At 47.8% G+C, this 69,827-nt stretch overlaps 4 protein-coding genes, 3 long non-coding RNA genes and 2 pseudogenes across 11 annotated transcripts; 7 read left to right on the forward strand and 2 right to left on the reverse strand.

Moving 5' to 3' along the window:
• The first annotated feature begins 23,637 nt into the window (after nt 1-23,637).
• Nucleotides 23,638-24,984, forward strand: LOC109943025 (uncharacterized). 3 transcript variants are annotated; one of them, XR_002265625.3, is made up of 4 exons: nt 23,638-24,080; nt 24,169-24,286; nt 24,383-24,490; nt 24,631-24,677. XR_002265625.3 is itself a non-coding variant. In XM_020545774.3 (3 exons), exons 1-3 carry the CDS (start codon nt 23,811-23,813, stop codon nt 24,400-24,402), a joined length of 408 nt encoding a protein of 135 aa, XP_020401363.1. In that variant the 5' UTR covers nt 23,638-23,810; the 3' UTR covers nt 24,403-24,649. The 3 variants fall into 3 exon arrangements, 1 of the variants encoding a protein (XP_020401363.1); XR_002265624.3 differs by having other exon boundaries at nt 23,903-24,080; nt 24,656-24,984; XM_020545774.3 differs by having other exon boundaries at nt 24,383-24,649.
• Nucleotides 24,985-25,662: 678 nt separating this feature from the next.
• On the forward strand, nt 25,663-27,178 carry LOC103649592 (Carbamoyl-phosphate synthase pseudogene; annotated as a pseudogene). The gene is made up of 5 exons (NR_161232.1): nt 25,663-25,712; nt 26,084-26,377; nt 26,493-26,712; nt 26,800-26,921; nt 27,093-27,178. The product of NR_161232.1 is annotated as a Carbamoyl-phosphate synthase pseudogene (transcript).
• A 194-nt stretch (nt 27,179-27,372) lies between these two features.
• Nucleotides 27,373-32,245, forward strand: LOC109943089 (ATPase - Leucine-rich repeats, ribonuclease inhibitor superfamily pseudogene; annotated as a pseudogene). Its single transcript, NR_161231.1, has 7 exons — nt 27,373-27,387; nt 30,629-30,721; nt 30,980-31,048; nt 31,366-31,509; nt 31,723-31,893; nt 31,972-32,115; nt 32,183-32,245. The product of NR_161231.1 is annotated as an ATPase - Leucine-rich repeats, ribonuclease inhibitor superfamily pseudogene (transcript).
• LOC103649590 (uncharacterized) lies at nt 28,914-30,327 on the reverse strand. The gene is made up of 5 exons (XR_563584.3): nt 30,135-30,327; nt 29,462-29,539; nt 29,247-29,324; nt 29,082-29,150; nt 28,914-28,994 (listed from the first exon to the last, which is right to left on the reverse strand). It is a non-coding gene; the product is annotated as an uncharacterized lncRNA (long non-coding RNA).
• Nucleotides 32,246-36,546: 4,301 nt separating the features above from the next.
• Nucleotides 36,547-37,134, forward strand: LOC109942980 (uncharacterized). The gene is made up of 3 exons (XR_002265556.1): nt 36,547-36,772; nt 36,858-36,932; nt 37,027-37,134. It is a non-coding gene; the product is annotated as an uncharacterized lncRNA (long non-coding RNA).
• A 100-nt stretch (nt 37,135-37,234) lies between these two features.
• Nucleotides 37,235-37,857, forward strand: LOC103641933 (uncharacterized). The gene is made up of 3 exons (XR_002265912.1): nt 37,235-37,405; nt 37,472-37,597; nt 37,712-37,857. It is a non-coding gene; the product is annotated as an uncharacterized lncRNA (long non-coding RNA).
• A 1,116-nt stretch (nt 37,858-38,973) lies between these two features.
• LOC103642869 (protein FAR1-RELATED SEQUENCE 5-like) lies at nt 38,974-40,756 on the reverse strand. The gene is made up of 7 exons (XM_020546004.2): nt 40,631-40,756; nt 40,287-40,554; nt 39,871-40,211; nt 39,727-39,789; nt 39,577-39,657; nt 39,400-39,468; nt 38,974-39,324 (listed from the first exon to the last, which is right to left on the reverse strand). Exons 1-7 carry the CDS (start codon nt 40,754-40,756, stop codon nt 38,974-38,976), a joined length of 1,299 nt encoding a protein of 432 aa, XP_020401593.2.
• Nucleotides 40,757-44,939: 4,183 nt separating this feature from the next.
• On the forward strand, nt 44,940-47,622 carry LOC103641935 (probable purine permease 11). Its single transcript, XM_008665236.2, has 2 exons — nt 44,940-45,192; nt 46,327-47,622. Exons 1-2 carry the CDS (start codon nt 45,111-45,113, stop codon nt 47,361-47,363), a joined length of 1,119 nt encoding a protein of 372 aa, XP_008663458.1. The 5' UTR covers nt 44,940-45,110; the 3' UTR covers nt 47,364-47,622.
• Nucleotides 47,623-49,478: 1,856 nt separating this feature from the next.
• Nucleotides 49,479-51,306, forward strand: LOC103641936 (probable purine permease 11). The gene is made up of 2 exons (XM_008665237.4): nt 49,479-49,859; nt 49,950-51,306. The coding sequence occupies exons 1-2, from the start codon at nt 49,823-49,825 to the stop codon at nt 51,104-51,106; spliced, it is 1,194 nt and encodes a 397-aa protein (XP_008663459.1). The 5' UTR covers nt 49,479-49,822; the 3' UTR covers nt 51,107-51,306.
• The last annotated feature ends 18,521 nt before the right edge of the window (nt 51,307-69,827 follow it).

Below are 69,827 nucleotides of genomic sequence, written 5' to 3' on the forward strand. Positions count from 1 at the left end.
GAGGAGCGACGTAGTCACATCGGGGACTGGTTGCGCCGTCATCTCTGGTTCGAGGGCGACGTCCTGCAGGCTTTCCGCGAGCGCGCCGGCGTCGTCTTCTTGCTCGGGGTCAGCGTGTCGCGGGGGGACGGCGCTCGCCTCCGTCTCGAACGCGAGGTCGACGTCCGGCGTGCCTTCCGTCGGGGCGTCGGGGGCGTCGATTCGCTCGACGGCCGACGAAGCGCGGCCTCCCGTCTGGCCTTGACGGCTCCGCCTCCTCCTCCGTTGGCGGGGGAGAGAACGGAGCGAGCCCGAATATTGCTCTTCCACCACGCGGGGAAGACGTCGTCGATTCCGCCGCCGGCGGGCGGGTTGTCGGCCGCCATTGTCGTAGTCGCGCGGCGGTGGAAGAAGTGTCATGTCGTAGCTGCCGTCAAAGGACATGAACTCGAGAGTCCCGAAACGAAGCACCGTCCCGGGCCGGAGAGGTTGCTGGAGACTGCCCATCTGGAGCTTGACGGGGAGCTGTTTGTCAGCACGCAGCAGGCCCCTACCTGGCGCGCCAACTGTCGGCGTTTCGAGACAGGGGGGTCCCTAAGCCGACGAGTGAGTGTGCTGCGTGCCCCAGCCCAGATGGGTCGAGCGCGTGGGCGAGCGCGAAGGGGGGAGAGGCGAGGCGGCCGGAGCCGAGCGTGAGAGAGGTGGAAGTCCCGCGGCCTTCGTGTTCGTCCCGCGCCCAGGTCAGGTGCACTTGCAGTAGGGGGGTTACAAGCGTCCACGCGGGTGAGGGAAGCGAGCGGCCCCAAGAGAGCGCCTATCCCGTCCTCGGTCCCGCGCGGCCAACCTTCTCTGAGAAGGCCCTGGTCCTTCCTTTTATAGTCGCAAGGAGAGGATCCAGGTGTACAATGGGGATGTAGCAGAGTGCTACGTGTCTAGCGGAGGGAGAGCTAGCGCCCTAGGTACATGCCAATGTGGCAGCCGGAGAGATTTGGGCACCCTGCTGGCGTGATGTCGTGGCTGTCGGAGGTGCGGCGGAGCCTGATGGAGGGACAGCTGTTGGAGCGGTCGAGTCCCTGCTGACGTTGTCCTGCTTCCGTAAGAGAGCTGGGGGCCGCCGTCGTCATGGAGCTTGTGGAGCGCCATCATTGCCCCTCTGGCGGAGCTGGCCGGATGAGACGCCGGTCTTGTTCTCCGTGACCCGAGTCGATTCGGGGTGGGATGATGATGGCGTCTCCTGTTGACGTGGCGGTCTGTGCTCTAAGCAGGGCGACGTGGGGTTTCCTCCGAAGCCGAGGTTGAGTCTGCCTTCTGTTGCCGTGGCCGAGCCCGAGCCAAGGGGTCGGGCGAGGCGGAAGTCATTCAGCCGAGGCCAGGGCGGAGTCCGAGCCCTGGGGTCAGGCGAGGCGGAGTTCGAGCCCTGGGGTCGGGCGAGGCGGAGTTTCGTCGTCTTCCGGGTCTTGGCCCGAGTCCGAGCCCTGGGGTCGGGCGGAGCGGAGTTCGCCGTCTTCCGGGTCTTAGCCCGAGTCCGAGCCCTGGGGTCGGGCGGAGCGGAGTTCGCCGTCTTCCGGGTCTTAGCCCGAGTCCGAGCCCTGGGGTCGGGCGGAGCGGAGTTCGCCGTCTTCCGGGTCTTAGCCCGAGTCCGAGCCCTGGGGTCGGGCGGAGCGGAGTTCGCCGTCTTCCGGGTCTTAGCCCGAGTCCGAGCCCTGGGGTCGGGCGGAGCGGAGTTCGCCGTCTTCCGGGTCTTAGCCCGAGTCCGAGCCCTGGGGTCGGGCGGAGCGGAGTTCGCCGTGGCGCCTTTGGCAAGGCCTGATTGCCTGTCAGACTCACTCTGTCGAGTGGCACTGCAGTCGGAGTGGCGCAGGCGGCGCTGTCCTTCTGTCAGACTGGCCAGTGGAGCGGTGGAGTGACGGCGGTCACCTCGGCTCTGCCGGGGGCGCGTGTCAGGACAGAGGTGTCAGGCCTCCTTTGCGTTAAATGCCCCTGCAATTTGGTCAGTCGGTGTGGTGATTTAGTCAAGGTTGCTTCTGAGCGAAGCCAAGGCCTTGGGCGAGCCGGTGATGTGTCCGCCATAAAAAGGGGGCCTCGGGCGAGACGGAAGTCTCTCGAGGTCGGCTGCCTTTGGCCGAGGCTAGGCTCGGGTGAAGCGTGATCGAGTCACTCGTGTGGACTGATCCCTGACTTAATCGTGCCCATCAGGCCTTTGCAGCTTTATGCTGATGGGGGTTACCAGCTGAGAATTAGGCGCCTTGAGGGTACCCCTAATTATGGTCCCCGACAGGTAGAAATTCTAAATTTGCTCCCAAAGCTGTAGAAGGGTTTTTGTTAGGTTATGACTCAAATACAAAGGCGTATAGAGTCTTCAACAAATCATTGGGTTTGGTTGAAGTCTCTAGCGACATTGTATTTGATGAGACTAATGGCTCTCCAAGAGAGAAAGTTGTTGATTGTAATGATGTAGATGAAGAAGATGTTTCGACGGCCGCTATACGAACCATGGCGATTGGAGAAGTGCGGCCACAGGAACAAGATGAACGAGATCAACCTTCTTCCTCAACAACGGTGCATCTCCCAACTCAAGACGATGAACAGGTTCATCAAAAGGAGGCGTGTGATCAAGGGGGAACACAAGATGATCACGTGATGGAGGAAGAAGCGCAACCGGCACCTCCAACCCAAGTTCGAGCGATGATTCAAAGGGATCATCCCATCGACCAAATTCTGGGTGATATTAGCAAGGGAGTAACTACTCGATCTCGATTAGTTAATTTTTGTGAGCATTACTCCTTTGTCTCTTCTATTGAGCCTTTCAGGGTAGAAGAGGCCTTGCTAGATCCAGACTGGGTGTTGGCCATGCAGGAGGAACTCAACAACTTCAAGCGCAATGAAGTTTGGACACTGGTGCCTCGTCCCAAGCAAAATGTTGTGGGAACCAAGTGGGTGTTCCGCAACAAACAGGACGAGCACGGGGTGGTGACGAGGAACAAGGCTCGACTTGTGGCAAAAGGTTATGCCCAAGTCACAGGTTTGGACTTTGAGGAGACGTTTGCTCCTGTGGCTAGGCTAGAATCAATTCGTATCTTGCTAGCATATGCCGCTCACCATTCTTTCAGGTTGTACCAAATGGATGTGAAGAGCGCTTTCCTCAATGGGCCAATCAAAGAGGAGGTGTACGTGGAGCAACCCCCTGGCTTCGAGGATGAACGGTACCCCGACCACGTGTGTAAGCTCTCTAAGGCGCTCTATGGACTTAAGCAAGCCCCAAGAGCATGGTATGAATGCCTTAGAGACTTCTTAATTGCTAATGCTTTCAAGGTTGGGAAAGCCGATCTGTCGGGGACCATAATTAGGGGTACCCTCAAGACGCCTAATTCTCAGCTGGTAACCCCCATCAGCATAAAGCTGCAAAGGCCTGATGGGTACGATTAAGTCAGGGATCAGTCCACACGAGTGACTCGATCACGCTTCACCCGAGCCTAGCCTCGGCCAAGGGCAGCCGACCTCGAGAGACTTCCGTCTCGCCCGAGGCCCCCCTTTTTACGGCGGACACATCACCGGCTCGCCCGAGGCCTTTGCTTCGCTCAGAAGCAACCCTGACTAAATCGCCACACCGACTGACCAAATTGCAGGAGCCTTTAACGCAAAGGTGGCCTGACACCTTTATCCTGACATGCGCCCCCCGGCAGAGCCGAAGTGACCGCTGTCACTCCACCGCTCCACTGACCAGTCTGACAGAAGGACAGCGCCGCCTGCGCCACTCCGACTGCGGTACCACTCGACAGAGTGAATCTGACAGGCAGTCAGGCCTTGCCAAAGGCGCCACGGCGAACTCCGCTCCGCCCGACCCCAGGGCTCGGACTCGGGCTAAGACCCGGAAGACGGCGAACTCCGCTCCGCCCGACCCCAGGGCTCGGACTCGGGCTAAGACCCGGAAGACGGCGAACTCCGCTCCGCCCGACCCCAGGGCTCGGACTCGGGCTAAGACCCGGAAGACGGCGAACTCCGCTCCGCCCGAACCCAGGGCTCGGACTCGGGATAAGACTCGGAAGACGGCGAATTCCGCTCCGCCCGACCCCAGGGCTCGGACTCGGGCTAAGACCCGGAAGATGGCGAACTCCGCTCCGCCCGACCCCAGGGCTCGGATTCGGGCTAAGACCCGGAAGACGACGAAACTCCGCCTCGCCCGACCCCAGGGCTCGGACTCCGCCCTGGCCTCGGCCGGACGACCTCCGCCTCGCCCGACCCCATGGCTCGGACTCGGCCTCGGCAACAGAGGACAGACTCGACCTCGGCTTCGGAGGAGCCCCCACGTCACCCTGCCTAGGGCACAGACCCGCCACGTCAACAGAGAGCGCCATCATCGTCCTACCCCGAATCGACTCGGGTCACGGAGAACAAGACCGGCGTCCCATCCGGCCAGCTCCGCCGGATGTGCAATGATGGCGCTCCACAAGCTCTGTGACGACGGCGGCCCCCAGCTCTCTTACGGAAGCAGGGCGACGTCAGCAAGGACTCGACCGCTCCAACAGCTGTCCCTCCGCCAGGCTCCGTCGCACCTCCGACAGCCACGACATCACGCCAGCAAGGTGCCAAGACCTCTCCGGCTGCCACATTGGCATGTACCTAGGGCGCTAGCTCTCGCTCCGCTAGACACGTAGCACTCTGCTACACCCCCCATTGTACACCTGGATCCTCTCCTTACGACTATAAAAGGGAGGATCAGGGCCTTCTGAGAGAAGGTTGGCCGCGCGGGACCGAGGACGGGACAGGCGCTCTCTTGGGGCCGCTCGCTTCCCTCACCCGCGTGGACGCTTGTAACCCCCCTACTGCAAGCGCACCCGACCTGGGCGCGGGACGAACACGAAGGCCGCGGGACTTCCACCTCTCTCACGCTCGGCTCTGGCCACCTCGCCTCTCCCCCCTTCGCGCTCGCCCACGCGCTCGACCCATCTGGGCTGGGGCACGCAGCACACTCACTCGTCGGCTTAGGGACCCCCCTGTCTCGAAACGCCGACAGTTGGCGCGCCAGGTAGGGGCCTGCTGCGTGCTGACGAACAGCTCCCCGTCAAGCTCCAGATGGGCAGTCTCCAGCAACCTCTCCAGCCCGGGGCGGTGCTTCGTTTCGGGACTCTTGAGTTCATGTCCTTCGACGGCAGCTACGACATGATACTTCTTCCACCGCCGCGCGACAACGACAATGGCGGCCGACAACCCGCCCGCCGGCGGCGGAATCGACGACATCTTCCCCGCGTGGTGGAAGAGCAACATTCGAGCTCGCTCCGTTCTCTCCCCCGCCAACGGAGGAGGAGGCGGGGCCATCAAGGCCAAGCGGGAGGCCGCGCTTCGTTGGCCGTCGAGCGAATCGACGCCCCCGGCGCCCCGACGGAAGGCACGCCGGACGTCGACCTCGCGTTCAAGACGAAGGCAAGCGACGTCCCCCCGCGACACGCTGACCCCGAGCAAGAAGACGACGTCGGCGCGCTCGCGGAAAGCCTGCAGGACGTCGCCCTCGTACCTGAGATGACGGTGCAACCAGTCCCCGATGTGACTACGTCGCTCCTCGTCGACCAAAAGGTACCGACTAACTCCCATCTTACGTCATTTCGACTCGGCCTCAACCCGCCAAACGACCTCGCTTTGGCGGGCGCTCTCATTGAGGCGAGTGCAACCCCACTAGGGTTTCGTATGCGGTCGCCTTGGGACCGACTGACGGACGTCTCGACCTACGGGCCCTCTGGGTCCGAGGAAGATGACGATCCCAGCATCTGTTGGGATTTCTCCGGACTTGGCAACCCCAGTGCCATGCGGGACTTCATGACCGCATGTGACTACTGCCTATCCGACTGTTCCGACGGAAGCCGCAGCCTTGGCGACGAGAGCTGCGGCCCAAGCCGCGAATGTTTCCACATCGAGCTAGGGGATCCCTCCGAAGGCAACCATCTCGGCATGCCGGAGGACGGTGATCTTCCTAGGCCGGTGCCTCGCGCCGACATCCCACGGGAGCTAGCTGTGGTCCCCGCTCCGGCGGGGGGTTACGACCCACAACTCGAGCAAATCCGCGAGGCGCAGGCCAGGCTCAACGAGGGAACAGGAGCGCTTGAGCCGATCCGTCGGGACGTCGGGCAGGCATGGGCGGGCCAACCCCTGGCCGGAGAAATACGTCACCTGCCCCAAGGTCTCCAGCACCGCGTCGCCAACGATGTCAGGGTCAGGCCGCCGCCCGCATCCAGCGGGGTTGGTCAGAACCTGGCAGCCGCAGCGATGCTCCTCCGCGCGATGCCGGAGCCATCAACCACCGAGGGTCGGCGAATCCAGGGAGAGCTCAAGAATCTCCTGGAAGGCGCTGCGGCCCGACGGGCCGAGAGCACTGCCTCCCGAAGGCAGGGATATCCCTCGGAACTTCATGTCGCGACTTCCCGATTCATGCGGGAAGCCTCGGTCTACACCGGGCGCACGCGCAACATCGCGCCTGCGGCCTCGGGCCACCTCGGCAACGAGCACCATCGACGCGACCGACGGGCCCACCTCGACGAAAGGGTGCGCCGAGGCTACCACCCCAGGCGTGGGGGGCGCTACGACAGCGGGGAGGATCGGAGTCCCTCGCCCGAACCACCCGGTCCGCAGGCCTTCAGTCGGGCCATCCGACGGGCGCCATTCCCGACCAGGTTCCGACCCCCGACTACTATCACGAAGTACTCGGGGGAAACGAGACCGGAACTGTGGCTCGCGGACTACCGCCTTGCCTGCCAACTGGGTGGGACGGACGACGACAACCTCATCATCCGTAACCTCCCCCTGTTCCTCTCCGACACTGCTTGCGCCTGGTTGGAGCACCTGCCTCCGGGGCAGATCTCCAACTAGGACGACTTGGTCCAAGCCTTCGCTGGCAATTTCCAGGGCACATACGTGCGCCCCGGGAATTCCTGGGACCTTCGAAGCTGCCGGCAACAGCCAGGGGAGTCGCTCCGGGACTACATCCGGCGATTCTCGAAGCAGCGCACTGAGCTGCCCAACATCACCGACTCGGATGTCATCGGCGCGTTCCTCGCCGGCACCACTTGCCGCGACCTGGTGAGCAAGCTGGGTCGCAAGACCCCCACCAGGGCGAGCGAGCTGATGGACATCGCCACCAAGTTCGCCTCTGGCCAGGAGGCGGTCGAGGCTATCTTCCGAAAGGACAAGCAGCCCCAGGGCCGCCCATCGGAAGAGGCTCCCGAGGCGTCTGCTCCGCGCGGCGCCAAGAAGAAAGGCAAGAAGAAGTCGCAATCGAAACGCGACGCCGCTGACGCGGACCTTGTCGCTGCCGCCGAGTACAAGAACCCTCGGAAGCCCCCCGGAGGTGCAAACCTCTTCGACAAGATGCTCAATGAGCCGTGCCCCTACCATCAGGGGCCCGTCAAGCACACCCTCGAGGAGTGCGTTATGCTTCGGCGTCACTTCCACAGGGCCGGGCCACCCGCCGAGGGTGGCAGGGCCCGCGACGACGACAAGAACGAAGATCACCAAGCAGGAGAGTTCCCCGAGGTCCGCGACTGCTTCATGATCTATGGAGGGCATGCGGCGAATGCCTCGGCTCGGCATCGCAAGCAAGAGTGCCGGGAGGTCTGCTCGGTGAAGGTGGCGGCGCCAGTCTACCTAGACTGGTCCAACAAGCCCATCACCTTCGACCAGGCCGACCACCCCGACCATGTGCCGAGCCCGGGGAAATACCCGCTCATCATCGACCCAGTCGTCAGCAATGTCAGGCTCACCAAGGTCCTGATGGATGGGGGCAGCTGCCTCAACATTATCTACGCCGAGACCCTCAAGCTCCTGCGCGTCGATCTGTCCTCCGTCCGGGCAGGCGCTGCGCCCTTCCACGGGATCATCCCTGGGAAGCGCGTCCAGCCCCTCGGGCGACTCGACCTCCCCGTCTGCTTCGGGACGCCCTCCAACTTCCGAAGGGAGACCCTGACGTTCGAGGTGGTCGGGTTCCGAGGAACCTACCACGCCGTACCAGGGAGGCCGTGCTACGCGAAGTTCATGGCCGTCCCCAACTACACCTACCTGAAGCTCAAGATGCCGGGCCCCAACGGGGTCATCACCGTCGGCCCCATGTACAAACACGCGTTCGAATGCGACGTGGAGTGCGTGGAGTACGCCGAGGCCCTCGCCGAGTCCGAGGCCCTCATCGCCGACCTGGAGAACCTCTCCAAGGAGGTGCCAGACGTGAAGCGCCATGTCGGCAACTTTGAGCCAGCAGAGACGGTTAAGGCCGTCCCTCTGGACCCCAGTGGCGACACCACCAAGCAGATCCGGATCGGTTCCGGGCTCGACCCCAAATAGGAAGCAGTGCTCGTCGACTTTCTCCGCGCAAACGCCGACGTCTTTGCGTGGAGTCCCTCGGACATGCCCGGCATACCGAGGGATGTCGCCGAGCACTTGCTGGATATTCGGGCCGGAGCCCGACCCGTCAGGCAGCCTCTGCGCCGATTCGACGAGGAGAAGCGCAGAGTGATTGGCGAAGAGATCCACAAGCTAATGGCAGCAGGGTTCATCAAAGAGGTATTCCATCCCGAATGGCTTGCCAACCCTGTGCTTGTGAGGAAGAAAGGGGGGAAATGGCGGATGTGTGTGGACTACACTGATCTCAACAAAGCATGTCCGAAGGTTCCCTACCCTCTGCCTCGCATCGATCAAATCGTGGATTCCACCGCTGGGTGCGAAACCCTGTCCTTCCTCGATGCCTACTCAGGGTATCACCAGATCCGGATGAAAGAGTCCGACCAGCTCGCGACTTCTTTCATCACGCCGTTCGGCATGTACTGCTACGTCACCATGCCGTTCGGTTTGAGGAATGCGGGCGCGACGTATCAGCGGTGCATGAACCATGTGTTCGGCGAACACATCGGTCGCACAGTCGAGGCCTACGTCGATGACATCGTAGTCAAGACAAGGAAGGCTTCTGACCTCCTCTCCGACCTTGAAGTGACATTCCGATGTCTCAAGGCGAAAGGAGTCAAGCTCAATCCCGAGAAGTGTGTCTTCGGGGTGCCCCGAGGCATGCTCCTGGGGTTCATCGTCTCTGAGCGAGGCATTGAAGCCAACCCGGAGAAGATCGCGGCCATCACCAGCATGGGACCCATCAAGGACTTAAAAGGTGTACAGAGGGTCGTGGGATGCCTCGCGGCCCTGAGCCGCTTCATCTCACGCCTCGGCGAAAGAGGTCTGCCTCTGTACCGCCTCTTAAGGAAGGCCGAGTGTTTCGCTTGGACCCCTGAGGCCGAGGAAGCCCTCGGGAACCTGAAGGCGCTCCTTACAAAGGCGCCTGTCTTGGTGCCCCCGGCGGATGGAGAAGCCCTCTTGGTCTACGTCGCCGCGACCACTCAGGTGGTTAGCGCCGCGATTGTGGTCGAGAGGCAAGAGGAAGGGCATGCATTGCCCGTTTAGAGGCCGGTCTACTTCGTCAGCGAAGTGTTGTCCGAGACCAAGATCCGCTACCCACAAGTTCAAAAGCTGTTGTATGCTGTGATCCTGACAAGGCGGAAGCTGCGACACTACTTCGAGTCTCATCCGGTAACTGTGGTGTCATCCTTCCCCCTGGGGGAGATCATCCAGTGCCGAGAGGCCTCGGGCAGGATCGCAAAGTGGGCGGTGGAAATCATGGGAGAAACGATCTCGTTCGCCCCTCGGAAGGCCATCAAGTCCCAGGTGTTGGCGGACTTCGTGGCCGAATGGGTTGACACCCAGTTGCCGACGGTTCTGATCCAACCGGAGCTCCGGACCATGTTTTTCGACGGGTCGCTGATGAAGACAGGAGCCGGCGTGGGCCTGCTCTTCATCTCGCCCCTCGGAAAGCACTTGCGCTACGTGCTGCGCCTCCATTTCCCGGCGTCCAACAATGTGGCCGAGTACGAAGCTCTGGTCAACGGGTTGCGGATCGCCATCGAGCTAGGGGTCAGACGCCTCGACGCCCGCGGTGATTCGCAGCTCGTCATCGACCAAGTTATGAAGAACTCCCACTGCCGCGACCCGAAGATGGAGGCCTACTGCGACGAGGTTCGGCGCCTGGAAGACAAGTCTTCGGGCTCGAGCTCAACCACATCGCTCGGCGCTACAACGAAACCGCAGACGAGCTGGCTAAAATAGCCTCGGGGCGAACGACGGTCCCCCCGGACGTCTTCTCCCGGGATCTGCATCAACCCTCTGTCAAGATCGACGACGCGCCCGAGCCCGAGGTACCCTCGGCTCAGCCCGAGGCACCCTCGGCACAGCCCGAGGTACCCTCGGCCCCCGAGGGCGAGGCACTAAACATCGAGGAAGAGCAGAGCGGGGCCACGCCTGATCGAGATTGGCAGGCCCCGTACCTGCAATATCTCCGTCGAGGCGAGCTACCCCCCGACCAAGTCGAGGCTCGGCGGGTAGCGCGACGCGCCAAGTCGTTCGTCTTGCTGGGCGATGAAGAAGAGCTCTACCATCGCAGCCCCTCGGGCATCCTCCAGCGATGCATCTCCATCGCCGAAGGTCGGGAACTGCTGCAAGAAATACACTCGGGGGCTTGCGGCCATCACGCAGCGCCCCGAGCCCTTGTCGGGAATGCTTTCCGGCAAGGCTTCTACTGGCCAACGGCGGTGGGTGACACCACTAGAATTGTCCGCACCTGCGAAGGGTGCCAATTCTATGCAAAGCAGACCCACCTGCCCGCTCAGGCTCTGCAGACAATACCCATCACCTGGCCCTTCACTGTATGGGGTCTGGACCTCGTCGGTCCCTTGCAGAAGGCGCCCGGGGGCTACACGCACCTGCTGGTCGCCATCGACAAATTCTCCAAGTGGATCGAGGTCCGACCTCTGAACAGCATCAGGTCCGAGCAGGCGGTGGCGTTCTTCACCAACGTCATCCATCGCTTCGGAGTCCCGAACTCCATCATCACCGACAACGGCACCCAGTTCACCGGCAAAAAATTCTTGGATTTTTGCGAGGATCACCATATCTGGGTGGACTGGGCCGCCGTGGCTCATCCCATGTCGAATGGGCAAGTGGAGCGTGCCAACGGCATGATTCTACAAGGGCTCAAGCCTCGGATCTACAACGACCTCAACAAGTTCGGCAAGCGGTGGATGAAGGAACTCCCCTCGGTGGTCTGGAGCCTAAGGACGACGCCGAGTCGTGCCACGGGTTTCACGCCGTTTTTCCTGGTCTACGGGGCTGAAGCTATCTTGCCCACTGACCTGGAATACGGCTCCCCGAGGACGAGGGCCTACGCCGATCAAAGCAACCAAGCTAGCCGAGAAGAATCGCTGGACCAGCTGGAGGAGGCTCGGGACAGGGCCTTACTACACTCGGCGCGGTACCAGCAGTCCCCGCGACGCTACCACGCCCGAGGGGTCCGGTCCCGAGACCTCCAGGTGGGCGATCTGGTGCTTCGGCTGCGGCAAGACGCCCGAGGGAGGCACAAGCTCACGCCCCCCTGGGAAGGGCCATTCGTCATCGCCAAAGTTCTGAAGCCCGGAACATACAAGCTGGCCAACAATCAAGGTGAGATCTACGGCAACGCTTGGAACATCAAACAGCTACGTCGCTTCTACCCTTAAGATGTTTCCAAGTTGTTCATATACCTCGCACCTATGCAAAGTTTAGTCGTCAAGGAAGGGTCGGCCTAGCCTCGGCAAAGCCCGACCCTCCCTTGGGGGCTAAAAGGGGGGAGACCCCCTCTGCGTCGAATTTTTCCTCGAAAAAGGATCTCTTTTCAGCAGGATTACTTTCGTGCTTCTTGACTACTTCGGAAAGCGGATCCTGGAAACGACGGAGTACACGTAAGCAGCCAAGGCCGACCGAGCCGAGGGACTCCTACGCCTCCGGGATACGGATACCTCACTCATCACCTTCTGCGAGAAGTAACTCGCGCTCGGATAAAGCGACTCCGTGGACCGAACAAGTCTTCACGTTCGGAAGCTCTCCTGCCGAAGCAGTCCTTCAAGCTTTCTCGACTAAGTCGGGGACATGGCCTCATGGACGGGTGAAAGTACGCGTAAGCGGCAAGGCCGACCGAGCCGAGGGATTCCCACGCCTCTGGGATACGGATACCTCACTCGTCCCTTCCGCGAGAAGCAACTCTCGCTCACACAAACATCCCTGTTACCGACAGAGTCCAGATGCTCGAAACAAGAGGAAAAAAGACGCAGCTTCGCAAGCACGGCGAGGGTGTGTTTTCTGGCCTCGGCGGCCGCAGAAGGCACACGCTACAAGACGATCTGATCCTGCAGGCTCGGGTCTTCACGATGAAGGGAGCCGTAGCACCCTCGGCATCGACGACGTCTTCAGCAAAGTCCGACCCAGCCTCGGACGGTGACGCGGTCCAGGGACTCCTCCGGGAATCCGGCCCGAGCAGGCGGCTCGGCCGGTTACCCCTGGGGCCTCGGCCAACCGGCTTCCAAGGGCGCCAGCCCGACCCGAGGCCTCGGCTGATCGACTTTGGCGTCGGCTCTGCTGACGGACAACACGGCTAGGCTCCGGCCAACCAGGTTCCCATTCTCGAGCCAACTCCGCCTCTGTTCATACTGATATCGCTACCCCTGGCCTCGGCTCATCGAAGGGCGGCCGAGGGGTCTCTTTAACTGAGCTAGAGGAGCCCCAGACAACAAGGCCGATCGGGCCGAGGGATTCCTACGCCTCCGGGATACGGATACCTCACTCGTCACCTTGACACGGGGCGACTCGTGCTTGGTAAAGCGGTTCAGATAATCAATAGGCGAGACTTAGCGCTCGAAAATGAGAAAAAAACACGGCTCCGTGCCAAAATTACATACATGTTCAGGCCCCGACAGCCGCAATGAACAAACTCACCGGCACTCGAGGTGCCATCACAAACGGAACTCCGGTTCCGTCCCCGAGGGTACGAGCGACCTCGGGCCTGCGGGGTGACGAACGCCGGGAGGCTCGCCAGCGACTTCTGCAGCGGCAGCCATGGCCCCAGGTGAACGCGGCCACCGGAAGGCTCTTGTTCGCGGTCCCGCTCAAGGGATGCGAACAAGCCATCAAAGCCAAAGAGCGGGCCGCTCCCAAGCGCTCCGGTAGATCCTCGCTGCCGTCCTCGCCTCGAATGCGAGGGGGAAGACGGAATGTTGCATCCTAGCTGGACAGCAACAGTTCGCCTTCCCCGGCATGACTGGAGGACGACTCCGTCGTAGCGCGGGAGGACGATTGCCACCACCAGAAGCTGGAAGAGGAGGTGGTTCGCCGACCCGCACACGAGGTAGAGCCCCGGCTCGCCTCGACCCCCGCCCCAGCGAGGATGACGAACACACCCGATGCTGAGGGCGGGATCACAGCCTGGTTTGCCTCTCCCCATCCAGGAGCTGGAGGTCACCGTCTTGGGTGGCCACCGGCGGAAGGGAGCAACCAGGCTGCCTGATGAAAATCCTTGAAGCCGAACGATGGCTGAGAGGTACCAGCTCCCATGGAGTTGCGTTCCTCCAACGAGGAGGCGGAAAGGCGGCGGATACCCCCCACCCGGGGGCTTGGAAGATGGAAAGACACGACGCATAAGGGAGGAAGAAGACATGGTTGCCTTCTGAAAGGAGTCTCCCTCCTTTTAAAGGCAACTCTCCCTACGTGCGCCCCCAGACGCCGCGGGCTGAGTCTTCTCCAACACGCTCCAAGGCCCTCCCCTGCGACTCGGGGGCTGGGTCCCGCATGTCATGCAAACCGGCTCAGGGCAGAAGAAGCCAAACCGCCGCGCGTGGTGCGCACGACCGTCCAGCGGTTACAAGCGACCCCCCACTTTTGCCCAGACCAACGGGCGGAAGGGGCGGGCAGCCATGCAGGTGGCATGCAATCGCGCCAGGTGGACGCGCTTCTCCGACTTCTAACACGACAGCTTGGAAGCCCAGGCCCACGCGACAAGCAACCGGCGCGCCAGTTGCTGCATGCAAGCAACCGCACCGCCACTTGTGCCACCGTCGCACCTCTTCGGTTGCGGAGCCTATGCCGCGACTCGAGGCGACCCAGCAGCGCCAGCCTGGCGCGTTGGTCAAAGCGACCGAAAGTGGGCCGGCAGTAATGGCGGTGGCAGGCGGGCGGGCGCAGCAGTCACGTCGCCAGCCAGGCTCACGTCTCATCCTGGGACAGCAAGAGAGCCTCCTCCCACGGTGTGAAGACGGAGCACCCGTGACCCGTTCCTCGAACGGATCGCGCACGCGCAACGGCCGCCCCGCCAACCACTCGCCCCGTCGCATTAACTCCGTGGCGGGACGGGCGGCGCCTCTGACGGGAGGAGCGCGCGACGCTTCACCTTCGCCGTAATAACCGCGTCAGAAAAGGTACGCCACGTCGTTCGATTTCGTATCCTTTTCCTTTTTCCTCTTTCTCTATCTCTTGCAACAGGGACCGGGAAAGGGGGATACCCCGAAAAGGATCCTTCTCCGCGAAGGAACCGGGCTCCGAGCCCCCCCTACTGATCAGGGGTTCGAAGACTGGCCCTCCGAAGGGTTCAACAGTCGCCTCAGATCGCGTGGGCCCGACACCCACTACTGGTCAGGGGTTCGAAGGCCAGCCCCCCGAAGGGTTCCATGGCCGCCTCAGGCTACTCGGGCTCCGCGCCCATTACTGATCAGGGGTTCGAAGGCTGGCCCCCGAAGGGTTCACAGTCGCCTCAGACACCGAGCGAGGGATGACCAGGGGTACGTTCGATACATAACCAAGGCTCGGGCTGCGCTCCCGAGGTACCCTAGGACATTTCCAAGACCAGCGGGAACGATCTTGTAACGGAATCCCATCGGAGGGAGGCATCGAGCCCTCGGACCCCGTCGCCAGGGGACCGGGTCCGGCAAGTCACCCGCAGGTACTTTTGGGCGTGCCTCTGGGCCCCTAGCCGACCCCCAACGAACGGGGCACGGACGTCCACTCGGATTACCCGCTTGCAGCTCACCGGAGACACCATGTTCGGTGCCCATCGAGGGTAACATGGCGCACTCCCCCCCTCCTCCTTGCGGAAAGGCGACGTAGGGGCGTATGTAAAAAGCCGAGTCTGTCCCTGATCGTCCTCTCGCCCTGTGCAGAGGCTCGGGGGCTGCTCTCGCAAAAACCGGCTCCGGCCAAACCGTTGACAGCGTCAACATACCAGCCCGAGAGCTTGGGCCCCGACCGTGCACCCGGGCTACGGCCAGTTCGCATGAGGGAACGACCAGACCAGCCGAAGCATTACGCAAGGTATTAAGACCTCGAAGGAGTGTAACCACTCCTCCGAGGCCTCGGGGGCTACACCCGGCGGGTGCGCTCGCGCGCACCCACCGGAACAAAATGCAACCGAGAAAGGCTGGTCCCCTTGCAAAAAAGTGCGACGAAAGCCTCCAAGCGAGTGCTAACACTCCCTTCGAGGCTCGGGGGCTACTGTCGGGGACCATAATTAGGGGTACCCTCAAGACGCCTAATTCTCAGCTGGTAACCCCCATCAGCATAAAGCTGCAAAGGCCTGATGGGTACGATTAAGTCAGGGATCAGTCCACACGAGTGACTCGATCACGCTTCACCCGAGCCTAGCCTCGGCCAAGGGCAGCCGACCTCGAGAGACTTCTGTCTCGCCCGAGGCCCCCCTTTTTACGGCGGACACATCACAGGCTCGCCCGAGGCCTTGGCTTCGCTCAGAAGCAACCCTGACTAAATCGCCACACCGACTGACCAAATTGCAGGAGCCTTTAACGCAAAGGTGGCCTGACACCTTTATCCTGACACGCGCCCCCCCGGCAGAGCCGAAGTGACCGCCGTCACTCCACCGCTCCACTGACCAGTCTGACAGAAGGACAGCGCCGCCTGCGCCACTCCGAATGCGGTACCACTCGACGGAGTGAATCTGACAGGCAGTCAGGCCTTGCCAAAGGCGCCACGGCGAACTCCGCTCCGCCCGACCCCAGGGCTCGGACTCGGGCTAAGACTCGGAAGACGGCGAACTCCGCTCCGCCCGACCCCAGGGCTCGGACTCGGGCTAAGACCCAAAAGACGGCGAACTCCGCTCCGCCCGACCCTAGGGCTCGGACTCGGGCTAAGACCCGGAAGACGGCGAACTCCGCTCCGCCCGACCCCAGGGCTCGAACTCGGGCTAAGACCCGGAAGACGGCGAACTCCGCTCCGCCCGACCCCAGGGCTCGGATTTGGGCTAAGACCCGGAAGACGACGAAACTCCGCCTCGCCCGACCCCAGGGCTCGGACTCCGCCCTGGCCTCGGCCGGACGACCTCCGCCTCGCCCGACCCCATGGCTCGGACTCGGCCTCGGCAACAGAGGACAGACTCGACCTCGGCTTCGGAGGAGCCCCCACGTCACCCTGCCTAGGGCACAGACCCGCCACGTCAACAGAGAGCGCCATCATCGTCCTACCCCGAATCGACTCGGGTCACGGAGAACAAGACCGGCGTCCCATCCGGCCAGCTCCGCCGGATGGGCAATGATGGCGCTCCACAAGCTCTGTGACGACGGCGGCCCCCAGCTCTCTTACGGAAGCAGGGCGACGTCAGCAAGGACTCGACCGCTCCAACAGCTGTCCCTCCGCCAGGCTCCGTCGCACCTCCGACAGCCACGACATCACGCCAGCAAGGTGCCAAGACCTCTCCGGCTGCCACATTGGCATGTACCTAGGGCGCTAGCTCTCGCTCCGCTAGACACGTAGCACTCTGCTACACCCCCCATTGTACACCTGGATCCTCTCCTTACGACTATAAAAGGGAGGACCAGGGCCTTCTGAGAGAAGGTTGGCCGCGCGGGACCGAGGACGGAACAGGCGCTCTCTTGGGGCCGCTCGCTTCCCTCACCCGCGTGGACGCTTGTAACCCCCCTACTGCAAGCGCACCCGACCTGGGCGCGGGACGAACACGAAGGCCGCGGGACTTCCACCTCTCTCACGCTCGGCTCCGGCCACCTCGCCTCTCCCCCCTTCGCGCTCGCCCACGCGCTCGACCCATCTGGGCTGGGGCACGCAGCACACTCACTCGTCGGCTTAGGGACCCCCCTGTCTCGAAACGCCGACACGATCCAACTCTTTTTACTAAGACTTGCGACGGTGATCTTTTTGTGTGCCAAATTTATGTCGATGACATAATATTTGGTTCTACTAACCAAAAGTCTTGTGAAGAGTTTAGCAGGGTTATGATGCAGAAATTCGAGATATCGATGATGGGCGAGTTGAACTACTTCCTTGGGTTTCAAGTGAAGCAACTCAAGGACGGCACCTTCATCTCCCAAACAAAGTACACGCAAGACTTGCTGAAGCGGTTTGGGATGAAGGAAGCCAAGCCGCAAAGACTCCGATGGGGACCGACGGACACACCGACCTCAACAAAGGAGGTAAGTCCGTTGATCAAAAAGCATACCGGTCAATGATAGGGTCTTTACTTTATTTATGTGCTAGTAGACCGGACATTATGCTTAGCGTATGCATGTGTGCTAGATTTCAATCCGATCCTAAGGAGTGTCACTTAGTGGCGGTGAAGCGAATTCTTAGATATTTGGTTGCTACGCCTTGCTTCGGGCTCTGGTATCCAAAAGGGTCTACCTTTGACTTGGTTGGATACTCAGATTCCGACTATGCTGGATGTAAGGTCGATAGGAAGAGTACATCGGGGACGTGCCAATTCTTAGGAAGGTCCCTGGTGTCGTGGAACTCTAAGAAACAAACTTCCGTTGCCCTATCCACCGCTGAGGCCGAGTATGTTGCCGCAGGACAGTGTTGCGCGCAACTACTTTGGATGAGGCAAACCCTCCGGGACTTTGGCTACAATCTGAGCAAAGTCCCACTCCTATGTGACAATGAGAGTGCTATCCGCATGGCGGAAAATCCTGTTGAACACAGCCGCACAAAGCACATTGACATCCGGCATCACTTTTTGAGAGACCACCAGCAAAAGGGAGATATCGAAGTGTTTCATGTTAGCACCGAGAACCAGCTAGCCGATATCTTTACCAAGCCTCTAGATGAGAAGACCTTTTGCAGGTTGCGTAGTGAGCTAAATGTCTTAGATTCGCGGAACTTGGATTGAATTGTAGCATACATGTGTTTATGCCTTTGATCATGTTCATTCTGCATTTTGTTGCTTATTGTGGTGCTCAAGTTGTACAAACATTCCCTGGACCTCACAAGTCCTTGTGTAAGTGATGCACATATTTAGGGGGAGTTCTGCTACAACTTGACCCTTTGAGACTAACCATATGCTTGAGTTTGGTTGTTTTAGCCTCAAAGGAGGATTGAAAGGAAAAGGTGGACTTGGACCATACAAGACTTCCACTGCACTCCGATGAAAAGAGTAACTATTCCAAGTTCATCTTTAAACTCTTATTGCCTATTTGCTCTTATTTGAAGAATTTGGTGAGGCAATGGGGTTAAAGGGCCAAGATTGATCCCGTTTTGGTGCTTGATGCCAAAGGGGGAGAAAATAAAGGCCAAAGCAATAGATGGATCAGCTACCACTTGAGAAACTTTGAAAATAGTAGAATAGAGCTTTTGGTTTGTCAAAACTCTTGCATTGTCTCTTTTGTCAAAAGTTGGCCTCTTGTGGGGAGAAGTGTTGATTATGGGAAATAGGGGGAGTTTTTGAAATCTTTGATCAATCTCTTTTGGAATGACTCTCTTTATGCTTCAACATGTGTGTTTGACTTAGAGATAGAGATTTGAGTTTGATTTGCAAAAACAAACCAAGTGGTGGCAAAGGATGATCCATATATGCCAAAATTAAATCAAAATAAATTTGAGTTTTATTTGAAGTGATATTGCACTTGTTCTAGTTGCTTTATGTTGTGTTGGCATAAATCACCAAAAAGGGGGAGATTGAAAGGGAAATGTGCCCTTGGGCCATTTCTAAGTATTTTGGTGATTGAGTGCCAACACAAGTGCTTAAATGTGAATCTATACCCATGGATGGACAAAGTGCAAATCAAGAGTAAAGGTATGTTTCTAAGCCTTAGTACATTGTTTTGAGGACTAATGTATTGTGTCTAAGTGCTTGAAACAGGAGAAATCGAGTCAGAGAAAAGTTGGCTGTGTACAGCCAAAAGGCTGTTCGGTCTGGAGCACCGGACTGTCCGGTGGTGCACCGGACAGTGTCCGATGCACCAGGCTGACTCGGCGTGAAGTGGCCGCTCTCGAGAATTCGCCGACAGCGTACGGCTAAAATTCACCGGACTGTCCGGTGTGCACCGGACTGTCCGGTGAGCCAACGGTCGGCCGGGCCAACGGTCGGCCGCGCGATCTGCGCGGGACACGTGGCCGAGCCAACGGCTAGAAGGGGGCACCGGACTGTCCGGTGCGCCAACGGCTCCAAGTCTGCCAACGGTCGGCTTCACCAATTAAGGAAGGAAATCGGGCACCGGACACTGTCCGGTGTGCACCGGACTGTCCGGTGCGCCCGACGACAGAAGGCAAGGATGGCCTTCCAGATTTGTTCTCAACGGCTCCTAGCTGCCTTGGGGCTATAAAAGGGACCCCTAGGCGCATGGAGGAGTACAACAAGCAACCTTAGAGCATTCTTGATCATCCACACTCAGTCTTTGCGCATTCGTTTGTCATTCTCAGTGATTCGAGCTCCGTTCTAGTGAGAACTTTGAGATAGTCTTTTGAGCTCGATTCTTGGCCGTGTGTGTGCGCATTTTGCTGTGGATTTGTGTGTGTTGCTTCCCTCCCTTACTCCGTGCTTCTTTGTGAACTTCAAGTGTAAGGGTGAGAGACTCCAAGTTGTGGAGATTCCTCGTGAACGCGATAAGAAAAGAAAAGCATAACACTGTGGTATTCAAGTTGATCATTGGATCACTTGAGAGGAGTTGAGTGCAACTCTCGTCCGTTGGGACGCCACAACGTGGAGTAGGCAAGTTTTGTACTTGGCCGAACCACGGGATAAATCACTATGTCTTCTCTGTGTTGAATTCCTTGTGGTTATCGTATTGTGCAAGATCTTCTCTCTAGCCACGTGGCATTAACTGTGCTAACGCTTAATCAAAGTTTTGTGGCTTAAGTTTTTAAGTTTTACAGGATCACCTATTCACCCCCCCCCCTCTAGGTGCTCTCAAACCACTATTTTACAAGCATAATCAAAATGAGTAGAAGTGGTTTTCAATGCTAGCCATAGACCACCCATTGCTAGGATGCTGAAAACTAAAATTATGCACAAACATGGATTTGAATCATGGTTGTTGGCTCCAAACCCACATTCACAACCATAGCCAACAAAAAATGCATATGTCTTTGTGTTCTATGATCTATATATACTCATGTATAAATGGAAACCGTGGCAACAAGAGTGATAGTCCATGCATGGGTTATTTCGTCTCGGATTATAGTTACTGTACTTGTATGGCCAAATGCTTGTTTTTGTGCAGATATACTTCATGTCTTCTCTTCTTTGCCAATAAATCTTAATTTTATCAAGCAGTTTCGGTTATCTGGGTGGAAAGTGTAGGTTCCCTACTAATTTGTTAATTTGCTAACTTGTATAAAATGTCTCTATTTTTATGCCCTTACTTTGTGACGTTTTCCCCAATCTCAGTAATATAAGGGCAAAACCAATTGTTCTGGACCCAGGGCTCTATCTGTCAAAGAAATTTGACCTTACTATATCAATTGGTGGTAATGGTATTTTAAGATTAGATCTTCCTGTCTTTAGTAACTTATATATCTGTGTTATGGTTACTTCTGGTAGTCAATGAAAGATGCTGGTGTTTTCCTTTGTACATTAATCTCTTTGATGCCTAATTTATCAAGTGCCTGAAAGTTCAGGTATGATTTGTGTTGTGCTGACCTTACTGCTTATGCCTCCTGCATGTTTACCCTTCACGAATATGGACTGGTCCACTCACATATACATTGATCTTGCTTGCTTCATTTTTTTGAAGTTCAAGGTTTTTGGCCTCCTGGTTCCAATGCTCTCTGTTTTTTTCTTTATCCTTTTACACAATATGATTGTTCCTGTGGTGAATTGCATGTAAGTCAGCATTTATCTTTATTCTTCTTTCTCTCATTCATTCTTTTTCGTCTACAGGTTCGTTCAATCTAGACAAAGTTTCTTTTTTTTCCATCGACTTCACCAAGAAACAGTGTGAACAGGCTAGGCACCAGCCAATTGCCAATTTTGATCTGCAAGGTTTAGACATTTTTATTAAAAAAACTTTAGGGTTCAAACAAAAACAGGATGGGACAGGTTACCTTGATGTTCTGCCTTTTCAGATTTGAATAGAGAGAAATGCTGCTGTTTGTTGTATCTGTCTTATCCTTTACTCCCTGTCGGTGCTTCAACTTTAAAAGTATCCTAAAACTTAGAGGACCCTGTTTGAACTTTGATTTTATCATATACCAGTGATGTACAAAAAACATAACATTTTTTAACTACTTACGAACTATATGTATGAATGTTTACCAGCTGGATTGTTATTACAGACAACAGAACTGTATTTATCTTGAATAATGATTGATGCTTAAGTGCATGCGCCGCTGGGTTCGAGATCGACTACAACCACTGGGTGGACGAGCAGAAGAGGCACACGGCGGAGCTGACATCGGCGCTCCAGGGGCAGCAGACGTCGGAGCTGGAGCTCCGCCTGCTGGTGGAGACGAGGCTCAGCAACTACGAGCGCCTGTTCAGGATCAAGGCGGCGGTGGCCAACGCGGACGTGTTCTATGTCATGTCGGGCTTGTGGAAGACCCCCCGCCGAGAGGTTCTTCCTCTGGATCGGCGGGTTTCGGCCGTCGGATGTCCTCAAGGTAGGTGCGTGGCCGGCTAGCTGTTCCCCTCTCCCCGCGAACCCACACACAACAGTGATGATTCGTCTCTGTTGTTGCTGGTGATGAATGACGGATGGAGGCTTAAGAGAACACAATGTTTTTTTTTGTGCCAGAACCATATAGTCTCTTTGGCTAATTTAATGTTGTTTTGTTATCTGGAAATCTGGACTAATATATTTATCACATCTTTAAAAGTGGTATTTTGAATTATTAGATCGACATGTTAACAACTGGGTGAGAGTATTTTATCTACTATCTTTACTACTACAATGCACCACTTTTAATAGTTTCAGTCGTGGTTTTTGTGCGTCGTGCCCCCCACCCGCTCGCTCGTTCTCCACACTTCGCTATCTAGGAGCGTTCGCCCGCTCTCTGACATCCACAAATACTATCCTTTGAGCATTATATATCTTTTTGAACTGATTTAGTTGTGCATTACCATTTTATTCAATATTTTGTATGCCGTCGCAACGCACGGACACCTACCTAGTAGATATATAAGGAAAAAAAGAAACGAAACGAAAGTTTCCCCTTCTGAGACGCATATGGGCCGTTCACCGTGTTTGCTGTTATTGGGCTTACATAAACAGTAGAAAAACAGCCCAACAACAGTCGAACAGTCCAACTGCAGTCCGCAACCAACTGTGAACCATGAGATTTGGTGGATTCATACCGAATATACTCGTATCACGTGTGTGTCTATATATATATATATATATACTGTATTTATATATTACACCTGGGTGCATTCAATATAGAGAATGCACCCAGGCCGATCCTACGCGCCAGGAGCACCTAGTCCGAGCCAACCGCCCCACCCAGTCCGAACCGACGCTTCGTTTTCGTCCCTCCCGCACGCTCCCGACAGAATGCTACAATTTTCGAACTAGACCAGCAGTTGCATCTAGTTATATAGAAGTTGTAATCACACCAGACCAGCAGTTGCAATTACACCAGACCAGCAGTTGCAATCATATTTTTTAACAAAATTTCCCAGAGTTATTCAGGACTTGCAATCACATCAGAGCAACTCAGCAGTTGCATCCACACCATACCAGTAGTTGCAATTACAACACACCAGCAGTTGCAATCATTTTGTTTACATTTTTTTAACAGATATTTGGGTAGAATTATACAGCAGTTGCAATCACACCTAATGCGGGGTTGCAATCACACCACACCAGCAGTTGCAATTACACTTCTTTGTCCTGACACTAAAACCAGCCAACTTTGCATAGTCAAGGTAAAAGAGGTAGGCTTCTTCCCTTGTATCAAATGTTTGCCGCACCCTGGGGACAAACACATCAAGTATGTTTGCATCCTGCAGAACAACACGCAATCATGAGTTTGCAATTAGCGGATACCCATAGTTGCAATCAACAAGCAACAAACGTTGCAACTGGAGTAACAACACAGCATGCAACGATAATCAAGGAGTAAAAACAGAGACTTAAGTTTGCAATTAGAGGATACTCGCGGCGGGGGGCAGGGAGGCGCGCGTACAGGAGGGCCGAGGGCATGCTCTTATGGGAAGGCGTGCTCGGGGTGTTATTGCATCCTGGGTGCATTCAATATAGAGAATGCACCCAGGTGCATTTTAGTGCCGCCGTATATATATATATATATATATATATATATATATATATATATATATATATATATATATATATATATATATATATATATATATATCTACTACTCCTTAAGTTGTTAGCGTAGGCGTCCACAGGTTAGGTTGGTGCACGGTTCTGCCATACCCCCTCCTCCGCGATTCGCGTCTCTGCCGCCATGCCCGCTCTCCATCGAAGGAAGGCGCCATTCCAGGGATTACCGCACCATTCTCGCCCTCGTCCGCTCTCCGGCACCATTCCAGCATTCCAGGGATTACCGCCTCCCCCTCGATCCGCGGCACTCTCCCCCGTCCTTCTCGAGTATGGCACCGCTAGTCCGCCTCGCGACCCCTGCCTCCTCCCCCCTCGCTCTCTTGTTCCCCCAGCCACCGCGAGGAACTCTGAACCCCATTCCCCACCACCGTACCAATCCCCGCATCTACGCCGCTCCCCCCGCCCCCTGTCAACTACGCCAGGTCCTCGCCATCGATGTCGCCCAAGCGTGTCGTCCTCGCCCCCGACCTCGGCGTGCGGGATTCGGTACCGAAAGAAGAGACAGGAGGAGAATACAAGCCCTCAGCCTCGGTGTTCCCCATTCACCACTCAGGCGCAGTCCATCGCTCCTTCGACGAGGGCTCCAGCGACTACGGCTCCATCGCTCCTCATGGTGATGCCGCCGAGGGTTGTCCTACGAAGCCGTCCGCGATGCCGAGGGTTGTCCTACGAAGCAGACACGCCCTGCGGCTGCCCACACAAAGGGTGTGTCCGCCGCTGCTCATACACGCGATGAATGCACAGTCCCTATGAGTTCTTGGAACCCGATCTGCTTCTTGATTCGTGATCTTAGGTTTGGTTCTTGTTCCTCCAAGCTACTGCGCGTGTGCTTCCACATTCGGCACAGTGGGAGCCCTCATGGCAGCAGACGACGTGTGACTCCAGACTCGGCGTAGACGACCCACAAGGAGGTTTGTCCCCCCCCCCCAATTTTTGGTTCGTTTCCCTCATTTTTGGTACTGGCATCATGTTAGTTTTCACTGACCCTCATGATTTGCTGCTGGCAGCTGCTAATGGCGGAGGCTGAGCGCCGCCATGGATCTGACACGGTGTGGAATGGGAGGAGCCGAAGCGGAGATTGGATCAAAGTGCACTGGGCAGGAGCCAAGCAAATCGTGAGTATTTTTGTTTTGTGGCTTTGAGTATTTGGATCCCCGTATTCCCTCCCTATTGTGCAAAATTAAGCACCTGAACCCTAAATTGAGCTATTTGTATTCGAATCATTCTTATTCCCTCCCTATTGTGCAAAATTGAGCTATTTGTATTCGAATCATACTTAGTGGTGGACGCCTAAGGATCAGGGCGTGGTGCCTCCCGCACTGGTCCGCGGCTGCTGGAGCAGCTGCCACGGCTGGCATCGCAGTGGTCTTGTTAACCTCAAGAGGTAATCTGGTGGTCCGATGCGCGGAAGTTTTGATCTGCTGCTATGGCCTATATGAGAATGGGTTAACCGTTTTGTTAGTGTCACTGGAGTCGTAGTAGTAGTATCTTTACTATCAGCTGGATAATAGACTAGATGAACATGTATGGCAAGTACCTTTACTTTCTGAAGTTTTCAATGGTAATAAGAGTTGTGAACACAAACATGAGGTATAATTGAGTTCTTGTCTGATCTTTTGAGTTGCACCTGATTCCAGACTTTGAATTCTTATGACTTGGATGGTTTGTACTGTTAGAGGAAAGATGGTGCTACTTTGTTTAGTTGATGCCTGAGATGTTTTTTGTTGCAAATTTGAAATATGCATGATTGTTTGCATGTCTCTCACAGCTTGATGCTTGTAGAGATGTTTGTTGGATGATATGCTGACTGCTAGGCTATCTCACAACCCCATATGTACTAAAATTGGCAACATGAGAGCCATCATATGCATTGCCTCTTGAAGTCTTGATGGATCGAATCCAAAACAGTAGGAGTTGTCCTTGACTGAATTAACATCTCTACAAAGTTGAATCCAAACAGAGTAACAATAAGCTCTCATGTTGAATCCAAACATATCAACAGTAGAAGTCTTGAGGCTGGTGCACCTTGTGGGCTGCCACAAAGTTAAGATATAGTTTTTTTTCAGTCCCTAATACATGTTATCGTCATGTTCATTTTGCACTTAAAAATGATATTAATTAAACCAAAGCATGGATAGTTGAAGTTGTTTTTCTTCATGTTTTACTGTGTTCCTATATATTACTAATAGGGTCTTGGTACAGAGCTATCAACAAGATAGCTGATTTAGTGTCTTGGTACAGTCCCTAATACATGTTGTCTGTTTATATGTTGTGCAGCCAAATGTGTCAGCTGAGTTTCGGTCTCATATTGGTGGAGCTGCTGTATCTGCAGCAAAGGTGAATGTTTCTGAACATTAGTATGTGCTTAGAAGACAAATTTGTTGCTCTCAGTTCACTATTGTTGGTTAAGATCTTTTCATTATCTACCCGCTAAATTTTCTGCACCAATATAGAATGACAAATGCGCGAGCAATTTGCTTCACATGAATGCCAATTCAAAGTTATATGTATTATCTAATGGATCATTTTAGTAGAATTTTTTTCTAATAATACTCAACAGTTGGCAAGCTACCTAACATTTTCATGCTATCTATCATAAAACAAGTGGTTCTTTCTTTGTTTTCTCTGTTGATACGTTTTTAGCAGTTATTCTGTTTAATCCTTCTATTTCACATATAGGGTCATTTATTGGATTGTTTGTGTGGAAGGCAGTTGGTTACTACAATGCTGGAACAGTGGAGTTTATTGTGGACACTCTTTCTGGAGAGTTCTACTTCATGGAGATGAATACTCGACTCCCTCCTCCCCTCCTAGATCCCGTGATCTGCTACGAAGCTGCCATCAACGCCCTCCTCCCCCTCTCCGCTCAGCTCCTCCTCGCTCTTTCGTAGAGGAGAGGATTTCACACTGATGCAAGCGCTCATCAAGGCAGATTTCTGGCTTCTGTTTTTCTCGTCTACCAGATAATCAAGAAAGATTTTAGTATTGCAAGATTTGCTCAGGTGCCTATGCTACCTCATCAGTCTTATTTTGTGCTATGTCCTAATGAGTTTAGTCTCCTGTATTTCTTGTTACCGCCTTTTAAGCACTAGACCAATAACTATACTTTCCATGCAGATGATGCGGAGGTTAAATTTCTTTGTGGCATTCTGTTGCATTGGGCATATATAATAGAGCATGATATCATTGTCAAGGATCACTTGGTCTGTTTAACACATACAATGAGGTACCATCAATCATGGCTATTAAGATTGTTTGCTGCTTCTTGTCTGTAATTTTGATATGGGAAATCCCTGGGGTATTTGAATTATTGTGGACCCCTTTACATTTCTGCTAGGTAAGTTATTGATGTAGTTTTGTATGACATTCTACCTACCAGTCATGCTCAGGAGTTCAGGACCAACCTTAATTATTTCCTATTCAGGCTATAAAGATCCATCACCATCCAAGGCACACTTACCCCTGCTACATGAGTGGCATTTCCGATCTGGCCTCGATCGATACATATGGATTATTGGAATGATTTATGCTTACTTCCATCCTAATGTAAGTATTTCAGATATGGACCTATATTACCCTGATCACCCTCTGCGACTGTATCTGCGAGATTTTATTGGATACGTCTCGATATATTTTCCCTAATCTCTATATATATTAAGCATCGTTTCTTTTGTTCAGATCATGCTAACTTTAACATGTAGCTTTTGACGTAAACAGGTTGAAAGATGGATGGAGAAGCTGGAAGAATCTGAGACTAAGGTTAGATTATCAATCAAGGGAACCATTGTCACTCTTTCGTTGACGGAAAGTTTCCACCTCTTACCTTTGTTGTTGTGGAAACTGTTGGATTTCTTTAAATCAAGTACTTGACACCACTGTGTTGTTAATACTGTACTGACTTGGTGTTGTGTCTCTTCTTCTAGGTTGGCTTTCTATGGTATGAACATATATACAAGCTAGACAAAGGTACATATAACAAGTAGCATCCCTACACATCATGGATCCCTATAACGTACGTATAAGAAATTTAACATGTATTCATAATCGATGTGGCACTGGAAATTTAACATGTCAGTTCGATGTCATGATTTTTATGGGTGGCAATTCATTGCTACTGGTGGTGTTAGGACATAGGAGTAGGATCCCTTTTTTATAGAGAAATGTAGGCACTTCAAGTGTATTGATATTTTTTCTTCTTATTTTGTTGTTCGGCATGTGGTAGATGGGGGTAGATGAGTCTTGTTAATATTTATATCTGGGGTAATGCTCTTAAGTTAACTGAAAGCATCCTAAATTCTCTGCCAGGTTCACTAATCTTTGGATTGTTTATGTTTAGAGTACTATGATGCAGTCTGCCCTTATGTGATTCTGGATGTTTCCATAGGACGCTTATCTTATATTCCTGAATCTTCAGCTTTACTTGAATGAAAAACTAATTAGAAGAAAATGTCCTTGTTTGACATATTAGCTGTTCAAAGCCCGAAAAATTATATTAGTATTTGAAATTGTATAACCAAACTATCAAAAGGTTTCATATCTGTAAGGTTATATCAAATATTTATATATTAGTAACTTCCAGCATTGTCCTCTGAACATTGAGCCAAAAGCCCACTGTAGAACATACCACCTGAAAAATTCCAGTTTGCGATTAGCGACGATGTATGGCCCAGGCCCACTGAAACTGATTTCAGATCAGAGGCTCTCTGAATCATTTATTAGAGACGCCTCTGGATTTTATGACGGTTCAAAATAGCTTTCTGATTCAGAGATCCCTTCCATGGTTAACATTGCCCAGTCTTACTTCATGTTAGCTGTCTGATTCAGAGACGATCTTTATATTTCGTTGGTTTCCTATTTTATCATGTAAGCTGTAAGCAATATAAACACCACAGATTGCCGGTCTCAGACGAAGAGCAGCAGTAGCAGCATGTTCTGCTTACCACAGCAGCAGCAACGAAGTATTTTATTGTAAGCAAGTTGGGGTAGACTCCGGTTAAGAAACTTAGTAGAATGCACGGTTCAGGCATATAGATAATTGTTTTTCAAGAATAAATCTTAGATATATCCTTCTTCTTTTATTGCTTATTTCCGTATCAACTTCAGTTTTATCTTCATCTTTTTCTATTGTTATCACGCCTTAAAATCCTACTATGCTTCTTCAGCTTGGCTCAGTCTGCTTATATTTCAGATTATCTTGCAATAATTGGATGCTGTTTTTGGCTGAGTTAGAAGCCCCGTGTAGGTCGGCTCAGGCTTCTTATGTTTCAGATTCTCCTGCAACCATTTGGTGTTGTTTTTGGCTGAGTTAGAAGCTTCGTCCAGGTTGGCATATAAGAGATTTTTTTCTTATAGTGCCGCTTGCTGCTACTTACTAGCATGAAGAAGTTCCCTTAGTTTTTTAGCTGTCAGGAATTCTAAAATCTTACATGAAGTTCACTGCCATTAAAAGGCCCAGAAACACAAATGCACACCCTTGCCAAAAACATCGCTGGGACTTCTTTGGTCTACACAAAATATTTTAAAATGATAGAGGAAGGCACCTACTACATACTGGAGATATGCAGTTGCACAAGCCATGTCATCGTTCAGATCCGCAAAGGCAAGCTCAGGTTCAATCATCTTGACCCACAACAATAAAACAGCAAAAGATGTAAATTCAGTGTTTATATCGGATTCTAAAGATAGAGGTTTGAGGATTTCAAATACCCAAAATTCAGCCAGATGCCTTGAAGTGTTTGAATTTTCAGCCCTAAACGTTGGACCAAATGTGTAAATCTGGAGCGAAAAAATCAATGAGGAAATAAAAAACTAACTAAAGCCATCAAACATGACAGGGTTAATTGTTTCAAATGAATGTGGAAAAAGAATTACATCAGATAGAGCTGAAGCATATGTTTCACCATTAAGCTGTCCAGACACTGTCAGAAATGCTGGTTTGCAGAAGAAATCCTAGCATAAGTAACATTAAAAATATTCATATTATTTGTACAGTTTTGAGCAACTAAATAACATTAAATATAGGGCATTATATGGTATAACTATAACCAAATTGACTCAGGTAACATGCTAACAAAGGCAAAGGCTACCTGTGACCAATCAACCCTTCCATCCTTAGTAGCAGGAATATCTTTGAGTAGAGAACCACCTTCAGCGCTGTTTGAAAGCTATATTATAGAAGTGGACAAAAATATTAAACGTATTCAAACCAGAATGCAACAAGAAAAACCAAGGAGCAAGAAGGCAAAATGGATGGCTACATAAAGGAAAAGTTGCGGAAAGACCGATGCCACAAGTAATCATGAACTTAGTTATATTCTTATACATATATGCATTAAAACACATATGGATAATGACTGAAAGATTCTGATATGACTGTTATAGTATAGTTTCAATGATTACATTTACAATTCTCCTGCTTGCAACCTGATGATGATAAATTGATACTTCTATGACTTCCATACATCAGAATATCAGATACCTGATAGGCACAACTTCGAGGAAGTTCTATAAGGCTATAAGCAATATTGGTAAAAAAAATTGCAACATGTCCACTCCAAAAATGATACAGCTGTATTGAGAAGCTTACCAGGTTGTATGGTTTCTAATTCAGAGAATACACTCTGATCGAAATATTTGGGTAAACACAGAGATGGGCATAGATTCAGTTTAACATAGATGAACAGAACATTTTCTATGCAGCAACCAAATTCTAATAGTGTAAGTAGTCTATATAAAGAAACATATTGAAGAAAAACTAACCAAAGTAGTCACGTAAAACTGCTCCCCAGCTCCTTCACAATCTGAGGCAGTAATAATTGGGCTCGAAACCCAAACAAATCCATTGTCTTGAAAAGAATTTATGAGTTGCGTATGCCAGAGTATTTCTCACTCTTGCAACCTAAATAGCACACATATCCAGTTCCAGTAAGCAAATCCACAAGAGAAGCTTGCATAATTACTGAACAAGAAAACTTAGGATAAAACAATAATAATGTTCTGCTTACCACAGCAGCAGCAGCGAAGTATTTTATTGTAAGCAAGCTGGGGTATTTTATTTTATTGTTTTTCAAGAATAAATCTTAGATATATCCTTCTTCTTTTATTGCTTATTTCCGTATCAACTTCAGTTTTATCTTCATCTTTTTCTATTGTTATCACGCCTTAAAATCCTACTATGCTTCTTCAGCTTGGCTCAGTCTGCTTATATTTCAGATTATCTTGCAATAATTGGATGTTGTTTTTGGCTGAGTTAGAAGCCCCGTGCAGGTCCGCTCAGGCTTCTTATGTTTCAGATTCTCCTGCAACTATTTGGTGTTGTTTTTGGCTGAGTTAGAAGCTCCGTCCAGGTTGGCATATAAGAGATTTTTTCTTATAGTGCCGCTTGCTGCTACTTACTAGCATGAAGAAGTTCCCTTAGTTTTTTAGCTGTTAGGAATTCTAAAATCTTACAGGAAGTTCACTGCCATTAAAAGGCCCAGAAACACAAATGCACACCCTTGCCAAAAACATCGCTGGGACTTCTTTGGTCTACACAAAATATTTTATTATGTCCAAATTCAACATTTGTGATATGCAAGTCCTGATCCCATGCAAAATGTTTGCAGGATAAACGATGCTCCATAAATCATGAAGCAGATGCCCCCGCCACCTAAGGATTTGGAGATTGCTATAGTGTAAGTAGAGTGTCGTGATCAAGTAGAGTGTAGTGATCAAGGGGTCTTGATAATGTTAAAAGGCTACAAGCATTAGCCGGGACATAGTCCAAGCCTGATACAAGAAAAGTGTTACTTAACGTTATGCCCAACTTTGTTTTGTTTGTGCTACGAGTTGTATAACTATTTAAGTAATTATGTAGCTATTTTTATTTCAGTTTCACTAGCATTGTCTAGAACATGGTGTTCGGTATACATGTTTTATACTAATTTTTAACTTCCGTGGCAACGCACGGGCACATAACTGCATCTCAGTGGATCATGCACATTGTTTGCAGTCGGAGCTCGAGCTGCCCTTCGATCGAACCAAGAACAACCCTGCTGCCCTCACAACATCAAAGTTTGGTATCAGCAAGATGGAGCTTCTCAAGGCATGCTTTTGTAGGGAGTGACTGCTGATGAAGAGGAACTCATGGATGAAGGTATCAGGTACTAGCTGACTTAACAGAATATCCATCAGTATTCTACAATGATCAATACAGGTTGTCCAGTTGTTTTTTCATGTTTGTGTTCAGTTGCCTCCAACTTTCTTGCATATGCACAATACTTCTGAATATTTGTGAATAATTGTTGCCTCAGCCAAACTGTTTATTGTTTATTTACTGAAGCACTCACCAGTTTCTCTTAAATTGCAGATCATTGATCCCTTTCATGTCATGGTCTATTCAAAAGGAAAATCCACTTCTGAGATTAACAGTTGAGAACTGTGAGTTGTCCAGTATTGGTGTGATTATACTTCTGGACTGCCTCACAAATGCGAAGCAACTCCTTGATGTGCTATCTATTGCAGACAATCATCTAGGGAGGTGAGTTGTATGTCTTTTCATGCATTTTGTTCTGTTGTGCTGTATTAAGTCAACATATTAATTGAAATGCGATTGCAGTCCTGTGGCAGCTGCATTGGCCAGATTCTTGGGTTCACATGTACGAGCTTTAAATGCTACAGATATCGGCTTGGGAACAGTAGGCTTCCAAATACTTGAGGAAACATTGCCAACAGAAGTAGCTCTTTCCCACATCAACATCAGGTAGAACCAAGCACTTCCACTCAACATAGATGTCAGTTTTCTCACTGACATTATTTATATTTTGTAGTAAGAATCGTGGTGGGATCAGAGCAGCATATTTTGTTTCCAGATTAATATGTCGAGCACCAAACCTTGTCTCAGTCAATGCAGCAGGGAATCTGTGGACCCTCTGCAATATGTGTATGATAGGATGTGTCATACGTGTGTTGATATATGTTAACTGAATTGGCAAAACACTTGATATATATTAAAATATGTTGACCCCAATAATCCTATCAAGATTTTCCTTTGGTATTATATATGTTTCATACAAATTTTTTTACTCCCGTCGCAACGCACGGGCATTCACCTAGTATATATATATATATATATATATATATATATATATATATATATATATATATATATATATATATATATATATATATACTATATGTATTTAGAGCCCTGGGCTCTATTTAGCTAGAGGAAGCCCCAGCCAAATATGAACGCACCTGCATTTCACAGCCGACTGACCTTTCGGTTTCCATATAAATACCTACGTGATTCCGCGATTAGCTCCTTTGCTCCCGGCTCAGTTTCCATAACCGCAAAACCCCAACCCCCGCACGACTCCAGGAATCTCCGGCGATTCTTCCATCCCGGCGACTCCGCTCCCCTTTCCGACGACTCTTCCAACCCCTCGCCGCTCGCTGTCGATCCAGTCGCAAGCGGCATTTGAGCGGCGCGCCCTCGGTTTCCCCAATCGTCGCTCCAATATTCTTGCCGCTGCATTCGGCGACCGGCGAAAACCCTACCTTCTCCGGCGACGGTTCTGCTCCTTCGCTCTCCGCCGACCCGACTGCTTCCACGTTCTCCGCCATCCTCAACATTCGCCGCCGCCAACGGGCACCGCTCCAATCGGTGTGTTCTTCCCAACCCTAGCTCGCGCGCATTTCATTGGATCGAGTTTGACCGTCAACAAACTAGTTGTTTTTTGTTCATTTTTGCATTGTGTGGATCACGGCTAGGGTTGACATTAGTTATGCAGTTGATGTATTACATTTACGCACATTTACACAGTTGGTTACGCACACTTACACAGTCGGTTACGCTCATGTACACAGTTGGTTATGCACATTAGGTTACATGTTTATGCACATTAGTTAAATTTTTTCGCATCATATTATGTTCAATTGGTAATTGGGTGGTCATCTAGTTGTTTTTGTGACTGCATACACTTATTTATTCCATTATTGTTATAGTTAATACATTGTGTGACAGCATGTATTGTTTATTGGATCATATCCAGTTTTTTATTATTTTAAAACAGACATTATTTATTAAACCAGTTCACAGTTAATACAGTTTGTTTATAGCAATTTTTGTTTTGCTCAAACATATCAGGTTGCAGGCAAATTGTGTTTTATGTTTGCAACTGTATGCAATGGTATGCAACATATTCAGATTTTTATGAACGTATAACAGGACAGATCATATATGCTAATGTGTTTCATGTATGCATCTGTATGCAACATATTCAGTTTGTTATGCTGGTATATCAGTTCAGAATATGTATGCATCTGTGTATAGTAAATGATCAGCCAACTAGTTGTTTTTCATAGAGTATATGTTTTATATAAAATTTCATTTCTGTTTAGTGCATACATTTAAGTATTTTCAGATGATTACAGCTATTACATTATTTGGTTACAGCAAGGTCTGTTATTCACTTATTTTTTGAACAGTTCAGTACATGTTTTATTGAATCATATACAGTTTTGTATTATTACAAAACAGACATTATTTATTACACTAGGTCACAGACAATACAGTTTGGTTATAGCAAGTTATGTTTTGCTCAAACATATTCAGACTTTTTATGTAAATGTGTTTAGTAAATGAGCAGTCAACTAGTTGTTATTCGTAGAGTATATTTTTTATTTAAAATTTCATATCTGTTTAGTGCATACATTAATGTATTTCAGAGCATTACAGCTAACACATTTATTTGGTCACAGCAAGGGTTGTTTTTATTGAAACATATTCAGTTTTCCTAATAATTGAAACAGTTCAGTATGTGTATGCAAATGTAAATAGATAACAGTATATTCAGATGTTTTAGGTTTGGTAGTTAAAACAATTAGGTTAATTGATTCAATCATACCACACCATAAATACATATGCATATATAACCTTTTATTTTTTACAACATTGTATATTATGTATGCAGCTTTTAATTTAAAAAAATGAAGCAAGTCGACCGTCCTCCAAATAACCCCAAGCGTATAACAATCCAGTCAAGCCAGGAGTGCTTCAGTGTAGACATTCCCTCTGCAGAACATCCTAATCCATGTCCAGAAGTTGAAAATCCTTCAAATGCTGACAGTCAAAATGTGACCAATGAAACAGTTCAGATTGATTCTGATGAAGATGACTTCATGCCAGCTATGAAGAAGCGCAATGTTTCTGAAAGCCACACAAGAGTGTTAAGAAAAGTCGTGACAAAGAGGGTTAAACATGAGGAGCTACCCCGACAGGTTAATGTTATGCATACCCAACAAACAATTTCATATTTGTAATGTTCTGATTATTTTTTTCATAATAACAAAATTATTTCATGTTGTATATTGTTTAACAGAGGCTTAATGTGAGGTGCAACCCTCAAGATGTCATTGCAAGCATTAACATTTTGAATGAAAGACAACGTGAGGCTATAAGACGTAAAGGCTTCTCTTCCATTCTTGATATGACAGTAGATGCGCTGTGCAGTAGATCACACCTCCAATGGTTGATGGACAAGCTAGACCCCAAGGATATGACAATACGTCCTGGTCCAGGAAAGGAACTCAAGATCACAAAGGATATTGTTCATCTTATTCTTGGCGTGCCAAATCACGGAGGTGGTAAACCTTTGGGTATTGATGAAGCAGTTGCAGCAAGCAACTTGAGGGCAGAGCTTGGTGTGGCCAAAGATGAGTTCAATGTGGCATTTCTACAGGATCGATTAAGGAAAGGCCAGGATGATGACCTTTCAATCAGATGTTTCTTCCTCATTCTATTCAACCGTTTGCTGTTTCCAACTGCTAGCTGGGGCATCACATATCATGAGGTGCTTCTCACAGAAGAAATGCACCGTTTCCATGAGATCGACTGGTGCCAGTTGATTTTTAATGATCTATGTGAAGCTGCCAAGAAGTGGCACAACCGGATCACCACAAATGTCTCCACGACTATATATGGATGCTCCATTGTTGTCCTTGTAAGTATAGTGTTTTTCCGTATGCACATTTATTTCATTATTGGTTCCTAACTTTTGGTAGTTATGTAACATGTTTTACGATGTTTGTTATGTCTACTTACATTGCTATTGAACATTGTAATTCTTTTTAATGTAGTTGTACTACTTGGATCACCTGCATACAGCCGCTGCCCCCCATAATAAGAGTGGCACACCTCGCATTAAATTTTTTGATAAGAATAGCATAAAAGCTTTGACCAAAGCTGACAAGAGGAAGGTTCGCCATGGGGCTGAATCTTTCGGACACTGTGAAGTAAGTTATTCATATTTTCACAGTTGGTTATGCACAGTTACACAGTTGGTTACTCACAGTCACTACAATTTTATTTCTAGTTCCGAAGCTCGACGGAGACATGCTATGCAGTTGGACCTAAGATCGATCGCCAATCTGAGGCAAGTTTATGATGTATTATATCCATTGTTTATGATTATTTATTGAACAAATAGAATACGAAGGTGGACATGGATTCTTACTATTTTTTGCTCAACAACCAGCCGGAGTGCAGGACCAATATTTTTGATGCACCGCGCCCTGGCCCCATGCCTCGGCCAACTTTTAACATCAAACTTCCATCTATCAAAGAGATGATGTCAAGTAAGATCAACGATCTCCCACATCGTCATCGATCTAAATTCACAGATATTCTTGCTGCATATGACTTGGAGGTTGACAAGTCATGCGTAGCCATAAAAGACAGCATCGACAAAATTATTGTCAAGCAATATGACATAGCAGACAAGTTTATAGAATTGATAGACGAGGTACTACGTGCCGAGTCTGAAAATTTGGAAAACGAGACGGATGAGCCACAGCAACCGGGGAATTCGGCTGATTCAGCAGGTATTCCTTATTCAGAACATTTTATCTTTTGACATGTGCATACGTTTTTTGTTATAAGTACAGTTAACAGCTTATGTTTTTGTCAAGTATACACAGCAACATTTGATTTATAATTCAAATTTTGACATATATTATTTTCAATATAATTGTGTACAAGGACACACAGTTGATGCCACCCAGCCCACACCCGATATGCCATCCCAAGCTTCGCAGCTTGAGACCCAACTGGGTGCTACTCAGTTTGAAGAAATTCACGAAAGACAACAGCATATCCGTACAGTCCTTGAGGCCTTTCCCGACGAATCGGATGTGGTTTCAGATCAACAGGTAATTTGTCCAACGACAATACTATTTTTACTCATTATACGTACATGTATGCATACTTCTTTTTAGCAGTATGCGAACCACACTTTTTTTGTCAACAGGATTTCTGTTTTGATGTTCGAAACATAAGTTTGAGGAACACAAATATCACACCTCAAACCACATCAGCTTGCACCTGCTTGCCCAAATTTGACGTGACACCGGAAAAAAATGTTTGTTAGCAGTCCATGTCTCATGTTATAATTACATTTTACTATACATACAACACAGTTATACTAATTATATACCTTTGTGTAGAGAGGTGCAATGGCAACAGAGGAAATGGAACAAAATGACAGTGGGCCAGTTTTTGACCAGACCCCAACTCCTCATGTCAGTATGATAACATACATATTACATAATGCTTTTTATGATATTAAACTGATTTTTTTAATGTTCAACCACTTACAACCATGTTGCATTTCAGGTTGATACACTCAAAGGTACTACAAACTCTGGATCTGATCCACCACTTACAGAGCAAGAGTGTATCCGTTCTCTGTGGGATTTAATTTGTTCCAAGGACATTGACCAAAGCAGGTACATGTAACCCAAATTACGAATAACGTATTTATAAGTTGGTTCATTTATGAAATAAGAATCTATACCTTTGTTCATCATACAGGGTAGTTATTGATTACGGTGATTACAGTGCAAACTGTATGGATATTTATGAATCTTTCGCGGAGGGTAAATGTCTTGAGGATGTCTTCATGCAGTGTTTCATAGAGTGTGTTCGTGATGATTCTAAAAACCATCGTCGAACTCTGACATCTAACAGATTAATACTTGATGTCAACGTTGGGGTAGGTTCTTCTTCACAGTTATTGTAACTATACACATAATATACTTACACACTCTTTTTTTTATAGGCTCTGTTAAATTTTGAAGAACAGGAACGTCACAGCAAGAATCCTCAGCCGTTTGATCAAAATGTCCTACAGAATTGCTTGTACAACACATTGCCTTCTTTGGTGAATCTGGATAAATGCAAGTCGGTAAGTCCCATTAACATTTTGTTCACAGTTTCATCAGCTCATTAACTGTACATTTATATTATCATGACTTTACAACAGCAACATGTAACCTATATTTACTTTTCTCATCAACAGATAATGGTACCTATGCTTAGCAGGGGTCATTGGACACTGTATGTGATCAATCTACACCACCGGGTTATACACATTTTAGATTCGAATCCCTATGGTATACAACTTGGTGGCACCGAATGGAAGGACTATCATTATGATCCAATTTATTTAGGTGGTAGGAAATTCCCATGGGCTAGGGTGATAATGAGTAGGCTGAGCAAAGCGTTACAACACGTTTGCCCCAACGCAGAATTTCCTAAGTTTGGTAATTTTCCATTGGATATGCCATCTAACTGCCCAACAATGAGGACAGGGTCAAATGACTGTGGATTTTTTGTGATGAGTTACATGAAATCTTATGATCACAATGCAGGTGTCATATCTTATTTCAATCAACCAGTAAGTGTTTGTGCTAACTGTTTCTATAATCCGGTTGTCATCAGTTGTTCATGTTAGCTATTTACGTATCTAATGCAAGCTATGCTTTTATTGCAGGACAATTCCCGAGACCTACGTGCTCATGCCCTTCATCAACTCACATTCCATCGCATCAACAAGGCGTTGCCACTTCCATTAGATATCCAGAGATTTATGTTTGCGCGCAATTAGTGAACTATGTCAGATCTAAGCAATGGTGTGGGCAATGTACCGTACTGTGGTATTTTGGCCATTTTGTTCAGTTAACAATTGTAGGAAGCTTCCTTATATGTGCTGTTTTCAGAACAAATGTCATGCTACTTTGTGTTAGGGGTGTTACCCAGGTTCTTTCTGTGAACTTTAGTTGGCTGGATACTTATGGTTATGTCGCGAATATGTGATCATCAGATGTTTTCACTTCTGTGTGCTTTAAATATGATCTGTTTTAATGTTCTGAAGATGTTATATGTATACCTCATTCCTTAATATTACCATCTGTTTATATGCGAGTATCATCCAGGCCATATACGATGTTTCCTACTTCAAATTATGCAACATTAGTAAGCAATATACGCTCTATTTATCAGATTTCAACAACTTTATATCTTAGATTATTCGTATCAGATTCAACAGACTACTCTCGCGCCTGACTCACTGCTTTCGTTATCAACAGTACTGGTATATAGATTACAAATTATACGATCATCCCACAAGTTATATACGATGTTTTGTAGTTCCAGTTACGCAACATTATTAAGCAATATACGCACCATTTATTAGATTTCAATATCCACCTCTATATAAATCAGTTGCCAAACAAGCAAGGTTTATTGTAAAAACAAATTAATCGTATCTCATACAAGATTCTAATCACTGTCTGACTCACTACTATCGAACTCATTTGCGTGTTTTTTAGATGTTGTTGTCTCATTCCAATCAGGAGCTTTACTGCCACCCTTGTTCCTAGATCCTGGAGGTCGTCCTCTCTTACGTCCAGCAAGGCTTGCCAACCTTTGTCTATTTTCCTCCATTGACAAACATGTCCTACTGTTGTGACCATCAGCAATTCCACACTTCTGACATTTCCTGGTCATTTTCTTTGTACCTTTTGCTCCCAATTTAATAACCCTTTCTTCACTCCCCTTTATTGTTCTTCCTTTGGGTCTTGAGTTATTTGGTCTTGCCAAGCTTATCCCATCGACTGCAAATTCCAGTTTCTGCAATTCAAAAGTAAATACTTCTCAGCATATAATATTATGTAGTCCAACATACAGTATTTATACCATTATTACCTTTCTGGCATTATCATTTTGTTCACTGACACCACTAACATTCATTATTGCGTGATCATGCAAATTAACCTGTAATTGACAACACATTTTGTTAAGCTCAATCATAACCCAATAACTCAAACGTATAAATCATGTATATGTATAACTGCAAATCAGTAAAGTTGTTAAAGACATTACCTCTTCTAATGGACGTACTGGTATATGTATTTGATCATTGGCCACACCTTGTTCAAGTATAATAGATACGTCTTGAATTTCCTGAAAATTTGGATGAAAGATCATTATACATCATTTACAAATAAACATTAACAACAATACGATCCAAACCTTGTTATTCCTTTCGTCAAATTCATCATCCTTTTCGTTGTCTCTATTGGCTTCATCATCGTCCTGTGATTTTATTGTTTCACACCTCATCAATATAATATGATTAATAATATGTTACAACATACATATTAAAACATTACATACCTGTATACCATCTCCTCCACTAGTTCCACAAGTTTCCTCAACGTCTATATCTGTTTCCAAACGCGAAAGTACTTCGAGAAGCTCATCCATTACTGTTAGGGCTCTATCATTTCCTGCTTTGGATAAACTAGCATGATGCACTACTTTCATTGCCTTTTTAAGCAACATCTTCTGTCTATATGACTTAGTTTCTCCATCCTTCCCCTTCAAATTCCTATCATCTCTTGAAAACGGAACATCTTGCCTTGCAGAGGTGGTGTATCTTTGTAAAATATATTCTTTCGGTATCCGGTCAATCTGAAGATGCATAAACGCGCGTAGTACATGTACACAGAATAGCCCTATAAAACAATAATGATCTTAAGATTTTGTTCATATGTTTTCAATGTATATATTTACTTTTTAGTACTCCATACCTGTATGTTCCCAATGTTTGCATTCACAAGTATACTTTCCTGCATCTTCATCAGCTGTGACTTTGAATTGGTGCTGTCCCCAAACAATTTTATTCGATCTAGTTGTATGTTGCACTACCCAATCATTTGCACCCCCTTCTTCGTCGTGCATTATCTTGAATGCGGTTGCATATTTCAAAGATTCCTGGAATCTACACATCACAGCCCTTGTGTATGCTCTTGCAACCCTTATCTCAAACATGTATAGCGTGTTCGTTTCCTTTTGACCCTGTGGCATATATAATGCAAATTAGTTTACACTTATATTAAAGTATCAATATACGACATAACAATTTTATCCTCACCATGCTTCCCACTGCTTCTTTTGACTCTTTCATCTTTCTACTGTGTAGAAGTTTCATCATTTGCTTGGCGAATTGATGAAGCGGAGTATTTGCATCAACATGTGCACTTTTGACAAGCCTGTTCATGCTTTCGCTACGCTGTGTAGACAACATTAGACCACAATAATGATTTTTAAAAAAAGCAGGCACCCAATCCTTACGTATTCCATACAGATTATCCAGAGTACTGTTATCGTGCAGATCAAAATCTTCAAGTAGCATTGACCATGCAGTCTCAAACTCCAACTCAGTCAAAGGATGATGTATTATAGATTGAAACCGTGTCTTAAAGTCCATTTCCTCAAATCTTGCATACAACTCGTTTAGAAAAGGCATATACCTATTTTGCACATGCCATAGACATAAACGATGTATTGTGTGTGGGAAAACCCTCTCGAGGGCTACTGGCATTGCAGGATCTTGATCTGCAAACATATATGACACAATTGTACGAATCTTATTCCATGTTATATAAAGAAAATAATATCTAATTTAAGCCATAGTTGATGTATATACATTTAATTCATTATTATCAGTCGTACCTGTCAGCATCACTCGTGGCCCTTCGGTTCCCATGCATGTTTTGAAGGCGTTGAATACCCATTCAAATGTATCAACAGTTTCATCCCCCAACAATGCGAAAGCAAATATGGTGCAATGTAGGTGGTGATTTGAACCAACAAACATACCTAGTGGTTTTTCATACAGATTAGTCTTATGTGTTGTGTCAAATGTAACCGCATCACCAAAATCAATGTAATCCCCTTGCTGGCTTGCATGTGACCAAAATATGCTTAAAATCTTGCCTTCTTTATCCAATTGGAAGTCAGAGAAAAATTGTGGATTATCCTTTTTGCAGGATGCAAAAAAGGATAGTAGCTTTGCCACATCATTTGCATTTCTTTCTCGTTGCTTTGCCTTTTTCCTGAAATTATTGTGAAAATTTAGCATTAGGCAGAAACAACAATCAGCATATATCAATTATGTATATCACTCGGAACATATCATAAACTTACAGGTTATACATGTCCTGTGCTGTTACAGGCACACTCTCAGGACCACCGTGCATTTCTGATACATAATCCATAATACAATGTTGCGGAATTCGACTCTCTTGCATTGAACTTATGAACTCCATGTATTCAGGATCATGCGTCTTGTTGCATTGTAATTGATTCTTTTCGGTATCTTTTTTAAAAAATTCATGATTATGATCCAAGTGCAACAGATCAATACGCACTGATATAACTGTCTCTTTTGCATCATCATAAATTTTTTTAAGTTTCATGCCGGCCTTGCATTGTGTCCGTTTCGAACTGGTACTACGTACCTTTGGGTTTGATATTCCCCTTACTGATCTTTTGCCTTCCATCGAGCAATTCAACCACTTACAATTTTTCCGTTCCCTATACTTTTTCAATGGAAATCCAACTTCATATGCATACCTACTATAAAATTTATATGCTTCATCCACCCCACTGAATGTCATACCAACTTTAGGTACTAATCTCGGATCAATTGTAACTTCCTGTGCAAAAAATATAAATTGTATCATCTATGGTACCCTACATATTTTTATGTTGTATGTAGATCATAACAATTTTCAGCCAAAAGTTTCACAGTGTATGCACAATATAAATACTGAATGTCACACCATCTCTAGCTGCCTTATACTGTATACAATTCAACGTACAATACTGAAAATTCAAATCAGTTCAATATTACTTACATGTCTCTGAAGAATCACTGGTGTGTCCTGTTCATGATCACCAATAGTACGCATAGTATTAAGGTGCTGTCCTCCTTGAGTTACTGTCATCCTTGATGCCTCAAACATGGTCTGTTCATCAACCCCTGGGGCCCTCAAAGCTGCTGGTGGAGTAATTGCGTCTACAGCAGTAGCTGATTCTGTATGCGTAATTGCATCTGACGCTAACTGGTACCCTCCTTGTTCTTCTTCCTGCACCATTGTTACGATATCCAAGCATTGATTTTGTTTATGAACAGACGTCGGCGTCGCATACTCACTTATGGTCTTGTTTCCCCATGGCGCCGCCATCTTCCAGATCAAAATCGCCCTTCACCCAGCAGCGGACTATCAAATGATGCGTACTCTCCACTTTTCTGGAAGATTATGATTTTTTTCCCTGTACCGAGCGTATATCCAATATCGTGGACGCATATTTCACGGCGCATATCCATTACCCGCTTAATTTTAGGATCGTGGCCGCGCTGATCGTGGGCGCTCTGATCGGGGGAGTAACAGTCATCTATGCCATGTTATGAATACATTTACGGTGTCGTAACTGTCTGTTTAAATGCGCTTCCCCCTTTTACGGGTTACACGTCACCGATCCACATACGAACACGTGGCCCACGTTGGTTTACGCATATTTATACAACCTATTATACTTGCATAACTGTAGTGCATTAAAACGGACCGCCTGGATCGATCCATTCGGTTCGACCACGTTCGGCTCGTCTGGCTGGGGCTCCGCGCACCTATACGAAGCCCAGGGCTTCAATTACCAACGCCCTATATATATATATATATATATATATATATATATATATATATATATATATATATATATATATATATATAACATGTACCCACTCATATAGAATAGAGAAGAGAAAGAGGTCAGAGATCCAATACTACATCATGTGTCTCGTGTGGTCTCTGTCATGCTTCTGGGAAGTGAGACATGTCTTCTACAACTTCTCGCTCCTAATCTGCTGATCAGAGAAAAGGGAGCGGATCTGGTGATCCGTGGTAACGTAGTTATTCAACATAGCTAATCGGATGGACCGGATTATGCACTGGCACAATATATGGTTATTTTGGCTCCATACAGACACAATACAACAGTAATCTTGTTTTGGTCAACCCGAGGCTCGTGATAGCCCGTGCTTAGGCTTGCGGAAGAGGCCATTGGTCGACACGTGCACGATTCATTTACTGTTAGCTCATTCAGTTCGATGCCAGACACAAATAGTTCATTAGACTGAGCACGATCCGACACACGATATATTTGTGGTATGACCTTTCTCACTCTAATCTAGTCGACTATATATATATATATATACACAAATGACCAACCTAACCTCTATTTTCGAGTTATTTCTTAGCTCTGCTAAAGAAAGAGAAAAATGACATGTAAAAAGTAGAGAAAAAGTTATTTTTTAGCGCGGTTACATGGCAGACCCTGAGACTCCTGGCACGTTAGCATGACATATGGTACGATGACCCGACATGCCCTGTTTAAAACTAGTCGGATCATAGTTGAGCTTAGATTTTGGTCCACGGACGTATAACACTCTAATCTAGATTTCCTTGGTTTAGTGGACTATTTACCTTATTTAATGTAATTACAATGATTTATCTGCTAACAACACTTCATTTAGGCTCCCACTCAATATTTGGGCCGGGTCCGCCCTTGTCCACGAGCGAGCACGACACAGCCCACCATTTATTCATGTCGTGCCTCCGCCCGACTAAATTGATCTGGCCCACGACGTGCTCGACCTGTGCTGGCCTGACGAGGCCTATAGGCCACCTATACTTCGTGTATATATGCATAAACTTAATCTGAACATTTCGTTTTAACAATCTTTGGCTCTAGCTAGTCTTTTTAAAGAAAAATGCATTACATTCCACGTTCTCCTTCTCGTACGCAAGTTTGAGTTGAGTTTGTGTATATGTGCCTGAAAATATTACCCATATATAATACGATTTGCGTTCCCGGACAGTATGTGCTCGTCGCATGCATGCATGGCTCCCGAGTGGGAAGATCTCAGCGTGGGGCGTCCCTTGGTTAACTCGTGCCTCTCGAGTGGGCGAGTGGCCATAGAGCTAGCGGGTACGCTACCATACCACCGCGAGAGAAAATGCGTGGACATGGAGGGGAAAATCCGCATGCAAAACCGTGCATGGCTTGGGCGACCGACCCCGCGCGAATCGAAAGAGAGGACCGCTGGACCGGACACCGGCCACTCGGCGGCAACGAGGAGACTGGGGACGAGAGGAAAGCGGCGAGAGAAGCAACAGACGCTAGCAGGGAGCTCCTACTGTCAAGCGCAGCCATCCGCGCGCGCTGGATTCTACACCCCTTCCACTCGCCAGTGACCACTGACCACCAGACTGCTTTCTCTTAATTGGAACAGCCTGGCCAGCCGGGGTCGTCGTCGTCGCCGTCCAGGAAGGTTTCTATTATTAGATCACGAGACCTCGCTATCTGATCCCTCGCTCTACGACGATCGATCGATCGACGCATGCTAGAGCTAGCTACCCCTGTTCTATCTCTTCTCACCAGAGCGTAGCGCGTGGTGGCGTCGCGATTTTTCTGCCTCTCTCAGCTAGCTTTCAGCACTCCTCTCGTCTTCTCCTGTCTTGGACGATCTCGCTGGAAGTGAAAGGTTATTAAGTGTCTCGGTGAGGATGGCCGACAACAACACTGGCAACAACGACAGCGGAGGCACCAACGGGAACACCGCCGCCGAGGTTCAGATACAAATCCCAGGTCAGTTTTAATATACACGAGATTGATTTAGTGCTCTCCCGTCAATCATACGTAGAAAAGTAACTTTTTTTTAGATAATGGATATCAGTCCAGCTTCTCTTTATTTGGAGGATTAGTTAACACACTGAAAGTTTTTACATGTAGTAGTCACACGACTAGCCACATATAAAGGGACAAACCTCCCGAAACACACCATAGAAGACCACTGTTTGATAACCAGAAAAAGACACACAATCCATAGACAAAACTACGGAGCAATTCGATTTGTAAACCTCAATCAATGTTGAGCAAAAATCTGTAGAGCCTCGACGGCGGTGTAGACACGAGATATGGAACTATAAAACCAGCACAGCTTTCTTATTTTTCCCATGTAAAGGTAGTTTATTTAGGGCTAGTTTGGGAACTACGTTTTTCTAAGGGATTTTTATTTTTCTAAGAGAAAATGAACTAATTTCCTTTAAGAAAATGAAAATCCCGTGGGAAAATGTGGTTCCCAAACTAGCCCTTATTATGCTATATTTTCACAGAAGAATGCAAATGCTATACAAAGGATGTGTGTTAGTACTCTTCCTCCAAAACTATACAAAGGATGTGTGTTAGTACTTAGTAGCATGAGCCTTAGGATAGTATTCATAGGGGCATCCCTCCTATGCAATTTCTTATTATTCTTCCATATCATTGTCAGTGGCATATATAGACGAGATTAGGACATGCGATCGATTTTTCTTAACCTTCAATGCCACATTAAAAAGTAATAAATTGCATTGGAGTGGCATATAAGGAATTGTGATGTTTGCGTTGACAAATAAGATAATATGAGCAAAATTGTGCAGTGATATACATAGTATTTTCGCTAGTTCATATCATATTAGGACCCCAAGCATGTTAGTCGTATGAGGGTGAGGGACTCTGGAAACTTGAGGACACATGTGAATTAACCACTTTATCTTTATTTTTGTGCCCTATATTAGCCTAATGTGTACAATGTTCACCTATTTGTGCTTTGCTGAAATGAACAGGATGTTGTTACTCGAGTTAATTAAATGCAAAGCCCTGAAAAAGAGAATTTTTTGTCCGTTCACTTGGTCTCCCTTAACCATTACTAGCTTCTACTGTATCCATTATGAACCGCAGGACCAGCGAAAACCGAAGCTCCAGCAACTCAACAAGAAGGGCCATCGGGAAGCTCTAAAGCTAAAAACTGGAAATGGTTTGTGGTGGCAGTGGATGCTTTGTTCCTCATTGTTGGTCAGACATCGGCAACATTGTTAGGGCAATACTACTACAGTCAAGGTGGCAACAGCAAGTGGCTTTCGACATTCGTGCAGACTGCTGGCTTCCCTATACTGTTCTTCGGCCTGTTCTTTTTCCCTTCAAAGTCGCCTTCCAGCGAAACTCCGGTCGGAAAGATTGCCACTGTATACATTGTCTTGGGGCTTATCATAACAGCGGACAACACGATGTACTCCCATGGGCTGATGTTTCTTCCAGTCTCAACCTTTACACTCATCTGCGCTAGTCAGTTGGCCTTCAACGTCTTCTTCTCATACGTCCTCAACTCTCAGAAGCTCACCGGTTTGATCATGAACTCCGTGGTGCTGCTTACCTTGGCTGCTCTACTCCTTGGAGTCAACCATGAATCTCATGGACCTACCGGTGTCTCAGGAGGGAAGTATGTGCTGGGTTTCCTGTTGACACTGGGGGCATCAGGCACCTACTCACTCATCCTTTCCCTCATGCAACTTGCGTTCGAGAATGTGATAAAGGAACATACCTTCTCAGGAGTTCTGAACATGCAGATATATACCGCACTTGTGGCAACTTTTGCTTCTCTCGTTGGGCTATTTGCGAGTGGAGAATGGAAGGATTTAAAGGAGGAGATGGATGGTTTCCAGTCAGGACAGTTCTCCTACATGATGACACTGGTGTGGGCATCCGTGTCTTGGCAGCTCGCTTCTGTCGGAGTTGTGGGCTTGGTTTTTGAGGTATCGGCGTTGTTCTCGAATGTGGTCAGCACGTTTGCTCTACCAATTGTCCCTCTTTTTGGTGTGATGGCCTTTCATGACAAGATGAATGGAGTCAAGGTCATAGCTATGCTGATATCGATATGGGGTTTTGGCTCGTATCTCTGTCAAAACTATCTCGATGCTAAGAAAGCTGGAAGTGCATAGGGGGATTCCTAGTGTCTACAATTTTCTTGTGATAGATTGCTCTTTATCGGTTTAGTTTGTTTCTTGCGAGATGATAAGTGTTTATTACTTATGTTAATTTAAGTATGTTTGTGAAAGTGCTTTCAGCTGTGTTTGTTAGGTGGTGTGAGTCGTACCATTCAGGTCCTAAGTTTGACTAGTAATTATAGGTCTTGGTTTTTTTACTGCATATGCGGCATATTTGTAATGGTGTGGGACATGGAATAAACATAATATGTCTGATTGGTATCCTAAGCACGTCCATCCAGAGCGTGTGCGTTGACCAAGAGATACCCATTGTTTGATTAACTGCGTAAAGCGAGACTGAGTCTGCACCCACAGATACAGCTTAGGACAAAAACATATATCTTCTAGCTGCATGCGTGGATACTCCAGTAAATACCATTTTCCACCGGCCATGCTTGCCCAAGCCAGACTCCGCTCGCTCACGTAACCAATCAACCAGAATATGTATATTTAGAGGTGAAATTTTGTATAGCTCTTTTGTTGACGTTGCAATTCATTATTATTGGTATACTCCCTTATCGATCTGTTGTCCCTTTTTTAAAATTTTGTTCTTCAGTGTGTTAGTGGTGGTTATCATACCAAACTGAGTTCCTAAATAAACTGTCAATGTTTTAAAATTTTAACCAGATATTTGTCAGCCACCGAGTATTTTCATGACCGGAAGTCGAATCTATTTTCTTACAAAAACAGGGTGTATGAAGTGTGGAACTCATCAGCTCGATGTGTTTGAATCCGTGCCCTTTTATTAAAAAGACGTCGATCGCTAATTTTTTTAGCAATGACACTTACAATAACTATTTTTATAAATCGCTAAACGTCTTTAGTGACCGTTTATAGGTTACATCTTTAATAACTAACGGTAAGTCTCTGCAAGTCTACCGTCATGAGCGATACAAAATCATAAAGTGCATAAAAACATTATACATTACAAATGTGCAACCTTTGTGTCGCATACCAACGACAATATGTTTTTTTGGATTCAAACTTGTGATCTCAATGTTCACGTTTCTTCGCGTGCACATACCAACTGGTCTACGCGACACATACGACTGCAATTGAGGCTATTTTGTTAACTACATATTTTCTAATCATTGTATATTTGATATTCAAAACAATCTTGAATGAAAAGGTTATTAACAACAAAGTTGTAGATCTTGTTGAGTAGTACAACTTTGATGTTGACATTGTCTCCATTCCATGTTGCTAATCATGTTAAGTCTGGTCCAAGCAATCATATTAAGTATTTAGACTCGTAAACCATTTCAAATTTAGAAGTTATCGACTATAGAATTTTAGATATCTTTAACTCAATAATTTTTATATAAAATTTATTTTCATCTAATCTCACATGAAAAATAACATATACTTTTTTAAATGCAAAATAGTTATCACTATTGATTGAAGCCACAAACCAACAATAATATGTGAATTATCGCTGTTGTTTTGTAACTTGAACCGCCAGCGATAGCACTATGTCTGTCATTGCTAGTCTAAGATATTGATAGTCCACCGGTTGTGCTATTATTGTCGGTAGAGCCAATAACCGACAATAATACTTTATCACTACCAGTTCTGAAGTATTTTTAGACTTTACCATCCTCCCATGCGCATTCTAAAAGAAAAAAAACGGAACTTTCCCTGTCCACATTATCGCCTCTTCACTAGCAAGGTTTAGAAAAAAATTCTGCAGCTGGCTAGAGAAGCGGTTCTGTAGTCTGCTTCGGATTTAGTCACATGTCCATCTACTAATTATCTGTTTTCTTTTTTATATGCTTTGATCGTGCTGGTGAGAAAGAAATAACCACACAACCTTTGCCAATTAATTAATTAATATTGTTACTGCATAATAAATACTTATACGAAACTAATGTAACTGGAACGAGTCAATTTAGAATTAAAACGAAGTTAAAACGAAGGAGTTACGATACGAAACTAACGCACAAGGGACACGTACTCCCACCTTATCTAGTTGCAGTTGCAGCTCAATAATTGGAAAGCCACACAGTCGACAGGCCGCACTGATAAGTTTGCTTCCGTCTGGATATTCGCATGCGATCGACGTCATTCTCCCTTCTCCTTCGGAATCTTTTGCAGACATCGTTGAATTTTACTTTCTTTTGTGAGCTAGAGGACACTGAACCATGTGAAATGAAATACGGAGTATCTGTCATCTAGTCTCGCAGCTCATGAATGAGTGATGGAAATGTCGACAGCAAATTTTGACTCTTGCGCCACGTGCTGTCTATTCTAAATATCGAGTTCTTGCCGATCCATTTATCGAGGAATTCACACGGGAGAAGAACCAGTAGGCACGTAAGATCAGTTCGTTTATAGGCAGGACGGCGACGGTTGCCTGTCCTTTTGTAGTTTCAGTATTTGCAGCATACACATCTTGGTTGCAATTGCAATCCAAGATGGGTGACGCTGGTGAGATTCAGCTGCAAATCGCAGGTCTGTTTTTTAGTATTACCAGATACTGCAATGAATTAGCGAGACAGCAGTGTCATGTCAAACAGCTGAAATTATGGAGCGGGCATGCAGGGATCCGATGCCAAGAAGCCGGAGACGATCATGGACAGAGAGCAGAGAGCGGTGGAGCATGCCCTGGCCCTGCAACGGAGGCGCCGCGGCCGCCGCTGTCGAAACGGCTCGCGTGGTGGGCGGTGGTCCTTATCAACGTCGTGTTCATCCTCGGCGGACAGAGCGTGGCCACGCTCCTCGGCAGGATCTACTACGACCAGGGTGGCAACAGCCTGTGGATGCAGACGGTGGTGCAGTCCTGCGGCACACCGCTCGCCATCCCGCTGCTCCTCTACTTCCGGTTCCGGGTCAGGCCGACGTCCTCCTCCGCCGTGGCGGCTAGCCGGCCGCCACTCGTCAAGCTCGCCGCCATCTACGCCGGCCTGGGCGTCCTCCTCGCCGCCGACAACCTCATGTACTCGTACGGCCTCCTGTACCTGCCCATGTCAACATATTCCATCATCTGCGCGAGCCAGGTCTCGTTCAACGCCGTCTTCGCCTACTTCCTGAACAAGGAGAAGTTCCGGGCGCTCGTCCTCAACTCCGTCGTGCTGCTGACGTTCTCAGCCGCGCTCGTCGGCGTGAACCACGGCTCGGACGAGACCGGAAGCAGCATCCCGAAGGGGAAGTTCCCGGCGGGGTTCGCGCTCACGCTGTCGGCGTCGGCGCTCTTCTCCCTGATCCTGTCCCTGACGCAGCTGACCTTCGACGAGGTGCTGAAGAGCGACGCGCTCCACACCGTGCTGGAGATGCAGTTCTGGAGCAACACCGCGGCGGCGTGCGTGTCTGTGGCCGGGCTCTTCGCCTCCGGGGAGTGGCGCACCATCGCCGGGGAGATGGAGGCGTACAAGAAGGGGGAGGTGGCGTACGCGATGACGCTGGCGTCGACGGCCGTCTCGTGGCAGCTGTGCACGATGGGCCTCATGGGGCTGGTCGCGGCGGTGTCATCATTGTTCACCAACGTGATCAGCACGGTGGGCACGCCGCTGTCGCCGGTCCTCGCCGTGATCTTCCTCGGCGACCGGATGGACGGGGTGAAGCTCATGGCCATGCTCATAGCAGTGTGGGGGCTCCTGTCCTACGTGTATCAGCACTACCTCGACGACCGTGCCAAGGCTAAGAGGATAACCGAGAAATCTGACGAACAATACCAAGCTGCAAAAATCTCCGTAGAATAGTGCTTGTTTTTTTTTCTGCCACTGTCACATCGCAAAACTACTTTAATTGCTCTACGGAAGTCCCTGCCGATGCCAGTGGAAAATACTAAGTTTAGTTCAGTTCTTTGTTGACAGAAGTATAGTACTAGTTCTCCGCTACTTGCGTGTCAAGGTCACCAAACCCTTCCATAAATCCGGCTAACCGGCCTATTAATCCGTAATCCGTTCCGACAGGTTTGACCGTATCACTGGTTTATCCATTTGAATTTAGGATATTTTATAAATTTTATATCAATTTTCCTATAAATACTATGGATTGTTTTTAGACTTTCCACTGAGACTAATTTTGAAAACACGCTAGAGATTTCAAACTAAAAATCAAACAAGTTTCGAAAAAATAAAAATTGGTCAATTTTATTGATTAGCCGCCCCTGCTAGCCGATTAATCGGTCCAAGGTAGAGATAAATCGGTGGCCTCTAGTAGTTAGGTTTTGAGGATTTTCTTCCAACTTCTAATCTTTTAACTTGTGATAACATGCAGGCCATCTTTTGTTTAAATTTGTGACCTCAATGTACTTTATTTGCCAAATGACAAGTAGTTTGGTTTCTTCACACATGATAACTATTTATCAATTCAATGACCAACTTATCGGTCTTATCGACCGATTAACAATTTTTATGCCGTTTTAATTTAAAAATTGGTTTGGATGTGAATTTGGTCGGTTTATACCGATCGATTCAATGACAAATTTATCGGTCTTATCGACCAATTAATCGGTTTCGAGCCGTTTCAATTTAAAAATTGGTTTGGATGTGAATTTCTACCGATTTATCGCGATCCGATTGGTCCCTACCGGTTTTTGGAAGGGAACCGGTTTGGTCAACCCTGCAAACTATTCACTAAATTTGGACAAAATAGTGGCGTGTTTGGACTGCAGTAGTGATGCCAAAACTTGCTGCATTTGTGATTTTGACATGTGGACTCAATTTCCATTTATTGTCTCTTACTAGAAGTCTATAATATAGCAAGGGGCACCCCTTTCTTTATGTAGATTTTATAGTTGGGAAGGCAACAGTGCGAATGGGAACTGTGAATATGTGATTCAGTGAAGCTACCTAATACAAAAACTCAGCATGAAGGTTCTGTTTAAAACCTCTAGAGCTAATAATTAATTAGCTAATAAATTATTAGCTGGATTGAATCAACTAATAAACTAATTGTTAGCTGTGAGGTAGCTAACAATTAATTATGATATTAGCCGATGGTATTTGGAACCTAACAACTAATTTTTAGTAGCTAACTATTAATTTTAGAGGTTCCAAAGAGGACCTTAATGCAACCAATTTGGTGGCACCACTGCACCAGTTTCATGGCCATTTGCACCTCATCCACTATTTTGGAAATGAACTGGTGGACAGACACTACTACAGCGCACACCAATTTTGGCAACAATCAAAATGGTAGCCATGGTGAGGTGAGACTCACAGGTTTGGATCCAAACCAAATAGCCCTCAAGAGTTGTATGGTAGTGCAGCCAAGCAGATGTCTGCTGGTCCCTCCGCTCTCTTCCTGCCGCTCCTCCTTCAGCCCAGTGAAGCAATTTAGGTGGTGTTTGGCTCACCGAAATATAACGTAAATATATTACATGAGGTAATGGATACCGATACTTTTGTTTGGTTGAGCTCTTTCTAGTAATACTATCGAATCCAATTATAACTAGTAACCATTACCATTCCCTTAACAAGGTCTGAATCAAACAACACCTTATTGCGGATTCGCTTGCAGCGACTAACCTGAATCTATCCATCCTGATGCCGACTAATCTGAGTCTATCCACTCAATTTAATGCTTTGTTTTGTCCAGGGCTGTCTGCATACCATTTTGCTCTGAGAAAGAAAATTTTCTCTCTGGTTCACTTGACCATACTGTTCTCTTATAGGATCGACGGGCTGAAAAATTACAGGTAAAACTAATGGTGCTGTACACACTTACGTGGCACGAGTTAAACTTCAGATTCTGCTTCACTACCTGTTTATGCCAAACTAAACCAACTGCAGTTTTAACCGAGCAAAGCTATTTTGGATTTTCCCCTCTTATTACTTGTTCCTTGTTAAAACTCTTGGAATCACTTGTATTATTGCTGCAACTGAAACAGTAAAACCCCCGTTACCTACTAGTTTTCTATTACTCATGGGATGGTGGATTCCAGACATCCATGTAAAATTAGAGAACAAACTACCTTGGGCATGGTCATTTTGTTTATCAGAATTCTGTAACATCTTCTTCCTCCAATCCAGAATTCTGGAACCAATTCAACACTGGAGGCATCGTTCAGTCAGTCCTGATGGAAAACATATCATATCTGGTTAGAATTGTCATGCTGGGTTCCGGATCTGCCGTTTGGTTCACGAAATGTAACGTAAATGGTAATGGTAACGATTCACACTTGAATACCGGCGGTAACAAATTTGAATAAGACGATATCCATTTGTAGTGTGGTATCAATTATGATTAGACTTAAACAAATATGATTTAACGTTATGGGTTACTCATTACGTTATCAATATGTGAACCAAACGACACCTTAAGATGTAAATGATAAGACATGAGTATTGTTGTCTCTCTTTGTTTCTGGGTATCTTGGCTCGGACAAATTTTTGCAACTCAGACTATATCCGAGCAAAAAAACAGCGGATAGTTGGGCTTGGGCAACGGTTGGTTAGTTTGTTTCAGTTGGATTCCCTGTACTGATGTGCTATTTCATTTGTGCATGCTCCGATTCATATTTCAGATTCGATTGTCTGTCCTGTGCTGCGATGCACCGATCCACGAGCTGTGCTGTGCACGAGGAAAGACAAACTGTACAGAAGCAATTTTCTGAATGGGCTGCGATTCATTGGGCCCTCGCTTAAATGGACCGAATGGTCCTAATGGGGAGAGCTAAACTTTGGGCTTATAAAAACTGAAACAACAAACCTTAGTCTATTGCAATTCTAACAATCGCATAGTTGAAGCCTAAGACTAAACAGATTATACTAAGAGCTAGGTCATTAGGAAAATCACGCTAAACATGTTCATAGAATATTTACACCAAAAGAGAGGTCTGTAGTCACACAAAGAAAGTGTCATCCATATAATAACCATATAGGGGTATGTTTTACCTTCACCCTAGATCATATTTGTATAAAAAGGTTGTGTGTCTTTCTAAAAACCATGGAGACAGGGATGATGCCTCTCGCTGTTTCACTTGACCGAGAAGCGAGAAGTATACTTCTGCAATTTTTTACCGGTACAAAATTTTGAGCCAGCTAATTTGTTCTACATAAAAAATAAATGAATCGTTATTCCTGGTCTGGGGCCCAGCGGAAACTAAATCGCCTGGCTTTGTCGTTTCCCTCGGCCGTGATCCGTTTGACGTGATGTTGCAATGAGCTTGAGTTTTATGGTAGTTCGATTGACCGTTTGGGCACACGAGTGTTCCTGGCCATTATTTGCAAAGAACGTAAATTCGATTCTATATCTCTATCTACTATGAAGTTCCAGTTTTAACGCTGCGTCGCACACAAATGTTTCTTCCCTCGCTCAGTGGATCGTTACCCTACGGATAGACCATGTGAAAACCATTCGAACCTCTATTAGGGCTTGTTCGGTTAGCTCTCAATCCACGTGGATTGAGTGGGATGAGATGGGTTTGAATCCCAAACAAGTCAAACTTCTTCTTAATTTTTTCCAATCCCATCCAATACATGTGTATTAGAAATAACCGAACAAGGCCTTAGTGGGGTCGTTAGTTCACATGTGGTCAGTGAGAAACCATTCAAACCTAACACGACACGAAGCCAAATACAATACAAAACTAATACGACACGATGCCGCACACAACACAACACTCGTATAAAGTACCACCCTGCTAGTTAGACGACCAACAGACTGAACGAAGCTATATAAAAGAGGGTCTGGCTCCTTTTATTTGTTCTTGTGTGGGGTGGCAACGTAATTCCTTGCTTCGCCAGCTGACGAACAACCTTGCAAACAAAAAAGACAAGGAATAAGTGCATATATTGACTGACTCTAGCTAGTCTGTGTGCGTTCGTTGCGTCAACAAGCAGCATGTATATTATAGTACACGTATAAGATCGCAGTAACGCCAATAATGCTGCAGCTGCATGACACTGACACCCCCACGATCGACCAACAGGGAAGCTACGACACATTCGCATTAGCCAACGAAAGTACAATTTGTTTGACAAGACTCCAATTGACTAACCGAGTAATCGACCTTCTCGCATAGCATATACTGCGGGTACGCCTCGGCTACTTGCGCGGCACGAAAGGAGAAGTTCATGGCAGAATTCTTTTTCTTCTTCTTCTCGTTGTATATAGCAACATGGTTCGACCCCGGCCGATTGCGTTGCGTGGCTGCCAAGGTACACGTATACATACACTGATACACACATTCGCATTCCTTCTGGGGTCATAAGAAAAAGAGTCTAGCTATCATAAATGTTGACCTTTGCTATGATAATGTGATATAATTTCGTGAGTTATTATGCATTTTGTCATGTTTTAATTATATATTTTTAATACAATTATATACTGAACAAGTTCACGTTGTTTCGGACATGTGCAGCAGATAATAACGTACAGATAAATAAATGAGATGTCATAAAGAGACCTTAGAACGTACTGAAAAATAGTATAATGTGACTCTCTCCTCTCAACCACACAAAAAAAAACAAGTGTTTACAGCACTACGCTACTTTTGTCTCATAATAAGAACTAGTGACGGCCTTGACTGACTTAGCTGTTCAAGTCTTACATTGTGAGGTATGGCCACTGGCGATAAGGAATTTTTGTAGAAAAAAATGACGGGGCAGCCTCGCTCGCTGATGAACGGTCAAGTTGAAAATGACGAGTCATCGCTCGATCCGCTTTAGGACAAGGCATTAAGTAGAAATGCAGCTACATATATCTACCGTTTGCAAGTATTTCGTTTAGTTTCGTTCCAAGTGCAATCTCCTTACGTGGCGACGACGGACATCTCTTCCTCCTTGCTCATCGCCACCGTTGTGCTGCGCTCCAGCGAAGGTACTTCCTCCTCTTCGTCAATTCACGGTTGCACGCTATCTTCAAGCGGCGGGCCACTCCGACGCCGCGAAGCACGTGACACTCCGACGTCTTCCTCATCTCTCTTGCTAGCTGCCAAAACTTGCCAACGCTTCCTTCCAGGTAGGATTAGTATTGCGTTTCATTTTTTTTTCTCTAATTGGTGTCACACGTCGTATCTCTCAGTTCGAGCTAGGATTAATATTGTGTTTCATTTTTCCCCACTGGTAGTCTGGTGCCTGCGTTGCTTATTTGAAGTTCTTGACGAGGTCAATCTGGCTATGCCAATCGAAGGTCACCCTAAATCCACGCGCAAACGTAGTAACATCATCTTTTTTTCTTCCTCCTCACCTCTACGCTCAGCGACGGATCCAGGATTGATCTAAGAAGGGGCTACTAAGTTAAGACTAACACAAAAAATTAAACCAAACAAAAAAATATAATTGATATTTAATATGACACAAGAAGCAAGATATAATTTAAACATTGAAGAAATATGTAGTCCAAAAATAAGTCGATACAAATTCTAGAAATACAATAATCTTGCACATACCGTTCATGAGTTCATGCTGCGAGGTAAATTTATCTTCCGAGTTCTTAAGCCTTGAAAATGCTTCAAAATCTTTTCATCTTGAATTTCTATAAACATATCCCGCTCAATATAGCATAGCATGCTGTTATTCATCCATTGATCACCCATTTTATTTCTTCTTTCAGCCTTGATAATGTTCATAGCAGAAAAGGCCCTCTCAACAGTTGCAGTTGCCACTGGCAAGATTAATGCAAGTTCAACAAGACGATACACTAAACTGAAACATATGTGTCTATCTGTTTTAACCATCTTTGTAGCAAGGTGTCCAAGATCATTACAATCTCTAAATCCATCATCATTTCTAACCTCATCAATGAATAAGAGAAGTTGGTCTATAAGGCATGTACGTTCACAATCACTAAAACCAGCATCATAAATCTTTGATAGCTCAATTAACTTCTCTAAAGCAAAGTTGGCAAAATAATCCCTTGGATCAAGGCAAGCAATACATCCAAGTAACTGAGTTGATCTTTCAGGGAAGCAGTTGTTGAACTCAAAGAACTTGATCAATGACAACAATGAAAATTCCATTATGAAAATGATGGTAGTAACTCACCAACTTAGCTCCACGGCACCTTGATCTGCCTCTAGTTGGTATTGTGTGATCCATATTTGGGATTACTATGTTCATTTTGGTGCAAAAACTCTTCACTTCCTCAAACCAAATCTTTTTGAACATTTGGGCAACTCATTTTATTATTACCAGGAGCATTCTCACCGGTGACCATTGCAACTTTAGGATCCTTTTTTCTATACCACTCAAGCATCTCTAAAAAGTTACCCTTATTGCTTGATGTTTTAGATTCATCATGTCCACGAAAAGCAAGAGCATGCAAAAGGAGAAATCTTGCAATGCCTAACATGATAGACAAACACGCTTTATATGCCTCCTCTTCGGCTGCACTTGTCGATGACCATACATGAGCTACACTTTGTCTCCGATTTGCAAAATCGAGGGCACGTTTCCTCGCATAACTATGAGAACCATTAATTGCTTGGACATGTTCCTTGAATACATCATTTGCTTTTTTCCAATTCTTAAATCCAACTTTAGTGAATGTATCTTTACCAAAGTTGTTGGTTCTTGGAGGCTTAAATAAAAAGCAATAAAAGCAATAAGCTGCATCTTTCTGTACACTGTACTCTAACCAATCAAACTGTTTGAACCAAGATTCAACAAAACCTCTAGTTTAAGAATTACCCGGTGTCCGTGGAAATGTATGACCAAATGGTTGACATGGGCCCATTTGTAAATAAGCTTGTCGGCGTTTCGAGACCGGGGGGTCCCTGGGCCGACGAGTGAAATGTCGCTGCGTGCCCCAGCCCAGATGGGTCGGCGCGAGGCCGAGCGCGAAGGGGGGGAAGAGAGGTGGCCGGAGATGGGCGTGAGAGAGGTGGAAATCCCGCGGCCTTCGTGTTCGTCCCGCGCCCAGGTCGGGTGCGCTTGCAGTAGGGGGTTACAAGCGTCCACGCGGGAGAGGGAGCGAGCGGCCTCACGCGAGCGCCTGTCTCGTCCTCGTCACCGCGCGGCCAACCCTCTGTAAGAGGGCCCTGGTCCTTCCTTTTATAGGCGTAAGGAGAGGATCCAGGTGTACAATGGGGGTGTAGCAGAGTGCTACGTGTCTAGCGGAGGAGAGCTAGCGCCCTAAGTACATGCCGTCGTGGCAGCCGGAGAGGTTTTGGCACCCGGTTCGTGTGGTGTCATGGCCGTCGGAGGAGCGCTGGAGCCTGGCGGAAGGACAGCTGTCGGGGCTGTCGAGTCCTTGCTGACGTCCTCTTGCTTCCGTAAGGGGGCTGAGAGCCGCCGTCGTCACAGAGCGTGCGGGGCGCCATCATTGCCTATCTGGCGGAGCGAGCCAGATGGGACGTCGGTCTTGTTCCCCGTAGCCTGAGTCAGCTTGGGGTAGGGTAATGATGGCGCTTCCTGTCGACGTGGTCGGTCCGCGCCCCAGGTTGGGCGATGTGGAGGCTCCTCCGAGGTCGAGGTCGAGTCTGTCTTCCGTGGCCGTGGTCGAGTCCGAGCCCCTGGGTCGGGCGAGGCGGAGACCGTCGGCTGAGGCCAGGGCTGAGTCCGAGCCCTGGGGTCGGGCAAAGCGGTGTTCGTCGTCTTCCGGGACTTAGCCCAAGTCCGAGCCCTGGGTCGGGCGGAGCGGAGTTCGCCGTCTTCCGGGGCTTAGCCCGAGTCCGAGCCCTGGGTCGGGCGGAGCGGAGTTCGCCGTCTTCAGGGGCTTAGCCCAAGTCCGAGCCCTGGGTCAGGCGGAGCGGAGTTCGCCGTCTTCAGGGGCTTAGCCCGAGTCCGAGCCCTGGGTCGGGCGGAGCGGAGTTCGCCGTCTTCAGGGGCTTAGCCCAAGTCCGAGCCCTGGGTCGGGCGGAGCGGAGTTTCCAATGGTGCCTGAGGCCGGGCCTGACTGCCTGTCAGCCTCACTCTGTCTAGTGGCACTGCAGCCGGTGCGGCACAGGCGGCGCTGTCCCTCTGTCAGGTCAGTCAGTGGAGCGGCGAAGTGACTGCGGTCACTTCGGCTCTGTCGACTGAAGGGCGTGCGTTAGGATAAAGGTGCCAGGCCACCTTTGCATTAAATGCTCCTGCGATCTGGTCGGTTGGCGCAGCGATTTGGTCAGGGTTGCTTCTTAGCGAAGACTGAAAGGGAAATGTGCCCTTGGGCCATTTCTAAGTATTTTGGTGATTGAGTGCCAACACAAGTGCTTAAATGTGAATCTATGCCCATGGATGAACAAAGTGCAAATCAAGAGCAAATGTATGTTTCTAAGTCTCAGTACGTTGGTTTTTTGTACTAATAAACTTGTCTAAGTATGAGAAACAGAAAGAAGAAGAGAAGAAAAGAGTTGGTTGTGTATAGCCAAGAGGCTGTTTCGGTCTTAGGCACCGGACAGTGTCCGGTGGTGCACCGGACAGTGTCCGGTGTGCCAGGTTGCCTCGGGCGAAGTGGCCGCTCTCGGGAATTTGCCGACGGCGTACGGCTAAAATTCACCGGACTGTCCGGTGTGCACCGGACTGTCCGGTGAGCCAACGGTCGGCAGGGCCAACGGTCGGCCGCGGAATCTACGCGCGACACGTGGCCGAGCCAACGGTCGGAAGGGGGCACCGGACTGTCCGGTGTGCACCGGACTGTCCGGTGCGCCAACGGCTCCCAGATCTGCAACGGTCGGCTGAGCCGTTTAAGGAAAGAAATCGAGCACCGGACAGTGTCCGGTGTGCACCGGACTGTCCGGTGCGCCCGACGACAGAAGGCAAGGACAACCTTCCTGGTTTGTTCTCAACGGCTCCTAGCTGCCTTGAGGCTATAAAAAGGACCCCTAGGCGCATGGAGGAGGATACCAAGCATTCCTACAACATTCCTAAGCACCAAGACATCGATTCCACGCATTTGGTTCATTGTGATAGCATCTAGAGCTCTTGTTGAGTTGTGGACTCATTGAGTTGTGTTGCGAGCTCTTGTTGCGACTTGTGTGCGTGTTGTTGCTCTGATCTTTTGAAGTCTTGTGTGCGTTGCTCATTCCCCCTTTGCTCTGTGTTCTTTGTGAACTTCAATTGTAAGGGCGAGAGGCTCCAAGTTGTGGAGATTCCTCGCAAACGGGATTGAGAAAAAGCAAGCAAAACACCGTGGTATTCAAGTGGGTCTTTGGACCGCTTGAGAGGGGTTGATTGCAACCCTCGTCCGTTGGGACGCCACAACGTGGAGTAGGCAAGCGTTGGTCTTGGCCGAACCACGGGATAAACCACTGTGTCATCTCTGTGATTGATCTCTTGTGGTATTGTGTTTTGTTGAGACTCCTTTCTAGCCACTTGGCATTTATTGTGCTAACACTTAACAAGTTTTTGTGGCTATAAGCTTAAGTTTTACAGGATCACCTATTCACCCCCCCTCTAGGTGCTCTCAATTGGTATTAGAGCCGTTCTCTTCAAGAAGGGACTAATCGCCCGAAGAGATGGATCCTAAGGGGAAGGGAATCGTGATCAACGACAAGGAGAAGGAGTCCTTCGTCAACGAGCCAAGGGATGACAAGTCCAATGACTCGGGCTCGGGCCACAAGCGCAAAGACGGGAAGAAAAAGAAGACAAGGCGCATCAAGGAGATCGTCTACTACGACGATAGCGATGAGTCTACCTCTTCCCAAAAGGACGACGACAACGACTACAGGAAGACGGTCAATTCGAACTTTTCATTTGATTATTCTCGTATTCCACATAGTTCGAATTCGCATTTGCTTTCCATTCCTCTTGGCAAACCTCCACACTTCGATGGGGAAGACTACGGATTTTGGAGTCACAAAATGCGTAGTCACTTATTCTCTCTCCATCCAAGCATATGGAAGATTGTAGAGAATGGAATGAAATTTGATAGCTCGGATAGCCCTATGCTTATAAATGAACAAATCCATAGAAATGCACAAGCTACTACTGTTCTATTAGCATCCTTGTGCAGGGAAGAGTACAATAAGGTGAGCGTCTTGGACAACGCCAAGCAGATATGGGACACCCTCAAAATCTCTCACGAGGGGAACGACATCACCATGCTCACTAAAATGGAGTTGGTGGAAGGCGAGCTTGGACGATTCACAATGATAAGGGGAGAAGAGCCAACCCAAACTTACAACAGGCTGAAGACCCTTATCAACAAAATAAGGAGCTACGGAAGCACGCGATGGACGGACCACGACGTCGTCCGCCTAATGCTAAGGTCCTTTACCGTTCTTGATCCTCATTTGGTGAACAATATTCGTGAAAATCCTAGGTACACCAAGATGTCGCCCGAAGAAGTTCTAGGGAAGTTTGTAAGCGGGAGAATGATGATCAAGGAGGCGAGATACGTGGACGACGCATTGAATGGTCCAATCCATGAGCCTCAACCCATTGCTCTCAAGGCAACAAGGAGCAAGGAGGCGCTACCAAGCAAGGTGGCGCAAGTTGAGGCGGCCGGGCTAAATAATGAGGAGATGGCCCTCATCATTAAGCGCTTCAAGACGGCGCTTAAAGGTCGCAAGGGACAGCCAAGCAAGACCAAGACAAAGGAGAAGCGCTCATGCTTCAAATGCGGTAAGCTTGGTCATTTTATTGCTAACTGTCCCGATAATGAAAGTGACTAGGAACAAGGGAGCAAGAGGGAGAAGAAGAAGGCATACAAGAAGGCAAAGGGCGAGGCACATCTAGGCAAGGAGTGGGATTCGGATTGCTCCTCCTCCGACTCCGACAATGAAGGACTCGCCGCCACTGCCTTCAACAAGTCATCCCTCTTCCCCAACGAGCATCACACATGCCTTATGGCAAGGGAGAAGAAGGTGAGTACTCAAGACTCCACTTATACTTCTTCTAGTGATAATGAGTCTAGTGATGATGATGACATAGATTATTCATGCTTGTTCAAGGGCTTAGATAGATAAAATTAATGAGTTGATTGATGCTTTGAATGATAAGAATAGATTACTAGAAAAACAAGAGGATCTTTTATATGAGGAGCATGATAAATTTGTTTGTGCACAAAATTCTCTTGCTCTAGAAATTAAAAGAAATGAAGTGCTTTCTAGTGAATTATCTTCTTGTCATGAAACCATTGCTACTTTAAAAGGTGTTAATAATGATTTAAATGCTAAACTAGAAGTGGCTAGTAAATCTAACTCTTGTGTAGAACATGTTATGGTTTGCACTAGGTGTAAAGATTTTAATGTTGATGCTTGTAGTGAACACCTAGTTTCAATTTCTAAATTGAATGATGAAGTGGCTAGTCTTAATGCTCAACTTAAGGCTAGCAAAAGCGAATTTGATAAGCTAAAATTTGCAAGGGATGCCTACACGATTGGTAGACACCCCTCAATTAAGGATGGACTTGGCTTCAAAAGGGAAGCCAAGAACTTAACAAGCCATAAGGCTCCCATTCCCGCTAAGGAGAAAGGGAAGGCCCCTATGGCTACTAGTGCTAAAAAGAACCATGCCTTTTTGTATCATGATATGAAAAATTCTAGAAATGCTTTTAGAAGTTATGATGCTTTTGATTCACATGCTTATGATTCTTATGCTATGACTGCTTCTAGTTCTCATGTTGTGCATGATAGAAAGGTTGTTATTCATAATATGCCTAGAAGAAATGTTGTTAATGTTCCTAGGAAATTAAATGAACCTTCTACAATATATCATGCTTTGAATGCTTCCTTTGCAATTTGTAGAAAGAATAGAAAGGTAATTGCTAGGAAGTTAGGGGCAAAATGCAAGGGTGATAAAACTTGCATTTGGGTCCCTAAGGAAATTGTGACTAACCTAGTAGGACCCAACAAGAGTTGGGTACCTAAGTCCCAAGCCTAAATTTGCCTTGCAGGTTTATGCATCCGGGGGTTCAAGCTGGATTATCGACAGCGGATGCACAAACCATATGACGGGGGAGAAGAAGATGTTCACCTCCTACGTCAAGAATAAGGATTCCCAAGATTCAATTATATTCGGTGATGGGAATCAAGGCAAGGTAAAAGGGTTAGGTAAAATTGTAATTTCTAATGAGCACTCCATATCTAATGTGTTTTTAGTAGAGTCTCTTGGATATAATTTGCTATCTGTTAGTCAATTATGCAACATGGGGTATAACTGTCTATTTACAAATGTAGATGTGTCTGTCTTTAGAAGAAGTGATGGTTCACTAGCTTTTAAGGGTGTATTAGACGGCAAACTTTATTTAGTTGATTTTGCAAAAGAAGAGGCCGGTCTAGATGCATGCTTAATAGCTAAGACTAGCATGGGCTGGCTGTGGCATCGCCGCTTAGCACATGTGGGGATGAAGAACCTTCACAAGCTTCTAAAGGGAGAACACGTGATAGGTTTAACTAACGTGCAATTCGAAAAAGATAGACCTTGTGCAGCTTGTCAAGCAGGTAAACAAGTGGGAGGAGCACATCACAGCAAGAATGTGATGACCACATCAAGAACCCTGGAGCTGCTGCACATGGACCTCTTCGGACCCGTCGCCTATCTGAGCATAGGAGGAAGTAAGTATGGTCTAGTTATTGTTGATGACTTTTCCCGCTTCACTTGGGTGTTCTTTTTGCAGGATAAGTCTGAAACCCAAGGGACCCTCAAGCGCTTCCTCAGGAAAGCTCAAAATGAGTTTGAACTCAAGGTGAAAAAGATAAGGAGCGACAACGGGTCGGAATTCAAGAACCTTCAAGTGGAGGAGTTCCTTGAGGAGGAAGGGATCAAGCACGAGTTCTCCGCTCCCTACACACCACAGCAAAATGGTGTGGTAGAGAGGAAGAACAGGACGCTAATCGACATGGCGAGGACTATGCTTGGAGAATTCAAGACCCCCGAGCGTTTTTGGTCGGAAGCCGTGAACACGGCTTGCCACGCCATCAACAGGGTCTACCTTCACCGCCTCCTCAAGAAGACGTCATATGAGCTTCTAACCGGTAACAAACCCAATGTATCGTACTTTCGTGTATTTGGGAGCAAGTGCTACATTCTAGTGAAGAAGGGTAGAAATTCTAAATTTGCTCCCAAAGCAGTAGAAGGGTTTTTGTTAGGTTATGACTCAAATACAAAGGCGTATAGAGTCTTCAACAAATCATCGGGTTTGGTTGAAGTCTCTAGCGACGTTGTATTTGATGAGACTAATGGCTCTCCAAGAGAGCAAGTTGTTGATCTTGATGATGTAGATGAAGAAGACGTTCCAACGGCCGCTATGCGCACCATGGCGATTGGTGATGTGCGACCACAGGAACAATTGGAGCAAGATCAACCTTCTTCCTCAACTATGGTGCAACCCCCAACTCAAGACGATGAACAGGTTCATCAACAGGAGGCGTGTGATCAAGGGGGAGCACAAGATGATCATGTGATGGAGGAAGATGCGCAACCGGCACCTCCAACCCAAGTTCGAGCGATGATTCAAAGGGATCATCCCGTCGACCAAATTCTGGGTGATATTAGCAAGGGAGTAACTACTCGATCTCGATTAGTTAATTTTTGTGAGCATTACTCCTTTGTCTCTTCTATTGAGCCTTTCAGGGTAGAAGAGGCCTTGCTAGATCCGGATTGGGTGTTAGCCATGCAGGAGGAACTCAACAACTTCAAGCGCAATGAAGTTTGGACACTGGTGCCTCGTCCCAAGCAAAATGTTGTGGGAACCAAGTGGGTGTTCCGCAACAAACAGGACGAGCACGGGGTGGTGACGAGGAACAAGGCTCGACTTGTGGCAAAAGGTTATGCCCAAGTCGCAGGTTTGGACTTTGAGGAGACGTTTGCTCCTGTGGCTAGGCTAGAGTCAATTCGCATCTTGCTAGCATATGCCGCTCACCATTCTTTCAGGTTGTACCAAATGGATGTGAAGAGCGCTTTCCTCAACGGGCCGATCAAGGAGGAGGTGTACGTGGAGCAACCCCCTGGCTTCGAAGATGAACGGTACCCCGACCACGTGTGTAAGCTCTCTAAGGCGCTCTATGGACTTAAGCAAGCCCCAAGAGCATGGTATGAATGCCTTAGAGACTTTCTAATTATTAATGCTTTCAAGGTTGGGAAAGCCGATCCAACTCTTTTTACTAAGACATGTGATGGTGATTTGTTTGTGTGCCAAATTTATGTTGATGACATAATATTTGGTTCTACTAACCAAAAGTCTTGTGAAGAGTTTAGCAGGGTGATGACGCAGAAATTCGAGATGTCGATGATGGGCGAGTTGAACTACTTCCTTGGGTTCCAAGTGAAGCAACTCAAAGACGGCACCTTCATCTCCCAAACGAAGTACACGCAAGATCTGCTAAAGCGGTTTGGGATGAAGGACGCCAAGCCCGCAAAGACTCCGATGGGGACCGACGGACACACCGACCTCAACAAAGGAGGTAAGTCCGTTGATCAAAAAGCATACCGGTCAATGAAAGGGTCTTTACTTTATTTATGTGCTAGTAGACTGGATATTATGCTTAGCGTATGCATGTGTGCTAGATTTCAATCCGATCCTAAGGAGTGTCACTTAGTGGCGGTGAAGCGAATTCTAAGATATTTGGTTGCTACGCCTTGCTTCGGGCTCTGGTATCCAAAAGGGTCTACCTTTGACTTGGTTGGATACTCAGATTCCGACTATGCTGGATGTAAGGTCGATAGGAAGAGTACATCAGGGACGTGCCAATTCTTAGGAAGGTCCCTGGTATCGTGGAACTCTAAGAAACAAACCTCCGTTGCCCTATCCACCGCTGAGGCCGAGTATGTTGCCGCAGGACAGTGTTGCGCGCAACTACTTTGGATGAGGCAAACCCTCCGGGACTTTGGCTACAATCTGAGCAAAGTCCCACTCCTATGTGATAATGAGAGTGATATCCGCATGGCGGAAAATCCTGTTGAACACAGCCGCACAAAGCACATAGATATCCGGCATCACTTTTTGAGAGACCACCAGCAAAAGGGAGATATCGAAGTGTTTCATGTTAGCACCGAGAACCAGCTAGCCGATATCTTTACCAAGCCTCTAGATGAGAAGACCTTTTGCAGGTTGCGTAGTGAGCTAAATGTCTTAGATTCGCGGAACCTGGATTGATTTGTAGCATACATGTGTTTATGCCTTTGATCATATTCCTTATGCATTTTGTTGCTTAATAATGGTGCTCAAGTTGTACACACACTCCCTGGACCTCACAAGTCCGTTGCAAAGTGATGCACAGTTTTAGGGGGAGACGTGTTGCAACTTGACCCTTTGAGACTAACCATTTGGTTGAGTTTGATTGTTTTAGTCTCAAAGAAGGTTTGGAAGGGTAAGGTGGACTTGGACCGTGAAAGACTTCCACTGCACTCCGATGAAAAGAGTAATTTCTCCAAGTTCATCTTTTAACTATTATTGCCTATTTGCCCTTAGTTGAAGATTTTGGTGAGGCAATGGGGTTAAGGGGCCAAGATTGATCCCGTTTTGGTGCTTGATGCCAAAGGGGGAGAAAATAAAGGCCAAAGCGATAAATGGATCAGCTACCACTTGAGAGATTTTGAAAATAGTAGAATAGAGCTTTTTGTTTTGTCAAAACTCTTGCATTGTCTCTTTTGTCAAAAGTTGGCCTCTTGTGGGGAGAAATGTTGATTACGAGAAAAAGGGGGAGTTTTTGGAATCTTGAATCAATTTTCTTTGGAAAACCTCTCTTTATGTCTCTACAAGTGGATTTGACTTAGAGATAGGATTTTGAGTTTGATTCGCAAAAACAAACCAAGTGGTGGCAAAGGATGATCCATATATGCCAAATTGAATCAAAATAAATTTGAGTTTTTATTTGAAGTGATATTGCACTTGTTCGAGTTGCTTTATGTTGTGTTGGCATAAATCACCAAAAAGGGGGAGATTGAAAGGGAAATGTGCCCTTGGGCCATTTCTAAGTATTTTGGTGATTGAGTGCCAACACAAGTGCTTAAATGTGAATCTATGCCCATGGATGAACAAAGTGCAAATCAAGAGCAAAGGTATGTTTCTAAGTCTCAGTACGTTGGTTTTTTGTACTAATAAACTTGTCTAAGTATGAGAAACAGAAAGAAGAAGAGAAGAAAAGAGTTGGCTGTGTATAGCCAAGAGGCTGTTTCGGTCTGGGGAACCGGACTGTCCGGTGGTGCACCGGACAGTGTCCGGTGTGCCAGGTTGCCTCGGGCGAAGTGGCCGCTCTCGGGAATTTGCCGACGGCGTACGGCTAAAATTCACCGGACTGTCCGGTGTGCACCGGACTGTCCGGTGAGCCAACGGTCGGCAGGGCCAACGGTCGGCCGCGGAATCTGCGCGCGACACGTGGCCGAGCCAACGGTCGGAAGGGGGCACCGGACTGTCCGGTGTGCACCGGACTGTCCGGTGCGCCAACGGCTCCCAGATCTGCAACGGTCGGCTGAGCCGTTTAAGGAAAGAAATCGGGCACCGGACAGTGTCCGGTGTGCACCGGACTGTCCGGTGCGCCCGACGACAGAAGGCAAGGACAGCCTTCCTGGTTTGTTCTCAACGGCTCCTAGCTGCCTTGAGGCTATAAAAAGGACCCCTAGGCGCATGGAGGAGGATACCAAGCATTCCTACAACACTCCTAAGCACCAAGACATCGATTCCACGCATTTGGTTCATTGTGATAGCATCTAGAGCTCTTGTTGAGTTGTGGACTCATTGAGTTGTGTTGCGAGCTCTTGTTGCGACTTGTGTGCGTGTTGTTGCTCTGATCTTTTGAAGTCTTGTGTGCGTTGCTCATTCCCCCTTTGCTCTGTGTTCTTTGTGAACTTCAATTGTAAGGGCGAGATGCTCCAAGTTGTGGAGATTCCTCGCAAACGGGATTGAGAAAAAGCAAGCAAAACACCGTGGTATTCAAGTGGGTCTTTGGACCGCTTGAGAGGGGTTGATTGCAACCCTCGTCCGTTGGGACGCCACAACGTGGAGTAGGCAAGCGTTGGTCTTGGCCGAACCACGGGATAAACCACTGTGTCATCTCTGTGATTGATCTCTTGTGGTATTGTGTTTTGTTGAGACTCCTTTCTAGCCACTTGGCATTTATTGTGCTAACACTTAACAAGTTTTTGTGGCTATAAGCTTAAGTTTTACAGGATCACCTATTCACCCCCCCTCTAGGTGCTCTCAAAGACAGGGCCTCGGGCGAGCCGGAAATGTGTTCGTTGCTGGAGGGGGGCCTCGGGCGAGACGGAGATCCTCTGGGGTCGGCTGCCCTTATCCGAGGCTAGGCTCGGGCGAGGCGTGATCGAGTCCCTTGAATGGACTGATCCCTGACTTGACCGCACCCATCAGGCCTTTGCAGCTTTGTGCTGATGGGGGTTACCAGCTGAGAATTAGGAGCCTTGAGGGTACCCCTAATTATGGTCCCCGACAGTAGCCCCCGAGCCTCGAAGGGAGTGTTAACACTCGCTTGGAGGCTTTTGTCGCACTTTTTTGCAAGGGGACCAGCCTTTCTCGGTTGCGTTTTGTTCCGGTGGGTGCACGCGAGCGCACCCACCGGGTGTAGCCCCCGAGGCCTCGGAGGAGTGGTTTGACTCCTCCGAGGTCTTAATGCCTCGCACAATGCTTTGGCTGGTCTGGTCGTTCCCTCATGCGAGCTGGCCGTAGCCCGGGTGCACGGTCGGGTCCCAAATTCTCGGGCTGGTATGTTGACGCTGTCAACGGTTTGGCCGGAGCCGGGTTTGCGAGAGCAGCCCCCGAGCCTCTGCACAGGGCGAGAGGACGATCAGGGACATACTCGACTTTTTTACATACGCCCCTGCGTCGCCTTTCCGCAAGGAGGAGGGGGGGAAAGCGCCATGTTGCCCTCGGTGGGCGCCGAACATGGTGTCTCCGGTGAGCTGCTGGCGGGTAATCCGAGCGGACGTCCATGCCCCATTTGCTAGGGGTCGGCTAGAGGCCCAGAGGTGCGCCCAAAAGTACCTGCGGGTGATCTGTCGGTCCCGGTCCCCTGTCGACGGGGTCCGAGGGCTCGATGCCTCCCTCTGATGGGATTCCGTTACAAGATCGTTCCCGCTGGTCTCGGAAATGTCCTAGGGTACCTCGGGAGCGCAGCCCGAGCCTTGGTTATGTATCGAACGTACCCATGGTCATCCCTCGCTCTGCGTCTGAGGCGGCTGTGAACCCTTCGAGAGCCAGCCTTCGAACCCCTGATCAGTAGTGGGCGCGGAGCCCGAGTAGCCTGAGGCGGTCGTTGAACCCTTCCGAGGGGCCAGCCTTCGAACCTCTGACCAGTAGTGGGTGTGGAGCCCACGCGCTCTGAGGCGGCTGTTGAACCCCTCCGTGGGGCCAGCCTTCGAACCTCTGATCAGTAGGGAGGCTCGGAGCGTGGATTCTTCACGGAGAAGGATCCTTTTCGGGGTATCCCCCTTTCCCGGTCCCTGTCGTAAGAGAGAGAAAGAGGAGAAGGAAAAGGATACGAAATTGAACGACGTGGCGTACCTTTTTTGACGCGGTCATTATGGCGAAGGCGAAGCGTCGCTCGCTTCCCCTGCCAGAGGCGCCGCCTTTCTCGCCGTGGAGTTAATGCGACGGGGCGTGCGGTTCGCGGGGTGGCCGTCGCGCGTGCGCAAGCCGTTCGAGGAACGGAACACG

Source organism: Zea mays, chromosome 10 (assembly GCF_902167145.1).
Source record: "Zea mays cultivar B73 chromosome 10, Zm-B73-REFERENCE-NAM-5.0, whole genome shotgun sequence".
NCBI lineage: Eukaryota > Viridiplantae > Streptophyta > Magnoliopsida > Poales > Poaceae > Zea > Zea mays.

What these genes read in the sequence shown, in the direction of transcription:
- LOC103641935 (XM_008665236.2), top strand. Translation starts at nt 45,111, where the DNA reads ATGGCCGACAACAACACTGGCAACAACGACAGCGGAGGCACCAACGGG. An exon ending in GGTTCAGATACAAATCCCAG is followed by an intron (nt 45,193 to 46,326) that starts GTCAGTTTTAAT and finishes TATGAACCGCAG; the next exon opens with GACCAGCGAAAACCGAAGCT.
- LOC103642869 (XM_020546004.2), bottom strand. Translation starts at nt 40,756, where the DNA reads ATGAACAGGCTTGTCAAAAGTGCACATGTTGATGCAAATACTCCGCTT. An exon ending in CAAACATTGGGAACATACAG is followed by an intron (nt 40,212 to 40,286) that starts GTATGGAGTACT and finishes ATTGTTTTATAG; the next exon opens with GGCTATTCTGTGTACATGTA. An exon ending in GTGGAGGAGATGGTATACAG is followed by an intron (nt 39,790 to 39,870) that starts GTATGTAATGTT and finishes ATAAAATCACAG; the next exon opens with GACGATGATGAAGCCAATAG.
- LOC109943025 (XM_020545774.3), top strand. Translation starts at nt 23,811, where the DNA reads ATGTCGCCCAAGCGTGTCGTCCTCGCCCCCGACCTCGGCGTGCGGGAT. An exon ending in TGCGGCTGCCCACACAAAGG is followed by an intron (nt 24,081 to 24,168) that starts GTGTGTCCGCCG and finishes TCGTGATCTTAG; the next exon opens with GTTTGGTTCTTGTTCCTCCA. An exon ending in CGTAGACGACCCACAAGGAG is followed by an intron (nt 24,287 to 24,382) that starts GTTTGTCCCCCC and finishes TGCTGCTGGCAG; the next exon opens with CTGCTAATGGCGGAGGCTGA.
- LOC103641936 (XM_008665237.4), top strand. Translation starts at nt 49,823, where the DNA reads ATGGGTGACGCTGGTGAGATTCAGCTGCAAATCGCAG. An exon ending in GATTCAGCTGCAAATCGCAG is followed by an intron (nt 49,860 to 49,949) that starts GTCTGTTTTTTA and finishes GCGGGCATGCAG; the next exon opens with GGATCCGATGCCAAGAAGCC.